This window comes from Pan troglodytes, chromosome 19, assembly GCF_028858775.2.
Source record: "Pan troglodytes isolate AG18354 chromosome 19, NHGRI_mPanTro3-v2.0_pri, whole genome shotgun sequence".
Taxonomy (NCBI): domain Eukaryota; kingdom Metazoa; phylum Chordata; class Mammalia; order Primates; family Hominidae; genus Pan; species Pan troglodytes.
In genome coordinates this window covers 71238173-71299120 of record NC_072417.2, presented here as the reverse complement: position 1 = coordinate 71299120, position 60948 = coordinate 71238173, and the positions used below count along the sequence as shown (strand labels likewise).

Below are 60948 nucleotides of genomic sequence, written 5' to 3'. Positions count from 1 at the left end.
CTTCAATCCAATCAAGTTGACACTCAATATTAACCATCACTCCGGCAGAGCAGGGGAGGACAACCTGGCTGGGTGTTGGCAGGGCCTCAGCAGGACAGACCTGTCCCTGAGGTGGGCATCCTGAAGCCTGCATTCAGAACAGGAGAGGGAACTTTGGTGGCCACCTTCCAGGATGACCCATCCCTCCTGCAGCCTCAGAGCTCTCTAATTCTTCTCCAGCTGAAGTCACATAGGGTTGGCCTTGAGAAGGGAAAAAATATCCTGGGGGGTGGGGGTAATGGAGTGAATTCAGATCTTGGGACTGAGGATGGGATAAAAGAATGCTGGGAGTTATGAAACAGTGTTTAACTTGCATAAAATCACCCACACCCTTTCAGAGACAATCTGGGGGCCAAAGTACCATTAACACAACCAATCATACCACTTCAGAGGAGCCTAGGATGAAGGACTATGATCTGGAAGGAGAGGCCCTTAATAAGGATAACATTGGTCTGTAGATAGTGCTTGATCTCACAGTCCCTTTAACGTGTTCAACTAAGCATAGAAAAATCCAAATAACCAATTCTGTGTGTGTGTGTGTGTGTTTTAAACAAGTACAGTCACACAATTTCAGTGTCCAGGTTTGTAATTGGGTTTACAATACAGCTGGCCTCAAATAATCCTGCCTATTTATTTATTTTGAGATAGAGTCTTGCTCTGTCACCCAGGCTGGAGTGCAGTGGCATGATCTCGGCTCACTGCAGCCTCCACCCCCAGGTTCAAGCGATTCTCTGGCCTCAGCCTCCCAAGTAGCTGGGATTACAGGTGCCTGTCACCATGCCCAGCTATTTTTTGTATTTGTAATAGAGACGGGGTTTCACCATGTTGCCCAGGGTGGTCTTGAATTCCTGGCCTCAAGTGGTCCACCCACCTTGGCCTCCCAAAGTGTTGGGATTACAGGCATGAGCCACTGCACCCAGCCTAGTCCTGCCTCTTTAAAAAATGCTACACATAATGCTTTGCTGCCTTCAGCACTGTTTGAAGGAAGGATCAAATGCAAAACGAAGTGGTGGGGAAACTGAGTCAAAACACAAGACACGTGGCAGAATGAAAATGTCACATTCAAAAACATTCCCAGATCAGTAGTATAAATCTGTTGCTAGTGAATTTTTTTTTTTTTTTTTGAGACGGAGTTTCGCTTTTGTTGCCCAGGCTGAAGTGCAATGGTGCCATCTTGGCTCACTGCAACCTCCACCTCCCGGGTTCAAGCGATTCTCCTGCCTCAGCCTCCCGAGTAGCTGGGATTACAGGCATGCGCCACCAAGCCCAGCTAATTTTTGTATTTTTATTAGAGATGGGGTTTCTCCATATTGATCAAGCTGGTCTCAAACTCCCGACCTAGGTGATCCACCCACCTCGGCCTCCCAAAGTGCTGAGATTACAGGCATGAGCCACCGCGCCTGGCCTGAATTGTATTTTTTGTGTACATTTATTTGCTTTCATGGTCCCAGAAGTGAGAAGAATGAGAAACTTTTACATAGATTTGTGTTTGAACATACATACCATCACAAAAAGATTTTAAGTCAGCAGTAGAAGTCCTCAATATGTTTTTTATTTCTTTATCTTTCCCCATATTACTCAGGTTTAAGAAACACGATGTAATCCATGTAACAAGGTGTTGCTACTCACTGAGGAACAAACAAAAAATTCTTGTTTTCTCAAGACTGCTCCCAACGGTGACTTGTCACCCCTCTTTCCTGCTGGGTGACTCTCTCCCTTCACAGCAGCTCAGTCCAGTCCTATACACTTTTCATCACTTTTGTTTATTTCAACAGTCACCAGTTTCATTCCAGTTTTTAAGACTGTCCTATTTAGTGAAAATGCCCTTCTTACATTCGACTCCAAGTCCACCTTGTCCCTCAACTTGGGAGGCTGTGGCCCAGGCCTCCGAGGGTGGAGCGTGGTTGGTGGTGCAGGACTCTGCTCTCTAACACTTCTTCCTTCTTTCCAGCACCTCTTGCCTGGTGTTGGTGTGGGGAGGAGGAAAAGAGAAAGCGATGTCTCCTTCCCTCTGAGCTCTCACTGCAAAGCAGCCAGGCTCCAGGTCTTCATGGCTTTTCTGTCAGCTGTGGGGCCAGGCCTAACAGCCCATGGGCCCCATTTCCGAGTTCCTGGAGGGCTGTCCAGGGGCTCCCCCTGTATACTCCCTGTCATCAGAGTCTGGGCTCCAGCTCAAACTCCTCCTCCCCCTCAGCCTTCACCTCAGTGATCACTCGCAGTCTCGCTGCTTGATTGACACCTGTTCAGTCAGAGGGCATGGAGCCCCTCTCCCCACTCCTCATGCTCCCCTCTCTCAGGAGGCCTCTGGGCTTCACCCATCCAATTCTGATTCTTTCCTTGCTTAGTCAGATCCCCTCTGCAGCACACACACACAGCTCGTGAACGGCAGGGCGGTGGGAGCAAATCCACAAGGCAAGGAGGAGTATTTTATCTCTAACATTGCTCAAGCATGGTGATCATAAAAATCCATTCTTAATAATTGTTGTTTTTAAATTCACAGAAAAAGAAACCCCTATTGGCTGCACAGAATTTTACAGATGGTGCTGTAAAAATGGTTATGGATTAGAAATCGCCCCTGGGGTCTGGTTGGTAGAATAAAAAAAAAGTTTAGAGGATTTAAGTTTCCAATATAATATACAAACATTTCCCCACCTATTACATTGCCCAAGTTGAAAAATTTTTTTTTAAAGAAATCAAACAAGTTGTCTCTGGTGCTGTGTGAGAGAGCTGTCCGTTGTGCTGAAGAACACAGCACAACGAAACTTGAAGTCAGCAGTCTCAAACTGTGGCCCCCAGATAAGCAATATCAGCATCACCCAACAACGTGCTGGAAATGCATATTCTCGGGCTCTACCCAAGACCTATTAAATCAGAAACTCTGCATTGGGTTTCCAAGTTTTAGCAAGCCCTCTCGGTTGATTCTGATGTATGCTCACACACGTGAACCAGTGTTCACTGCAATAGGTCCTTCCAAAATTTGTTTCTTGTGAGGATACTTTTGTCCTTTCTGATCTTGACCTGCTTATCCTACATTTCATAGATCTCTGTGATTTTCAATGTCCTTGGCAGACCTTTCTAATGGTAAGTGTTTTTGAGAGTCTTAGAAACTTCTTAACAAAGTTAAAATAATTAGTTGGGCATGGTGGTGTGCACCTGTAGCCCCAGCTATTCGAGAGGCTAAGGTGGGAGGATTACTTGAGTCCAGGAGGTCAAGGCTGCAGTAAGTCATGATTGCACCACTGTACTGCAGCCTGAGTGACAGAGTAAGATCCTGTTTCAAAAAAAAAAAAAAAAAAAAAGTAAAGTTTGAAAACTCTTCCCATATATAGAGGTTCAAATCAGCATTTTATTGCCTTACTCTTAAATGTAGCTAACCAAAGATCACTCAGAGTTTAAGAAAGGTCTCCAGTACAAAATAATAAATAAATAAGAAGAAAACAGAAGTGACACAGAAAGCAAAAGAAAACTTAAAAAAACTTCAGCTTATGAAATTAGTATCATTTGAGAGAAGAAAGAAAATATAATATCCACAAAATAAGAATAGAATGGCATAAAAAGGAGAACATGCAAGAGTTCTTGAAAACTAAAATTTGATTTAAAAAATAAAAACTTTAATAAAAATATTGGAAATCAGAGTTGGAGAAATCTCCTCTTAATGTAGAACAAAAACAGTGTGAATAAGGTGTCCATAGGATGTGGCTCAGCATGGGTTGTCAGAGCCTGGGTGTCTACTCCTGTGAGCTGCCCATTGTGGGTGTTAAAGCAAGGTGAAGAGGGTATCCCAGCAAGGGCTGACTCACTATGGGGAGTCAGAGCATGGGAGGGCTAAGAAATGCATCCACACAGAGGTGCAGTTGGACATCAGGTGTTGGAGCTCAAGCAAAATGAGGAGGAGCATGGAAAGTGTCCTGATGTGGGATGTTGGAGCATGTGTGGGGTAAGAAAAGTGGCTGGGAAGGGCGCTGGCCTGAAGCAGGATATCAGAGCCCAAGCGGAGTGAGGAAAGTATCTGGTGAAGGAATGGAAACAGATATGGAGTGACTAGGAAAGACTGGTTGCATAGATAAGTGAATTAAATAAATTATTATCTTAAATATGATGATGTCATAAAAATAGCAGTCTGGGAATCTGAGGGCTCATCTCTCCATATAAATGAAAAAAAAAAAAAAAAAAAGCAGAAGTGATCAGAATCAACCTTGCTGGAATTCTGGAAAATTGTCAAAGAAAATAGTCAAATAGCAACTAAATGAACTTTGTTTCAAAAGGTGACTGAAACACAGCAGGAAAACTTTGAACTTATTGTTGTTACACACTCCTCCCAGCTTGGTGGTCTTGAAGATGGCAATGTATGTTCCTGGTGTGAGTCCCTGGTTCCAGAAGGAGCAGAATGAACCTTGTTCCCTAGGATTGTATTGTCTGTTTTGAAATGTCTGGGGGTTCCTGAAGGACTGATGTGAGGAGCTTGCCTTTGTTTTACCTAACTCAGAATTCACTATGGGCAGAAAAGTGGCTACATAAAAAGTATTCCTCAAAAACACTGAAAATCAAATGAGCACGCCTCTGCCACCTGGGGCAATCAAACACACACCAAAAGCTTGAGAGGAAAAGTTAGGAACAGAGATACTTTGGTGAATAAGAACTTTGGAAAGTTCCTGTATATACTATGAAATCTAGAATGCCACATTCTGCATATAAGGGCAGGATGAAAACACAGACTTGGGACAGTCCTAAGATATAAGTTCTGGCTAATCTTTAGGCCCAATGCAAGCAGAAAGTGAAGGCTAAGGCAGAGCTGTAAACATCCTTGTTAAGTGTTGAGGGAGTATCCAAACACAGAGCCAATCTGGAAAGACTGGGAGAGTATATTTTCTTTCTTTTTCATTTCTTTGTTGTATTAGTTCATTCTCATATTGCTATAAAGAAATATCTGAGACTAAGACTCATAATTTATAAAGGAAAGAGGTTTAATTGGCTCATGATTGTGCAGGCTGTACAGGAAGCATAATGCTGGCATCTGTTTGGCTTCTGGGGAGGCCTCAGGAAACTTACAATAATGGTGGGAGGTGAAGTGGGAGCAGGCACTTCACATGGCTGGAGCAGGAGGAAGAGAGAGTGAGAGGGAGGTACCACACACTTTTAAATGACCAGATCTCATGAGAACTCACACACTATTGCAAGGTCAGTACCAAGGGAGGGATGGTGCTAAACTATTCGTAAGAAATTCATCCCCATGATCTAATCACCTCCCACCAGGCATCACCTCCAACACTGGGGATTATAATTCGACATGAGATTTCATGGGACACAGGTCCAAACCATATCATTTGTCTACAGGCATTTAACAAAGTTACTGTAAAGCCATTAGATGACTATGAACTAAGGAAACAGATTTCAGAGGCCATATTTGACAAAAAAAAGTTTTAAAAGTCACTAAACAAACAACTGCAACTCACATCAAGAAAAAACAACAAATAATAGGGAGGAGGAAGAAAATTATTTCCACTCCTACCACATTATAATATTTAAAATGTGCGGTTTTCACAAAATATTATGAGACATGCAAACAAACAAGAGAGTATGGCCCTTTCAAGGGAAGAAAAGAAATTAGCAGAAACTTCCTGAGAAAAAACAGACATTTGACTTAACTAGACAAAGACTTTAAAGCAACTTTCTTGAACATAGAGTAAACTATGGGTAAAGAATTAAAGGGAAGAAGAATGTTTTACATAGAAAATATAAAAGAGAGAGAAATTGATTTAAAATAAGAAATAGTCTGAAGCTGAAAAGTACAATAAAAGTAACTGAAATGAAAAGTTCACAGGACGGTTTCAATAGCAGCTTTCGAGTAGGTAGAAGAAAGAATCAGCTGGGCCTGGTGGCTTACACCTGTAATTCCAGCACCTTGGGAGGCCGAGGCGGGTTGATCATGAGGTCAGGAATTCAAGACCAGCCTGGCCAACATGGTGAAACCCCGTCTCTACTAAATATACAAAAATTAGCCAGGTGTGGTGACACGCGCCTGTAGCCCCAGCTACTCAGGAGGCTGAGGCAGGAGAATTGCTTGAAACTGGAAGGCGGAGGTTGCAGTGAGCCCAGATCACACCGTTGCACTCCAGTCTGGGCAACAGAGTGAGATTCTGTCTTAAAAAATAAAAATAAAATCAATGAACCTGAAGATAGGTTAGTTGAGTTCCAAGATTTCTGTTTGACATTTTGGAATCATTTCAGTCTCTTTGTTAAATTTCTAAATTGCTTTTCTGTGTTTTCTTGGAGATCAGTGAGTTTCCTTGAAACTCCTATTTTGAATTCTTGGTCAGAGAGCTCACTAATCACCATCTTGTTAGGATCAGTGACTGGATTTTTGCTTTTTCCTTTTGAGGAAGTCATAGTTCCCTGTTTGCTGTTGTTTCTTGTGGGTATGTATCCATCTTTCCAGTTTTCTCTGTACAGCTTGTTTTGGTTTTTATTGAATACATTTGCTTATTGAATCTTCACTGCTAGGTCACTGCCTCTATTCGACTCTAGGTGGTGCCTTAAACCCAGGTTCACCTCACGACTAGTAAATGGTTGAAGCACTTCCTGTCTCAAATCAAGGAGATCCCAAAGAGATTATCCTGGCAGTGTGGGAAGTCTGGCTAGGGGTTTGTGCCCAGGGGACCTGGGGAACATGCCTCCTACAGCATGGTGCTGCTGGACAGCAACTCTGAGTTGGTGTCTCCTTTGGCTGAGTTACAGAGCAGAATTTCTCCGCCTTTCTTCGGGGACATTTCTTCTTTCAGGCAGTCATGATGCTATCTGTGGATTAAGACAAGAACAGTTCTCCTGCCAGGGAACCCAAGAAGGTAAGGAAGCTGGTGGGCCACCTCAATTTCAGTTTTTCCAGTGTAGAAACTGTAGTTGGGAGGAGATTTTTTGGCACTTGGTGCTGGACAGAATGGGGATGAGGGGTGTCCCAGATGTGGAAGTCTGATTCTCCTATCAGCTGCTTGGACTTTTTTCATCCCTCTGTGGCCCCAAGAACTGTCTCACTCTCATACTTGAGCTCTGGGTTGTTTCTGGTGTAGATCTCAGTGCTATATATTTGTTTTTGGTTCTGTGGAAGTAGGGGAGTGAATCCAATTTTCCTCTATGATGGCATTTCGGAATCAGAGGTCTGGAGATATTATAGGTCAATTGAAATCATCCAGTCTAAGGAGCAAAAAGAAGAATAAACGAAAATGAACATAGGCTCAGAAGCCTGTGAGACACCATCAAGGATACCAAGACACACACATAATGAGAATCCTGGAAGAAGAGGAGAGAAAGGCGCAGTAAAAATAGTTTAGGCAATAATGGTCACAACTCCAACATGGAGAAACCCCATCTCTACTGAAAATGCAAAACTTAGCTGGGTGTGGTGATGAGTGCACTCCGGCCTCGGCGGCAGAGTGAAACTTCGTCTCAAAAAAAGCACTCTCCAATAGCCAAAACCTGGAAACAACCCAAATAAACTTATTTTCACAGTGGAATATTCTACAGCAGAGCAAATGAACGAATTAGAGCCAAACATTAACATGTTATGTTAGAAACATAACATGGAGTGAAAAAAGCAAATCCCAGAATATTATGTACAGTACAATATCTTTATAAAACTCCAAAGTAGCAAAACAATATACTGTTTATGTAAAAAAAGTGATGAAACTATTTTATACAAGCAATGAAGTGATAAACATGAAATTCAACAGAGTGATTTCTTCTGGATAGGAATCAAGGTGAACACAATGGAGAGGACAATACAGGTGAAGGCAAGTTATTGGTAACTTCTGGTTCTTGAATCGAGTAGTGTATACATGAGCATTTATACATAATGACATAAGTTTCATAATGTGCATGCATTGCCCATGATCTTTTATTCACAATTTGTATATTATATTAAAATGTAAATATAGAGAGAAAAAGCTTGAATACTCATAATAATTTCATATTTGAAAATAAAATACAATCATTTTTAAAAGCTTGGAAGATAACATATAGTTATATGATTTACTTGTTGTTTTATCACAAAATTTTTTGATTTGAATCTCATAACAAACCTAGAATATTTTAGGGGCACATACTAATTTAAGCAAATTGGTGAGGGAGAAATCATGAGGCCAAGAAAAGCTGGGTGGCTTATTCGAAGTCATCAGTTTGGTCAATGATGGGTCAGGGCCTCTAATTTAGAGCTTAAGACTCCAAATTCTGTGCTGTTCCCAACAACCCAGACTCACACCAAAAGGAAATATTGGGAAGAGAGCTCAAAGTACGGAAAATAGAAATGTTCGCACAGGGGAAATGCTGTCAACAGGAAACTGTCCACCAAGAAGGGGAAAAGGAAGGTGTGGTTTTCAGGGGCCATGTGAGCAATTCTCATTGTTGCGGGTGTGTTAAAACTCTTTATCACAAACCTTAACCACCAAAGAGGATACTTTCTTTTTTCCTAAAACACGAAGTTGCTTAGTTTCAAAATTCATTCCCTGCTATGATGAACCTCAACACACTATGAAGAGAGCAAAGGTAGTAGCTCCCTCTCCACTTCACAAAGGGAAAACAAAGCCAAAGAGAAGAAACCTACCATTGTCACTCTCAAACCAGCCGGTGTCTCCCTAATCTTCTCACTGCTGCCTGCATGTCCTGGTTCCTCAGGGTATAGATCATGGGGTTGAGCATGGGGGTCATGACTGTGTGGCCGATGGACACAAGCTTGTCCATAGGGAATGGAGTGAAGGGCCGGGCATAGAGGTAAATGCTTGGAACGAAGATCATGGAAACCACGATGATGTGGGTGGTGCAGGTGGAAGCTGCCTTCCTTCTTGCCTCCCCTGGATGTGACCTCAGCATCACCAGGATGAATAAGTAGGAGATCAGGAGGAGGAAGAACCAGATGACATCCAGCAGCCCACTGTTGGAGATCATGAGGAACTCCAGCAGTGAGGTGTCAGTGCAGGCAAGTCTCAGTACTTGGGGAACATCACAGTAGAAGTTATCCAAAACGTTGGGGCCACAGAAGGGCAGTGGGAGCATCAGAGCCAGCTGGACAATAGAGTGGACAAAGCCTCCCACCCAGGTGGCCACGACCAGCCCCACCCAGAGCTAAGTGTTCATGACGGTGACATAGCGGAGGGGCCGGGAGATGGCAATGAGGCGGTCAAAGGCCATCACTGAGAGGAGGAAGACCATGGCACCTCCCAAAAAGTGGAAGAAGAAGATCTGGCCCATGCAGCCCTGGTAAGAGATGGTTTTCTTCTCAGAGAGGAGGTCCACTAGCATTTTGGGCGCAGTGACTGAAGAGAAACAGAGGTCTAGGACAGCCAGGTTTCGGAGCAGAAAGTACATGGGTGTGTGGAGCTGGGAATCAGAGGTCACTGTGATGATGATAAGGATGTTTCCCATAACAGTGGTGATGTAGACAAATAGGAACATTAGAAACAGGAAACGCTGGAGCTCCCGAGTCTGCGAGAGCCCCAGGAAGACAAAGTCTGATACCCACGTGAGGTTCCCTGTTTCCATGGTGTTTTCTCCATGCACCTGAAGAAAATGAACCACAGACACACATACATGAAGTCACTACTTTCCCTTTCAGGGCTCAGGGGCTCAGAACCAAGGTTTTAGGCCCATATGATGAGCATCCTTATGTGTAGACCATTATACTAGGTGCTGTCTTGTCTCTGGATCGTTTACAAGTGGGTGCTGGAATATACATTCCTGAAATCTTAACGCCATCCAGAAGTATATACAACCTGCCTTTCAAAGATTCATATAGTGGTGGGAAGACACTTGGAGTCAGATACATCTGAAGTCAAATTTCAGGTCTTTCATTTCATTGTGATTTGACCATGAGTAACTTACTTAATCTTTCTGGGCCTCAGTTTTCACGGGAATTTGTAAGGTAGAAATAAAAATACCTGCTTTGTAGAATTTTCTGAGGACTTAAGTAGAACGATAGATACAAAGTTCCTAAAACAGTGTATGGAATAATCAATGGCAATTACTCACCTGTGTGAATTCTCTTAATCTAAAGATATCCTCTCTTCCACTCTGTAATAAGATTCTTTGCCAATTATTTTTCACATGACATTTAATACATCATCGTGTTAATGGATTTTCCTTGTCTATATTTTCCCTCCACAATTCAACTATTAAGTCCAAAGGCTATATCTGGATCTCACAATTTATTTGTGCCCTGCAGTACCCATTCTTAATGACAGTCAACTTAAAAAGCTCTTGGTGTTGACTGCTGCATGGGTGAATAGCTATCAGGTGCACAAGTTCAGCACAAGGAAGACACTGGATGCAGCTGGATGCCTGAGACATCCAGTAGTTCCCCTGCCCTCCACTGTGGGCGGCCCCTTATGAGTGAGGCATATGTGGTGGTGCTGAGACAAGAGGGAGAAAAGGGAGGGAGAGTCATTGGATTGAGAAATAGATGATGAATATTGTATGAAGGGGACTCAGAGAGCTTCTGAATGAAACAGGAATTTTACAAGATGTTAGTGAATCCAAGGGTGGGAGACAAAGGAAGTTGTTGAAAGAAAACAAATAGAAATAGACAAAGGAATAAAGGGAGATGAAGGAATAGAGCAAGTGAAGGTAAGGGAAGTGGAAAAGTGCTGGGGAGGTGGAGAAAACGGGACTAAAGGGACAGAAGAAGATGGAGGAGCCGGGAGAGGTGGCTCACGCCTGTAGTCCCAGAAATTTGGGAGGCGGAGGCGGGTGGATCACTTGAAGTCAGAAGTTTGAGACCAGCCTGGCCAACATGGTGAAACTCCGGATCTGTACTAAAAATACAAAAAAATTAGCCGGGCGTGGTGGCACACACCTGTAATCCCAGCTACTTGGGAGGCTGAGGCAGGAGAATCACTTGAAGCTGGTTGGAGGCTTCAGTGAGTGGAGGTCATGCCACTGCACTCCAGCCTGGGTGACAGAGCGAGACTCTGTCTCAAAAAATCAAAAAAAAAAAAAAAGAAGAAGAAGAAGAAGAAGAAGAAGAAGATGGAGGGTGACAGGGGAGGGGGTCAGTGGTCTCCCCCCTCCCCCTGCCCTGTCTCAATCTCTCCTACCCTCTCTTACCTGGCCTATTGCAATCTATTATCTACAATATTATAGGTCATTCTAATCTTATTCTGCTCCTTCAGTTTACTTCCACTCCAGGACACCTTCTTTTTTTTTTTTTTTTTTTTTTTTGAGACGGAGTCTCGCTGTCGCCCAGGCTGGAGTGGCGGCGCGATCTCGGCTCACTCACTGCAAGCTCCGCCTCCCGGGTTCACGCCATTCTTTTACCTCAGCCTCCCGCGTAGCTGGAACTACAGGCGCCCACCACCTCGCCCGGCTAATTTTTTTTGTAACACGGTTTCACTGTGTTAGCCAGGATGGTCTCGATCTCCTGACCTCGTGATCCGCCCGCTTCCGCCTCCCAAAGTGCTGGGATTACAGGCATGAGCCACCACGCCTGGCCTCACTCCAGGACACCTTCTACACAACTGTCCATGAGACCCCTCTGACTCAGATGTGATCATATTCCTCATTGTTATAATATTTGATTTGCTCACAGCTTAAAACTCAAACTCTCAGAAGCCACCTAAAATGCTTTGTGGATAAACTCAGGGTGGAAAACCATACCTACATATGTGCATGCAACTCTCTCAGCATTTCATACAAGACTATAAAAAATAGCCTCCCTATACCTTTTTAATCAGTATCACTGTCACCTGGGAACTGATTGCTGTTCAAAGAACTCATAGCTTCCATGTAGGCAGTATATTTCATTATTTTCATATCTTTGGTAATAAATCCTGTTTCCTGAAATGCCTTTTGCTACCTTCTCAACCTAGAGGCAGTAAGAGAAATATCACTTTCCCTTTGACTCCTCCCCCCATTTCTCTCATGCAGAATTAATTCCTCATTTCTCTGTGTTCCAATAGCATTTGATAAATACCTCCATTATAGCATTTATCATTTTTTCTATTGCTTCTCTTAACTAGATTGTAAATTCAATAGCTTAGTAAGCCCAGAGTCTATGACAGCATCTCTGATTTAGCACTTGCTCAGAAATGTTTGCCAACTTAATATATTAGCAGGTAAATGTGACTTTGTTTTATGTGACAATGTCGAGAATCTTGTGATTTTCCTCACCCTTGATGTCCTTTGCTGTGAGCATCCTCCCTCTAAGTCTCATAGGGCAAATTCTGTGCTTTGTTGTTTTCCTATGTAATTGGAGGCATCCGTTTTCAACATCACATTCCCCTTGCAGTTTTTCTTGAGTCTCTGCTCATCCTTTAGACTTACTATCGTCAGGTCTATGTCACTTGTTTATTACTCCCACCCTCTAGCAGGTGTTGCAAGATCTTTCTTACAGCTGATCTCTGTGCAGCTGAGGAAACACTGGTCTCTCACCTCCCTTTAGCCCAGAATGGGGCTTCAGTGTACATCTTCTTGGAGATCCTTTGCTTCAGCCTCACAGTTTCTTGGCTCCTGCCCTTACTTCATGAATAATATCATGGGTGAGACCCCAGGGGAAGGCGGAATATCCTTTGGGAGAAACTATTGGACAGGGCTCAGGAAGCTGAGCTGGGCTGATTATCACTGGGGCCAAGGGAGCAATGGGAGTTGTTAAAAAGTTTCTAAATGTCTCAAAAGCACACACTCTTTGAGAGGTCTTCCTTGGGGGGCCCAATGTACCAAGCACATTGAAAATTTTAGAGATTTGAGGAATGGGTAATATTCAGGCCAAGATCCAAAAGGACAAGAGGGTCTTCAAAAAAAAGGAGACTCTGAGAGTTTTAGGAGAATTTCTTTCTTAGACCAGTGACACCTACCCCTGAGAGAATTACCTGAAGGCCTTGTTAAAAGGCAGACTTGTGTTCCCAGCCCAGAATTTCTCATTCAGTACATCAATGGTAAGACCAAGAATTTGCATTTGTAGCAAGTTCTCAGATAATGCTGATGCACCTGTTCCAGGGACCAGACATTGAGAACCAACGACTTGCTCATCAGCACAATGGACAGTTCTCTTTCATGGTGTTGTCAAGGTAACTGGTTTGATTTCTTCTCCTTTTAAACTGAATTGATCTTTACATAGGCAACGTCATGGATGGGAAAATGTCTGTATACTAAAATGAAAACTTAATTACCCCATAAATCTTGTTCTTCATCTTGTCAACCAATACCCCCACAGTTGATTCACTACCCATATCAATTATACTCACACCATCTACAAAGTGCTAGCATTATTTACATGTCAATTATTACTCCCTTTAATACAAGGATTGGCACAAGAAGCCCATATATTTTCTAATTATGAGGAACTGATTAAAAATTGGAATTAACCAACACTGTAAGCTTCATGTGCTCTAAAATCTGTGTGATTTCTCACAGCTCTCTGATCCACGTGAGGTTCTCAGGTTGGTCTGAGTTCTTTCATTGCAAATGTTTATACTTGGCAAAATAAAGACTCTGCCTCTGGGGATAAGAACACGAAGTGAAGTTCTTTCACATACAAGAGATGTCAATTAAAAAAAAAACACAAATTCTTCCCATTATTTGAAGCTTTAGTCTACTTTAAAATTGAGCCACTCAGGAAAGTAGTCTAGATTGATGGTGGGGATGGGCACGGGCCTTGTTAATGTTATTGACTCTCAGATGGGTGATTTTGAATTACCTGGATTAATTCTTTATGATTCCGATTTAGCTTTCAGTAATAGAGACCTGGTAGGTTCCAGTTTATATATTTCCCCTGTCAAAGTACAGGTAGGTCGTAAAATGTCCATCAAAGCTCATCTTTACTGCAACCACTAGCCAATATAATGTTTGCCAGTGTATGAATGGCCTGGATGGAGTAATTATGCTAAAGACTCAGTCATGGAAAATTGAGCTGAGAAAATTATTTCCATATGTATCACATTTCTAAGAAAATAAATGTTTGTCAGACTTAGCTACTATTATAATGTCAAGCCGTTAAATGGATACAGGACACGTGTAGAGGAAATATCATGTAAATTCTTATGCAGGAAGCCCAGCATCATTGATAATTAATCATTCTCCCTTTGTGATGGTCTGTGTTATGTGTCAACTTGACTAGGCTATAGTTTCCAGTTATTCAATCAAACTCTAATCTAGGTGTTGCTGTGAAGGTATTTTGTAGATAAAATTGATGTCTATAATCAGTTGACTTTAAGTAAAGGAGGTTATCCTAGATCATCTGGGTGTGCCTGATTCAATCAGTTGAAAGAACTAAAGAGAAGAACTGAGGTTTCCCTGAAGGAGGAAAATTCTGCATGTAGACAGCAACTTCAGCTGATGGCCTGCCCTGCAGATTACATACTTGCCTAGCCAGCTTCACAATCATGTAAGCCAAGTCCTTGCAATAAATACCTTTATCTCTCTCTCTCTCCTCTCTCTTTCTCTCAGAGAACATAGCCTCAGTAAGAGATGTCTTAAAGGCATAAATTCTCATAAATATAGCCATATTCATTTTAATGGGGGCATATTCAACAAATTCAATTAAGCACCTGGTGTTGTGGATTAACCATGTGTAAGATAAATCTGGAAGAAATGTTACTTATATTCCTTCCCTTTGTGTCAGTGTTGTAGATTATAAGCAGCTTTTCTGTGCTGTATATTACCTTTAGAACTGATATTCTGAATCATATAAAAGTAAGATTTTTATAAACTAAAAAGTGGCCCAAGACAACTTTTAAAAAATTAAATGAATAAATGACTTCTGGTTATAAGAAAACAAAGGTTTTTATTTTTCTCTTCCTCACTGGCAACAGAAATTCCACTTTCAATAAAATTAAGACATGTTTACAACTCAGATGACAACAAAACCCAAAATGAACCATGAAGGACTATCAAGTACTGTGAAGAGAGAGAGGCTTCTGCCCACAACAACTCCTGGACAATGCTGGCAGAGTTGGCTCCTAAGTAGGTGGTATATAATGAAGATAAAACAACCACCTTTGTGTGGATGGACCAGATCCGGGCACACAGGCTGGCTGCAAGAGCTTCCTTAAGTGATATTAAACACCAAAAAGGGATTGAGAGGCTGGGCTTATGCCACATTTATAACTGCACTATCCAGTAAGATAGAGAAACTGTGGGCTATGGGCATCCCTGCAGCTGCTGATCTTTACCAGCTGAAGAGATAGACTAAATTTACACGCACGTGCGCGCACACACACACACACACACACACACAAACACACAAATGCCTCTATCATTCAGTGTTCAGTGCTGCACTGTGAGCCCAGGACAATTAACCCAGAGCACTCCCTGGCCTGTCTTCACTACCATCACCACCACTTTTTATTTTAACACATAACTAGTTAAACAAATTGCTTCTTTAAGAATGTGTAATAATTAAAAAGCAACTTGCAGAGTCTATAAAAAATAGGTCAAAAAGGAGGAAAGAAGGCAGGTGAAGAGCACAGAACAGAATAGACAAGAAAATTTTTATTGAAAAGTTTTTCAAGAATGTAGATAACTCAGAAAAAAATGAATCAAACTTCTATCTATTAAGAACTCAGAGCAGAATAATTAAATCTTAAGAATTGAATGATAATATGAAAACAGAGATGGAAAACGTAACTGGCAGAGATCAGGAAAAAAGAATAGGATGAAAATAAAATCATCACAAAAATATGGAAACAGTGAAAATGAGAATAGTCACTGCTTAAAATACAGTAAGATATCTGAAAGGCAGGCTTAAGAGAACTAAACACAATGAAATGGAAAAGAGCAAAAGTTTAAAAGGATGAGTAAGAAGTGTGTGTGTATGTTTGTACATGAAATATAGACAAAGAATATCAGTTTAATTAATACTTGGATGTCCTTGAAGAAGACATATAAATAATTGGAGCAAAAAATATCCAAAGATGTAATTCAAGAAAATGTTCCTGAAAATGAAATAAATGGAATCAGTAGATTGAAAAGGCAGATTGTGTGCCAGGAAATGTGATAAATGTCAACAGATGCTACAACAGAACTGAATAAAGTTACAGAATTCCAAAGATAAAGAAAGAATCCTAAAAGCTGCCATGGAAAAAGATGAATCCATCTATAAGAAGAAGGCTGGCTTCAAACTTCTCAGTAGCCCTAGAAAACGGAAGAACATCTACAAAGACCTAAGAAAAATGAAAAGTATTATCCAAAGATGCTTATTCAGTGAAATTGTCATTTATATATAAAAACAACAGATAAATTGTTTCAAATATTTAATTCAGAAAATATAGTTCTCATAAATCTTTCTTGAAAAACCTACCTGGGGACAAATGCCAGTCAATCAAGATATTAATAGAAATGCAAATGGCCTCTCTATGTGGCTACCTGGGTTTTTTCCTAGCATAGTAGCTTCCTTCCAAGAGTGGGCATTCCACAGAGAACTAATTGGAGTCTGTATTGCTTTCTATGACCTATCCTCAGAGGTTACATGGTGACACTTCCACCAAGATCACAAGCCCTTCCAGATTCAAGGGTAGGAAACAAAGATCCCACTTTGTGAAATTCATATTGTAATGAAGAGCATGTGAAATGGAAGATATTGATGTGGTCATCTTAGAAAAATACAGTATACCAAAACATATCTTTAATTTCCAAGAATTTGTTTCTCATCCTCTTATTGTACCCTTCTAAAATAGCATCCTAATCTTGTTTTATGAATACAGTGACTTATCTTTTGTGGATATTAATGGTAGGATTTTAAAAAGTTTCCTGTTCTATGTCTCGACTGTATCAATGTTAATATCCTTGTGATATCATACTATAGTTTTGCAAGCTATTTCTGCCTTAGCCTGTTTGCACTGCTATAACAGCACACCATAGACTGGGTGGCTTATACACAACAGAAATTTATTTCTCAGTTTTGAAGACTTGGAAGTCCAAGACAAGATGCTGGCAGATTCGGTGTCTCATCAAGGTCCACTTTCTAGTTTATGGACAGCTGTCTTCTCACTGTCCTCACATGGCAAAGGAGCAAGGCAGCTCTCCAGGGACTCTTTTATAAGGGCACTAATCCCATTCATAAGGCCCCTGCCTCATGACCTAATCGTCTACCAAAGGCCCCACCTCCAAATACCATTCCACTGGGGATTAGGTTTCAACACATGAATTTTGGGGAGACATAAACATTTAGCATACGGCAGTTACCATTGAAAGAATCTGGGTAAAGTGTACATGAGATCTCTATTATTTCTTACAACTTCAAGTAAATCTGCAGTTACCTCAAAATATAAAGTTAAATTTATAAAAACTTAGAAAGTTTTCTTCTATTACTTGAATTGCTTCTGTTTACTTGGACTTCTCTTATTTTCCGTTTTGTTTTGTTTTTGTGTCTGCCTTCTATATTGGAAATTTTCTTCATCTGCCTAGTGGTCTCCAGCTAACCACTGGTATTTAAAATCAAACCACTAAGATGCTGATTGGAAGCACTATGTGCATGAGTAGGGCTTGAGAACTCGAAGGCCTCTCTTAGGATTATCATGTCAGCTGTTTTGTTAACTGGAGAAAATAGCCTGGGACTATTTATTTGGGGCTGTTTTGTATCTCTAAGTAAAATCCTTCCGATTTTTTTGTACGGACTTAAGTACTGGAATTCTGCATTAGGGTCGAAGAGAAGACTTGAAGTAGGATTTCCTCTTTTATCTGGATGAGCACCTCCAGTTCCCCTTAGTGTTCACTGGGCCCACTTAACTTATTGTCAGCTTCTCTAGGCGTTTGATTTTATAATCACTGCCCATGATAGAGTTTTCTTATCAACAAGATTTTTCACTCAATCCAATTGTCTGTCTTCTTGCTGCCCGGGGCTTACACATACGTGGCAGACACTGTTGGTTGCCATTCCCAGTACTCTTTTTCCTGGCTGAAGAAACCAGACATTCACCCTTCCATTCTTTTTTGCAGACTGGGGTGACCATATGATGCAGTTCTGGTCAACTGGGTCATACGATAATTCTGCTGGTGTGGTTCTTTTCTCCCCTGGTAAAAAGAAAAAAAAAAGCACACAGATGCATTTTCTTATGCTTCTTGCTGAATCATTTGAAATAAAGGTGTGATGCCTGGAGCTTTGACAGCCATATGGCTACCATGAGAGGAAAGACAAGGAATTGCAGAGCAGCCAACCCAGAGCCCTAAAATGTTTAAATTACTGAATTAACCAACTCTGGAATTGCTTATCCTTTAGTCTTCTATTTAAATGAGATAATACTTTCTTCTTTATTTAAGCCACTGTCACTTGATTATTCTGCTACTTGCAGCTAAAAGCATTGTTATGGACATATATTTCAGAGGAGAAAATCATTTTTTCTCAAAGAAATTACAGCCCAGTGCAGCAGTGTCACATGGTGAGCATCACACCTTAAGAGGGATGTTGCCATATAAGAGTAAATACAGAAGAGATGCCCAGGGTGGTGGAATCAGCAAACCTGTCACAAGAGGAACAACTATAGGAAGGCAGATGTTGCACGTGGAGAAGAGACAAATTGGAGGATGTGAAAAGCATCGTTTGATATTTACAGGATTTTAATGTGAAAGAGGAAAATGCTGTTCTAAGGGGCCACAGAGATCAAATAAGACAGAGAGTCCATTTTACCCTTCCTCATTTCCAAAGGTTGAGTGTAAATATGGAGAAATGTGTGAAACGGAAACAAGGGGGAAGAAGTGGAGAAAGGATAAGTTCAGAGTTGCCATGATGGCTTCAAGAGAAACCAGGAAGAGCCTCTGACTTCCATTTCTTTTTTTTTTTTTCTTTCTTCATCTTCTTTTTTTTTTTGAGGCGGAGTTTCACTCTTGTTGCCCAGGCTGGAGTGCAGTGGCACAATCTCGGCTCACTGCAACCTCCGCTTCCTGGGTTCAAGCGATTCTCCTGCCTCAGCCTCCCGAGTAGCTGGGATTACAGGCATCCACCACCACGCCTGGCTAATGTTTTGTGTTTTTAGTAGAGATGGGGTTTCACCATGTTGGTCAGGCTGGTCCCAAACTCCTGACCTCAAATGATCCGCCCACCTCGGCCTCCCAAAGTGCTGGGATTACAGGCGTGAGCCACTGTGCCTGGTGTCTGACTTTCATTTCTTGGATGGGATGGTTGCTGGGAGAGAAGGGGGAACAAAAAGCTTCTGCATCATCTTCTTAACTTTGGGTCCATATTATACATTGCCTGAGACTTTTACAAAATGATGCATACCCCAAGGAAGATGGAAGAAATAAATATACAGAAATTGACAGAGGGAAACTATAGGAAGCTGTAAAAATGTTAAAAAAGGATAAAAGTAAAAATGCTTCCTCTCTCTGTCAGGCACTGTTCAGGTGCTGGGAGGATTTAAAAATGAATAATGCATGGCACCTGCCCTCAAGAAGCTCTCATTCCAGTTAAAGAGAAAAGCAGAAACACACATGAAGTAGTAGCCTTGGAAATGAATTCACTACCCTAGATTTGGAACACTGGTAGGCATGGCCCTGGCCTCTCTGGCCTTGGTTCCTCAATTATGTTATGCCAGCCTCCTCTCAGCCATACTATACAAATGAGGGAAAGATTGTGTTGGGTAATGTCTTAGTCTGTTTGTATGGTTATAGCGAAACACCACAGACTGCATGATTTGTAAAGAACAGAAATTTATTCTTTTGCAGTTCTGGAGGCTGGACAGTCCAAGATTAAGGTTCCAACAGGTTTGGTTGTCTGGTGAGGGCTGTTCTCTGCTTCCAAGATGGCACCTTGTTGCTGCATCCTCCAGAGGGGAGGAATGCTGTGTCCTCATATGGCAGAAGACCAAAGGGCTAGCGAGCCTAATGCTGCATGAAGTCTCTTTTATAAAGGCCTTAATCCCATTAATAAGGGAGGAATCCTCATGGCCTAATCACCTCTTAAAGGCTTCGCCTCTTAACACCATCACATTGAACATTAAATTTCAATACCTGAGTTTTGAAGGGGCCATATTTAAGCCATTTCAGCTAAGTAGCACAATGTGAAGATTATCCAAAGAGTATTTAGTAAAGATGGAACAAAAACAAAGGGTAAATGCCTTTTGAGGAACTATTTAGACAATGCTAAAAGTGAGATAACTTTCTCTTCTTTTTTTTGCAATAAAACAAATGTTTAATTTAATTCAGAATAAGATATAATAACTCTTCAATAAAATATATACAATTGTACAAGGCACCCTTTCAAAGGGGTAAAGGCATACTGGAGGAATGGGAGAGATGGAGAGGAAGGTGAAATACCAGGGAGCTTAATGGGCTGTTTGGCAACTCCATTTTCACCAAGTCAAAACATGGCTTTATCTTCTGCCCTCGACATGTTAAAAAGTATATACAATTTTCTAATAAGTTTAGCATATACAGCAGGTACACACACAGAGAAAGCATAATTTTTTTTTCTTTCTGGATCTACCAATTGTTCAAGAATATTTAGTATACAGGTAATGGCTACAAGGTACTCATTTTTTAAGCAGAAAATTACTGTACCCCCCACCCAAATAATCTTTGCAATCTGTGAGGATGAATGTACCTAGTATTTCTCAGAAACCATCAACTCCTCCCAACAGGCTTTAACTTTTTACTCTCCAATTATCTGAAATGAAGTAAAGCAACAGCCTTGAGAAGAATTAGGAAGTATTTCTAATTTTCTACCTCACCTCCAGGCATTCTCAGGATTCTTCTCATCCCGGTTATTGGTCTTACAAAAAAAAAATTCTTCAAAAAGGTAAAACTGTAAAAATGTGTGTGTGTGGGGGGGTGGGCGTGGGGAGAGATAGGAACAAATATGGTAGTATATAAAAAGGTTTCTTTTAATGCAAGTAAAATGCAGAAATGTGATGTGTCCCCTTCACTTTGAAAAACCTCTCCATATCTAATACTTTCTATGTGCATTGTGTCCAATTCTAATATTTGTTTTCCATAAGCAGAAGTCAATAATCCCATCAAAATCATTGACTTTAGCAAGTTTTGCAAATAATTTGTCTCCCTCTTTAAGAAAACACAACAAATGGACTTACACAGTCTCTTTAAGAAGGTGACATATAGGAAAAAAGCACATATGTTTATAAATTTTGCCTTTTAAAATAATTTGAATTTTTACATCTACTGTATACAAATGTATTATATTTTATTATATATATATATTTATACATAAAAACCATCAGAGCCAATCTTTGTGAAAGGAGAAGGGGGCACCTGGAAGATTACACCAAGAAAACAAGGCTTGGTGCCTCCGCCTAAAGAACAAATTTCAGCTATGTCGTGTGGCCCTGCCGGCCTAGCCGCTTAGGGTGGTGCACTCAGGGTTTGCAGAACAGGAGTATTGGCTGGTCCTGCCTTCTTGGAGAGGGAGAGGAAACCCTTTGAAACAAACATCCATCATGGAGTCTATTGATCTGGTCTTCCTTAGGACAGGTGGTACATGCCATATCCCACTGGCGTGGCATAGAGTCCCACGGGCGGGATGGGAAGCACAGGTCTATGGAACGGGTAGGATGCTGCGTATATGGACGCTGCCTGCAGGGGCGAGCTGATGGGGAAAGGGAGACTGAAGCTGGAGGGTAGTATAGGTTTTGCAGCCATTTTCAGCTTTTCCAGTTCTGACTCCTGCCGTCTTTTCGTCTTGGCCCTTCGGTTCTGGAACCAGATTTTGACCTGAGTCTCCATGAGGTTCGGAGAGCTGGAGAAGTCCGCACCCTCTGCAATGGAGAGGTACTGTTTCTGGAGCAACTTGAGCTCCAGAGCGAGGAGCTGGGACGTGGTAAAGGCTGTGCGCGGCTTCGGATTGGTCTTGTGTTTTCTCAGGGTGCAGGTGGTAGGGCTCATGTGTCTTGGCGGCCGCGAATTATCAGCAGGGTTCCTGCATCCACGCCGCTCCGTCTTAGGGAGTTTTCCCACTTGACCCAGGCGGTCTCGAAGGGCTTGATCAGCGGCCCGGGGCTGTGCGCTTCCCGAGCGCCGTGCCCCGGCAGCAGCAGTAGCCGCAGGGTGGCCCCGGCCGAGGCGCTTTTGGCCGGCACTGGGGATGCCTCCTTGGGCGGCTTCTTGTCCGACACGAGCGCATCCACACTGTAGGGCAGGCTGGAGACCTTGACGCGGCGCTCCTCCGCGGCCGCCTCGGCGTCCCCAGGCCCCGGACCTGGCCCGACCGCCACCGCTGGCCCCTCCTCATCGGACGAAAACAGAAGCCATGCCTTCCCTGCCCTACGTAGCTCGCGGCGCGCGACTCCGCTAGCAACCCGCAGCGGCGACTCAAACTTTTTCTGTGGGGGAGACGGGAGGGCGAGATAACTTTCTAAATTCCACAGTGGGGAATGAGGCAGGGAGGTGGGGAGCAGAAAAGAATGTAACTGTCCCAGAGTTAAGATGAAGCAGTTGACCATTCATCAGAGATACTTCTCTATAGACGAAGACCTCTCTAGGTTTTCTCTTGTGGTCGCAGGAAACTCTTGAGTTTCAAATCCCATTCTTATTTCTTGCCTCTAAACTTGGAGTCAAGAAGAACCAGGTTCCAGGGCAAGCTCTGCCACTCACTTACTGTTCACCTTTGAGCAAGTCACTTCTCTCTGCGTTTTCTCATTTGTAAAACTGTTTAATAACAATAATAATATATCTACTGTCGGTTTCATGAAAAGTAATGAGATAAAACTGTGGAAGTGTTAGGCCGGGCGCTGTGGCTCACGCCTGTAATCCCAGCACTTTGGGAGGCCAAGGCGGGTGGATCACCTAGGTCAGGAGTTCGAGACCAGCCTGGTCATTGTGGTGAAACCCCGTCTCTACTAAGAATACAAAAATTAGCCGGGCGTGGTGGCGGGTGCCTGTAATCCCAGCTGCGCGGGAGGCTGAGGCAGGAGAATCATTGAACCCGGGAGGTGGAGGTTGCAGTGAACCTAGACTGCACCACTGCACTCCAGCCTGGGTGACAGAGCAAGACTCCATCTAAAAAAAGAAAAAAGAAAAAAAGCGTGGAAGTGCTTAACACAGTACTTGACACAGCACTAGGTCCTCAAGAAATATAAGTGTAATCTGATTTGTTATGCTTTATAAAGACTTTCCTCCATTTTTCATGTGGGAAAATAAAAATCCAGATAAATTTGTCATTTAAAGTCAACTTACTTAAAGTTTACTCCCTGCAAATTACTAGGCACTTGCCTAATCTCCTCATGGCTGCTTTCATGTCCTGGTTTCTCAGGGTGTAGATCATGGGGTTGAGCATGGGGGTCATGACTGTGTAGCTGATGGACACAGCCTTGTCCATGAGGAATGGGGTGAAGGGCCAGGTGTAGATATAGATACAGGGAATGAAGATCATGGACACCACGATGATGTGGGTGGTGCAGGTGGAAGCTGCCTTCCTCCTTGCCTTTCCTGAGTGGGACCTCAGCATCACCAGGATGACAGTATAAGAGATCAGAAGGAGGAGGAACCAGATGATAACTAGCAGCCCACTGTTGGAGATCATGAGGAACTCCAGGAGGGAGGTATCAGTGCAGGCAAGTCTCAGTACTTGGGGAACATCACAGTAGAAGTTATCTAGGATATTGGGGCCACAGAAGGGCAGTGGAAGTATCAGAGCCAGTTGGACAATGGAGTGGACAAAGCCCCCCACCCAGGCGGCTACTACCAGGCCCACACACAATTGAGTGTTCATGATGGTGACATAGTGGAGGGGCTGGGAGATGGCTATGTAGCGGTCATAGGCCATGACTGAGAGAAAAAAGACAGTCCCACCTCCCAAAAGGTGGAAGAAGAAGATCTGGGCCATGCAGCCCTGGTAGGAGATTGTCTTGGTCTCATGGAGGAAGTCCACCAGCATCTTTGGAGAGGTGACTGTGGAATAGCAGAGGTCTATGAGAGCTAGATTTCGGAGCAGAAAATACATGGGTGTGTGGAGCTGGCAGTCAAAAGTCACTGTGACCATGATAAGGAGGTTTCCCACAATGGTGGTGACATAGACTAACAGGAACAGAAGGAACAGGAATTTCTGGAGCTCTTGGGTCTGTGAAAACCCTAAGAGGACAAACATTGATACCTGTGTGGTGTTCTGTGGTTCCATAGGATCTTCCCCCACGTTCCTACAGAGAAACCATTGAAACAAACAAACAAACAAAATGAAAATTCAATCATTTTCCTTGGACAGTCAGGATTGAGTTGATTAAGTTGAGTTGTTGAGTGTCAATCCGAGATGTAGCTTAGGAAAGCCCTCCACGGGGAGGAAGTTCCATATGTTTTCAAGGGTTCCGGAGACTTATTTCCCTGACCACGCCCTACAGTATATTACAAGAATCTGGGTCTTTTTTCCCTTCGGCCATGCTGTCCTCAACCACAGGTTTCATGTCTGATTCTTTTTCATACCTGCTATGCCCAACATAGTGCCTTGTGAACCATAGGTTCCATAAAGCTAGTTGAATCAATCAGTGAATAAATAAATATATCAGCAAGTACCTGTGACCACAAACACCATCAACCTATGTGCACAAATCTTGATAGGATATACAGTTGAGAATAATGATTTTAGATAAACAAACAGATGCTTCTTTATGGTGAGAATTTGAGAGGATGTTTATTGCTGGAGAAAGAGAGGTGTGCATTAGAAGAAAATTGTTATGTAAAAAATCAGAGGTAAATGTGAAGAAAAATAAGCAGATAATCTTGGTTGTAGTGAAGCTGGGATGATTAGTGTTTCTCAAATGTTTCCCCGTAAGTACTTCTGTAGTAGCATTTGTTGCCATGGGCCATCTGTGGGGGCAATTCAAAGAAGCCCAGGACAAATGCACTATCTCCTTGAACTCTCATGTTTTAACTTCTAAAATTTATGCGAATTTTCTATTATACACATATCCCTCGACAATCTTTGGGAGAGCTTTTAAAATGTAACTATTATGGTCTTAAAACTTTGACAAGACCAAAGTGTTGTTTAAAAAAAAAAAAAAAAAAGAGGGTTGGCTGGATGCAGTGGCTCATGCCTATAATCCCACTACTTTGGGAAGCCAAGGCAAGAGGATCACTTGAGGCCAGGAGTTTGAGACCAGCCTGGGCAACATAGCTAGACCCCTAGCTCTATAAAAAAAATTTAAAAATTACCCAGGTGTGATGGCATGCAGCTGTAATCCCCAGCCATTTGGGAGGCTGAGGTGGGAGGATCATTTGAGGCCAGGAGTTTGAGACAAGCCTGGGCAACATAGTGAGATCCCATCTCTACAAAAATTTTAAAAGTTACCTGGGCATGGTAGTGCATACCTGTAGTCTCAATTATTCAGGAGGCTGAGGTGGAAGGATTGCTTGAGCCCAGGAGATCAAGGCTGCAGTGAGCTATTATGGCCACTGCACTCCAGCTGATCTTATCTCTAAAAAGAAAAAGAAAATTAGAGCATGAAGGGAGACATGATTCTTTAGTAAGTGAAAGTTTTAGAAGACATTAGCTTGAAAAATAAACTGAGTTCTTGGTGTTAAAACCCATTCTTTTGGATTATACCTTTCCACAAGTATTTTCTCTAATTGTTCAGAAAAATTTGTCCCAAGGCCCCATCCTGTACAGACAATAGAACATAAAAAGGTCTATTTTCCCTGATTCCCACCTGGCACATGGGTAGGGTAGCAGCAATGACACTGATGCTGTTACGTGGGAATTGAATGAATATATTTGGAAAGATCTCTATAAACCTCTATGGACAAATGTAACAGGATTATCTCAAAACTTATGAGGGATTTCAATACTCAAAATATTGTCATATTATTCTTCACATAAAATTCACATTTATCCTCAGATATTTGTGCAAAAATGATATTCCAGGAAGATGTGCTGTGTTTGTTCTGTGGCTTCACCAACTCCCAGCCTAGGACTGTTTGAAAAATGTCCCCATAGGCAACTGAGAACCCCAGCAAGCTCTTCAGCAGGAAATGATGTGGTAAAACAGGGTTAGAATGGGCTTATCCCAGTGCACCAGGGCAGGAAGCTGAGACAGGCAAGGGTAGTACACACCCTTCCTGGAGCATTGTCGCAGCAACCACAACAGAGGGTAACACATTTTGGTCTCTGATTTTATGTCCTTTCTCCACCACATGGTGTCAAGGTTAGACTGGGTGGGCAGCCATTTAAATGGCATGGTTTGGCCTCTCTGGGAAAGCCCCTGACCCTAATCCTTCATCGCCAACTCCAACTCTCACACCTGATTACTGATTCCTGAAATGTTAACAGCATACTTCATTATTTTATCTTAAGATCTTTATCCCTATTAAGATTACAACCACCATACTTTTTCTTTTTTTCAGACAGGGTCTCGCTGTGTCCCCAAGGCTGGCCTGCAGTGGTGCAATCTCAGTTCACTACAACCTCCAGGAGCCAGTCTCAAGCAATCCTCCCACCTCAGCCCCCTAAGTAGCTGGGACCACAAGCACACTTCACCATGCCTGGCTATCTTTTTGTATTTTTAGTAGAGACAGGGTCTGTCATGTTGCCCCGGCTGGTTTCAAACTCCTGAGCTCAAGCAATCCACCTGCTTCTGCCTCCCAAAGTGCTGGGATTACAGGTGTGAGCCACTGCACCCAGCCTACCACCCCCATACATTTTTATATGCTTTTATCAGTCAGAGATGAACACTGAAGTTTTTATGGATGTAAAGAAAAGATGTCTTGGTCTTGCCTTAAAATACTTTATTAAAGGTGGGAGGAGTATGTGAAGCAAGACTGGCAAACTGTTGGTAATAGTGGTAATTCTGAAAATGGTGATTCTCTCTACTTTGTAAATATATACAAATTTCCATGATAAAACATAAGATGAAAAGCCTCAGAGATACTCTAGTTTTGATCCTGATGTCTTTGTATTATTTGGGTATTTTTACTTTGAATGAACTATGTATAAATCATGATGGAAGGAAGGGATTTTAAAATAAAATAACATGGCTGTGTGCAGTGGCTCATGCGTTAATCCCGGCACTTTGAGAGGCCGAGGCGGCCAGATCACCTGAGGTCAGGAGTTCGAGAGCAGCCTGGCCAACGTGGTGAAACCCCATCTCTACTGAAAATACAAAAAATAACAGGTGCTCGCGTGGTGGCGAGCACCTGTAATAATATAATAATAATTCAAATGTATCTAGAATTCACTAATTATCCAAAAAGTTAAAGATAAAATATAATAAGGAACAATTTTTAAAAATTATGTTAACATTGATCTTTTAAAAACTTGTAATACTCAGCATTATTGAGAATTTAGAGCAATAGATAAATCACTGGTGGTACAATCTTTCTAGAAGACAATTTGAAAATATGTGCCAAATCCATAAATTATTTATACTCCCTGACCCAGTAATTTCTGTCTTAGGGATTTGTTTTAAAGAAACAATGAAAACTAATTTTTAAAAATGTGTGTTTAAGGATATTCATCACATTATTATAATATTGATAAACTAGAAACAACATAAATGCATGACTATAAGATATTGGTTAAATAAAATATGGTTCCTCCATGTGATGAAATACTAGTTAAGAATAAATATATCCTAAAAGGATGTTTAACTCTATGGGATTTGATTTTACCATGGGAGGGGCAGCAGTGATTGCACTGATGCTCTTATAAGGGAATTGAATGGATATATGTGAAAAGATAGCTCTATTGATCATGTCCTTTGCGGGGACCTGGTTGGAGCTGGAAGCCATTATCCTCAGCAAACTAACGCAGGAACAGAAAACCAAACACAGAGTGTTCTCACTTACAAGTGGGAGCTGAACGATAAGAACACACGGACACGTGAGGGGAAAAAACACACAGTGGGGCCTGTCAGGGGGGAGGCGAGGGGAGGGAGAGCATCAGGAGGAATAGCTAATGGATGCTGGGCTTAATACTTAGGTGATGGGATGACCTGTGCAGCAAACCACCACGGCACATGTTTACCTGTGTAACAAACCTGCACATCCTGCACATGTACCCCTGAACTTAAAATAAAAGTTGAAGAAAAAAAAGATCTCCATCAACCTTTACAGACAAATATAGACAGGATTATCTCTAAAATTATCCATGAGGGGTTTTAAGACTCAAAGTATTGTTGTTTTAAAGAGAGAATTACAAAATATTTTGATAAAATATAGTATAAATATAAAGGGAAAAAATGGACATGAAAAATCAAAATGTTACCAGTGTGAATAGTGGTTATCTCTGGTTGATGGGATTGATGGAACATATATTTTTTCTTCTTTACAAAATTTTTTTTATTTCTTGTAATTTATAAATTGTCATAAAATTTTAATCAAAAAAAGCAAAAGAAGTATTATAATGAGACCAAGAAAAAGAAAAGGTAAAAGCTGAAAAACTTCTTAGCATGAGCACTGTCGGGGCGAAAGACAACCCCAGGTGTGCAAGGGGAAGGGTTCGGGGAAGGAGAAACCTCAGAACACTGAGGAAAAGGGAGAGAGAGAAAAAGAGGAGGAGACGCAGTGTGGGAAAAGGGAAAGCTCTTCTGTAAAAGAGAGGAGAGAAGGAGACCGTGATTCCCAGGACTGTTGCAGAACCACTGGATTCCTCCCCTCCTCATAACCAGTTCTTCAGTTTGAGTGTCACTGTAATGGCTAAATCCAGTCAGTAACCGTGGGTTCTTTCAGCTCCATCTGGCACTGTGAGCTGCCTGTCATTATTATGAAATCATTCTTGCTACTTCTTTACTCTAAACCCAAATACCTCTCTGGCTCTCCTATTTCTGTCTGTTATCCCCTCACCCAGCTAGATTTCTCCCTTGCACTCCACATGTATTATCACCAAGGCATATTCGTTCTTCCTTTGAAATTACTGCCAAATTATTTTTCCTATCTGGCTTATTGCTGTGGGCCTCCAAGTGGGTTCTTGCCTCCAGGTTTTGCTCCATTTTAATCCACGCTGTGCAACATAGTACATACATAAACTTCTTCAACAACATCTTCCCCCTCTATTTCAAAAGGTTTTCAAAAATTTTCCATGGCTCTTTATCGTCTACAGGAAGGAATTTGTACTTAGTTAGGATTTCAGGGGCTTCCACACAAACAGGCTCCTACCTTTCTTTCCAGGTCCATCTGCCACTTAATAGTAGTAGTAGTAAGCATTTATTGTAATTGTAGTAATGGTAATAACTGTGGTAGTAAGCATTTATTGTTGTAATAGCAGAAATTGTCATCGTAGTAAACATTTTTTGAATGCTTACTATGTGATAGACACTATACTAAATATTTTGCTGGCATTATCTTTTTTAATTCTCATATATTATTCCCATGTTTATAAGTATAGTAAGTACTATAAATTATCTCCACTTTACAGATAAGTAAACTGTGGCTTGAATAGGTTAACTAATTTCTCCCAGATCACATGGAGAAGAAGAAGCAGAGCTGGGATTCTGAGCCAGGTCTGATTGACCCAGAATTTGCACTCCTAATGACTATTCTCCTCTTACCTGCTCTCCTCTAAGAAGATTCAGCTTCAGCCAAACTTATCTCTTCCTCGGTCCCTCAGGTCTCAGTGCCTTCATCCAGTCAGTGCCGCATCTGAATTGCTTTTCTGTCCTGTTCACCTGTCTGAATTCTACCCTTCCTTCAAGGTTCACGAGTAATTAGCTCTTCCATAATGTTGCTATGCCTTGGTATTTTTTCATGAGGATGGCTCTGTTCCTCACATGTGTTGTAATTTCAGTGCAAATCCAGTATGTTAAGTATTACACAGTACGTGGTACACACAGACCCTTTCTCATAGTTGGTTCCCAAAAGAATGTGTGATTGCTTAATGGAGGACAGGGTGCTGGGATGGGCCAGACTGCCGTGAGAGCTGGGAAGAAAGAGAGAGTAGCCACTGGATAGAATGCAGTTTATAGGACCTCAAAGAGAATCCAAGAATCCTAATTCCCAGCATCACCAGATTTACAATCCTAGAAGCATCATCTTAGCATGGCCCGATTCTTTCCACAAACCCATCAGAATCTTTGCAAATGCTTCCTCCCCCTACATGCATAGAAAATAGATTTAGAGGGATTCTAGACAAGAAAGAAAATAGACATAGGGAGGGACATGGATCTGTATGGGGAAAGGGGAGGATTCTAGACCTCTTCTGTTGTTACTCAATCTTCTCTCCCATCTGTCTTTGCTCTTAGAAAATCAGCCCACACAGGACTAGGAGAGACGAGGGGAGAAGGAATAAGTGGGTTCCCAAAATGGGGGAGAATCTAGTCTGTTGTCATCCAGGGAGCATTAACAGGTATTGTTAAACACAAGATTTAAGAAAAGAGAGGATAAGATGGAGGGACAGCAATAGAGAAGGGAAGAAAATCTGGAGTGAGTGAGAGAAGCAGGCAGGAGAAGGGGGAAGATGGAGGAAGATGAGACTTAAAAAGGAACAGTAGAGGGTGGAAAGTGTCAGAGCAAGACCTGTTTGTGTTTTCTCCTAGGTGTGGGAAGAAGCTGTAGTATGTATGTGGGAGGTGGGGGAGATAACAGTGTATGTCTATATTCCGCTCTCCCTCCCACCCTCTGTTCTAAATTCCACCCAGCACATAAGCCAATACAGACAAAAGTCTTAATGTTAGATAAAATCAATGTTTCCCAAATCCCATTCCCCTTGCATTAATGACTGATGACTTCCCCCATGCCTTCCCTCCACCCCATGCTTGTCTCACGATAGGCTTTGTCGTGCTGACTTGTCCATGGGAAGGACAATGAGGCCATCACCTTCCTCCAGCCCACAGTGGCCAAGAGGACTTAGAGCCTCCCATCTCCCAGGTCACTCTTCTCCTGTAGCTCCATTCTTCCCCTGGCCTCTCTCAGACCAGGAACACATATGGGATTGGCCTTAAGGAAAGGGAAATTCCCTGGGGAGTAAAACTTAGGCTTAATTCATAAGATAAAGCCTGGCTCAGGCTGCTAAGGGCAAATGAGCAATGGGAGTTATTAAAAAGTATGTGAGATGTTGCATCAGATACACATAATTATTGGGAGACTGTCTTGGGGCCAACATTTCAGAGTTACTGATCAAAGGACCAAGATGAAGAAGGATAAGAACCCTAAAGAGACGTGAATTCCCAGGGAGGTTTACAAGAACCAAATCCCTCAGCACCATGGGCAGTGCAAGGCCTCCACCCTCTCCTATCACCACTGTAGTTGGAAAAGTGAGTTATGTCCTAGGACACAGTCCAGGTCACCCCCTCTATAAACTCCAAAGCCTTTTTCATATGTACAGTCATTAAGGTACCATCTCTTATCCCAATCTCTGATCTGCTCTTCTCTCCGCCAAAGTGAACTCTCAATGTAAATTGGCTAAGTTCATCCTCAAGATATAATTCAACTACCATAAGCTTCACAATTATTAAATGATTTTAACCATTCAGTGGTTTTTAGTATATTCACAAACTTGTGTAACCATCACCACTACCTAATTCCAGAATATTTTCTTCGTTCTGAAAAGAAATCTCATATCCTTTAGCAGTCACTGCCCATTCTGTTCTCTCCTCAGTCTCTGGAAACCACTAATCTACTTTTTGTCTCTGGATTTGCCTGTTCTGGACATTTCCTAAAAATTGAATCATATAACACACGTATGATGATATATGGCTTTTGTGTCCTGCTTCTTTCACTTATGTTTTTAAGTTTCATCTGTACTGTAGCATGTACCAGTACTAGTCATGTACCAGTCATTCCTTTTTATGACTGGATAATATTACATCGTATGGATATACCACTTTTGTAAATCAGTCAGCTCTCGGACATTTGAGTTCTTTCCACTTTTTAGCTATTATGAATAAAGCTGCTAGGAATACTCATGTATAGGATTTTGTGTGGATGTATTCTTTCATTTTTCTTTGGTATATAGCTAGATGTGGAATTGCTGGATTTTATAGCAACTGTGCCTAATCTTTTGAGGAATAACCATTTACTTAGAATAGTGAGAGTGAAGTGGCATCTCATGATTTTCACATTCGTATTTATAAAGAATATGGTCTGTAGTTCTTTTCTTGTATCTTTGTCTGGCTTTGGTATCAAGATAATGCTGGCCTCATAGAATGTGTTAAAAAGTGTTCCCTTTGCTTCTGTTTTTTTTTTTTTTTACAAGAACTTGCATAGTATTGGTGTTAATACTCCTTTAAATGTTTGGCAGAATTTACCACTAAAGCCATCTGGTACTGGACTTTTCTTGGTTGGGAGGTTTTTTAAACACTGATTCAACATTTACTTGTTATAGGTCTGTTGAGACTTTCTATTTCTTTTGAAATCAGTTTTGGTAATTTGTGTTTCCAGGAATTTTTCCATTTAATCTAAATTAGCCAATTTGTTGGCATATAGTGCTCATAGTACTCTCTTATAGTCCTATTAATTTTTGTAAGGTTGGTAGTAATGTTTCTGATTTTATTTATGTGCCTCTTCTCTTTTTTTCTTAGTTTAGCCAAACATTTATAAATTTTGTTTGTCTTTTCAAGAAATAACTTTGGTTACATTGATTGTATCTATTGTTTTTCTATTCTCTACTTCATTTATCTCTGCTCTAATCTGTATTGTTTCTTTCCTTCTGTTGGCTTTGGTTTTAGTTTGCTCTTCTTTTTTTAGTTCCTTAAAGTGTAAAGTTAGATAATTGATTTGAGATGTTTTTCCTTTTTTATGTAGGATTTTACAGCTATAAAATTCTAAGTATTGCTTTCACTGCACCCTGCGTATGTTGTGTTTTTGTTTGCATTCACTTCAAAGTATTTTCTGATTTCACTGCTGATTTATTCTTTGGCCCATTTGTTGTTGGAGAGTATGTTGTTTAACCTCCACATATTTGCAAAATTTCAAGTTTTTCCTTTGTTGTAGATTCCTTCATTCCATTGTAGTCAGAGAAGATACTTTGTGTAATTTAAATCTTTGAATATTTATTGAAATTTTTTTATGGCCTAATGTATAGTCAGTCCTGAAGATTGTTTCATGTGCACTTGAGAATGATGTACATTCTATTGTCTTTGGGTGTTCTGTAAATCTCTTTTAAGTCTAGTCAGTTTATAATATTTTTCAAGTCCCGTATTTTCTTATTGATCCCACTCCAGTTTTCTTTTGGCTACTATTTGCACAGAATATCTCTTTCCATCCTTTTATTTTAAACCTATTTTTGTCTTTGGAGCCAAAATAAGTCTCTTGTAAGCAGCATATAATTGGATTGTGTTGTTTTTAATACAGTCTTTCAATCTCTGTCTTTTGACAAGCTTAATCCATTTGTATTTCAAGTGATTACTGATAATAAAGGACTTACTTCTGCCATTGTGCTATGCTATTTGCTTCCTATATGTCTTACATTTTTCCTCCTCAATTCTGCAATATTGCCTTTATTTAAGGCAAAACTTCCATTCAGGTGTTTTGGCTTTCTTTATTCAAGTGTAGTATTTTGATTTTCTCTTTTTTCCTTCTCTGTATTTGTTTAAGTTATTTTCTTAGTGGTTACCATGGGGACTACAGTTAACACCTTAAATTTATGACAATCTACTTTGAAGCTAATCTGAATCTAGTATGATAACAACTTAGCTTCAATAACATACATTAACACTGCCTATATTTCATTCCTTCCCTCCACCTTTATGTTGTTACTCTCATAAATTCCTTTTTATATATGTGTGCATTTTAACATAAACTTATAATTATTATTTTATGCATTTGTCTTTTAAACCACATAGGAAACAAAAAGAGGACTTATATACCAAAATACAATACTACTAGCATTTATATTTACCTGTATAAATAAAAGACTTATATTTACATAACTCAAAGACACACAAAGATATAAAGATCACTGGTGTGATCACTTTGTGTGGCTTTGAATTACCATCTATTATCCTTTTGTTTCAGCCTGTAAGGCTCCCTTTAGCACTTCTCCTAGGGCAGGTCTATTAGCAATTAACTTCTCTTGCTTTTGTCTGTCTCAGAATATGTTTATTACTTTTTCATTTTTGAAAGATAGAATTCTTGGTTGACAGTTTTTTTTTTTCTTTCAGCACTTTAAATATATCATCCCACTGCATTTTGGCTTCCATGATTTCTCATGAGAAACTGGATGTTAATTCTATTGAGAATCCCTTGAATGTGATGAGTCACTTCTCTCTGGCTCCTTTCAAGATTCTCCCTTTGTCTTTTGAGAATTTGATTATAGTGATCCTAGTGTGGATCTCTGAGTTTATGCTATTTGGAATTCATTAATCTTGGATGTGTAGATTCATGTCTTTTATCAAATTTGGGAAGTTTTTGGCCACTATTTCTTCAAAAAAATTTTTTGCCCCTTTTTTCTCTTCTTCTTCTGGGACTCTCAGAATGTGTATGTTAGTGTGCCTGGTGACTCTCCATAGGTCTCTGGGCTTTGTTCATTTTTCTTCATTTTTTCCCCTCCTCAGACTGGGTAATATCATTTGTCCTATCTTCGAGTTCACTAATTCTTTCTTCTGCCTGATCAAATCTCCTATTGAACCTCTGTAATACATATTTAATTTCAGCTATTATGTTTTTCAGCTCCAGATTTTCTATTTTGTTCCTTTTTTTTTGTGAGACAGGGTCTCACTCTGTTACCCAAGCAGGAGTACAGTGGTGCAATCATAGCTCACTCTAACCTATAACCTCAAACTCCTGGGTTCAAGTGATCTTTTCATCTCTTCCCTCAATAGCAAGAACTATAGGTGTGTGCCATCATGCCTGGCTAAATTTTAAATTTTTGTAAAGAGGGGGTCTTGCTATGTTGCCCAGGCTGGTCTCAAATCCTGGCCTCAAGCAATCCTCCCGCCTCAACCTTCCAAAGTTCTGGGATTACAAGCATGAGCCACTGTGCCTGGCTGGCTCATTTTGCATATTTCTGCCTCTTTATTGGTATTACCTACTTGTTCATATTTGTTCCTCTGATTTCACGTAGTTCATTTCCGTGGTTTCCTTCTGCTTATTTGAGCATGTTTAAGACAATTGATTTGAAGTCTTTGTCTAGAAAACTCAATGTCTGGGCTCCCTCAAGGATGATTTCTGTCGATTTCTGTTTTTCCCCTCTAAATGAGCCATATTTTCCTATTTTCTTGTATGCTTTGTAAATTTTTGTTGATAACTGGACATTTTGAATATTGTATGTGGTAATGCTGGAAATCCATTTGCAGAGATTGCTGTTGTTACTTGATGAAGGCCACAGTCATCCATTTCTTTGGTAATTTTTCCAAACTATCTTGCAAAGACCATATTCCTTGTCTTGTGCTGTGCCTGGCTGGTTCATTTTTATTATTTTTGCCTCTTTATTGGTCACTGAAGTCTCTGTCCCATTATTTCCATAGTCAACCAGTGACCTTACAGAGATTTCCTTAAATGCCTGGATCCAATAAGATAAGAAAAGGAGAAAAAAAAAAACAACAGTGTCTGTCTTTTTCCATTCCCTCCAACCAGTGTCACTAGAGAAGCGACTTCAGCCCATGGGGATTAAAACAATGGCCAGCCTTTGTTCTGTCCCCTCAGTGATAAAAAACAGCAATCAAAATGTACAACCCCAAGTTCTGGAGAGCAATGTTTTTATTACCCACCCTGACAAAAGCAAGTCACACCAACAGTGCAGGCTGCCATCCCCATAGCTGCCTGCCATCAGGGTAGGGATGGTGAGGGTAGCCATTCATTAAAAACCAAAAAATTTACTAAAATTTATCTCTTTTTTTTTGACTATTTAATTTTATTTTTAATTGTTTTATTTTATTTATTTATTTTTTATTGATCATTCTTGGGTGTTTCTCACAGAGGGGGATTTGGCAGGGTCATAGGACAATAGTGGAGGGAAGGTCAGCAGATAAACAAGTGAACAAAGGTCTCTGGTTTTCCTAGGCAGAGGACCCTGCAGCCTTCCACAGTGTTTGTGTCCCTGGGTACTTGAGATTAGGGAGTGGTGATGACTCTTAAGGAGCATGCTGCCTTCAAGCATCTGTTTAACAAAGCACATCTTGCACCACCCTTAAACCATTTAACCCTGAGTGGACACAGCACATGTTTCAGAGAGCACAGGGTTGGGGGTAAGGTCACAGATCAACAGGATCCCAAGGCAGAAGAATTTTTCTTAGTACAGAACAAAATGAAAAGTCTCCCATGTCTACTTCTTTCTACACAGATACGGCAACCATCCGATTTCTCAATCTTTTCCCCACCTTTCCCCCCTTTCTATTCCACAAAACCGCCATTGTCATCATGGCCCGTTCTCAATGAGCTGTTGGGTACACCTCCCAGACAGGGTGGTGGCCGGGCAGAGGGGCTCCTCACTTCCCAGCAGGGGCGGCCGGGCAGAGGCGCCCCTCACCTCCCGGACGCGGCGGCTGGCCGGGCGGGGGGCTGACCCCCCCACCTCCCTCCCAGACGGGGCGGCTGGCCAGGCAGAGGGGCTCCTCACTTCCCAGTAGGGGCGGCCGGGCAGAGGCGTCCCTCACCTCCCGGACGGGGCTGCCGGCCGGGCAGGGGGCTGACTCCCCACCTCCCCCCCGGACGGGGCTGCCGGCCGGGCAGGGGGCTGACCCCCACCTCCCTCCTGGACGGGGTGGCTGCTGGGCGGAGACGCTCCTCACTTCCCAGACGGGGTGGCTGCCAGGCGGAGGGGCTCCTCACTTCCCAGACGGGGCGGCTGCCGGGCAGAGGGGCTCCTCACTTCTCAGACGGGGCAGTTGCCGGGCAGAGGGTATCCTCACTTCTCAGACGGGGCGGCCGGGCAGAGACGCTCCTCACCTCCCAGATGGGGTCGCGGCCGGACAGAGACGCTCCTCACTTCCCAGACGGGGTCATGGCCGGGCAGAGGCACTCCCCACATCTCAGACAATGGGCGGCTGGGCAGAGATGCTCCTCACTTCCTAGATGGGATGGCGTCCAGGCAGAGACGCTCCTCACTTTCCAGACTGGGCAGCCAGGCAGAGGGGCTCCTCACATCCCAGACGATGGGCGGCCAGGCAGAGACGCTCCTCACTTCCCAGACGGGGTGGCGGCCGGGCAGAGGCTGCAATCTCGGCACTTTGGGAGGCCAAGGCAGGCAGCTGGGAGGTGGAGGTTGTAGCGAGCCGAGATCACGCCACTGCACTCCAGCCTGGGCACCATTGAGCACTGAGTGAACGAGACTCCGTCTGCAATCCTGGCACCTCGGGAGGCCGAGGCTGGCGGATGGCTGGCGGATCACTCGCGGTTAGGAGCTGGAGACCAGCCCAGCCAACACAGCGAAACCCCGTCTCCACCAAAAAAACACGAAAACCAGTTAGGCGTGGCGGCGCGCGCCTGCAATCGCAGGCACTCGGCAGGCTGAGGCAGGAGAATCAGGCAGGGAGGTTGCAGTGAGCCGAGATGGCAGCAGTACAGTCCAGCTTCGGCTCGGCATCAGAGGGAGACCGTGGAAAGAGAGGGAGAGGGAGACGGTGGGGAGAGGGAGAGGGAAAGGAAGGGGGAGGGGGAGGGAGACCGTGGAAAGAGAGGGAGAGGGAGACCGTGGGAGAGGGAGAGGGAGAGGGACTAACTCTTTTTTTTTAATAAAGCACTTTCCAGAATTCTGCAACTGTTTGACTAGACTTCAGAGTTCTAAAATAGTTGCTTCAGTTATCTTCCATGTTGTCATCCCACTAGCTATCTTTATGTTATAGATTTCTAATTAATTCCACTGTGGTCAAAGGACACACTTGGTATGATTTCAGTTTTTGAATTTGTTGAAATTTGATTTCTGGCCCGTCTATTTTGGTAAATGTATCTTGTGCATTTGAAAATGATTTTGATGTCTGGATGCAGTGTTCTATAAATGCTAATTAGGTCAAATTTGTTAATTGTATTGCTCAAATCTTTCATATCCTTCTTGTTTGTTTATTTCTCTCATCCTATCAGTAGCTGAGAGAGACCTCTTTTAATTTCCTACCATGATTGTAGATTTGTCTATTTTTCTCTTATAACTGGTTTTACTTCTATCATCTTATTTAATGAAAATTCTCTAGTTTTAACGATTCTTTTGCATTTTATTTTTACAAAAAATCTTTCTTTTTATGTTTTCTTATCTACTTATAAGCATATATATGTATTATCAACTGAGACAGTATCTATTGACTATCCATATTAAAATATTAAAAAATTAGAATGTTCCCTTTCTCAGCTCCCTTCCCTCTCCTCTGTTTTATTCCCTAACTTCAGTTGTTTGTACTTTTGTTAGTTGGTCTAGTGGTACTATTAATTATTTATAAAATGTAAGTTAAACTCATACCTCCATTACTTGATTCATTAGCTTTAAACAATGCAAAAGGAAGAAATTAGTATGCTTAGATTACTTCTCATTTTCTTTTCTACCTTCCAACTTTTACTAATTCTACCTCTTTCTGGTTTGTAACATTTACATTATATTTGGAACCCCAAATTTCTTCACGTGTTTGACTTTAAATCTACTTTAAATAGGTTTAATGCTCAGCATCAATACTTTTGGCATAGTCTCTTATTTATCTTTTGATAGACTGAAGTTTGTTCCCTGTATTTTCTTCAAAGGAGTTGACTGGGAATATATTCTCTACGTCCTTGCATATTTTAAAATACCTGTTTCCTTTATTTTTGAATGGTAGTTTGCCTGGATGTAAGCATAGTATAACACCCTCTTTTTCTGAGGACAATAAAGACATTGTCTCATTGTCTTATAATATTAATGGTTGGCCAGGCATAGTGGCCCAGTCATGTAATCCCTACACTTTGGGAGGCAGAGGTGGGAAGGATCGCTTGAGGCCAGGAGTTCAAGACCAGCCTGGGCAACATAGTGAGACCCCCCCCCACCCCCGCCACTGCCATCTCTACAAAATAAAAAATCTTAGCCAGTGGTGCTGGAGTGCTTCTTTAGTTCCAGCTACTCAGGAGGCTGAAGAGGGAGGGTCACTTGAGCCCAAGAGTTCAAGGCTGCAGTGAACTATGATTGCATGACTGCACTCCAGCCTGGGTGACAGAGCAAGACCTTTTCGCAAAAAAAAAAAAAAAAAATTAAATGTTATTGTTGGAGGCATAAATCCAGTCTTGTTTTTGTCCTTAAAGGTGGTTTGATTCTTCTGCATGTCCTAAAAGCCTGTCGTTATCTTTGGAGTTCTCAGCCTTTACTGGGATTCATTTTATTGTTTATCCTTCTGCATCAAATTTCCCTGGGATTATTTTAGGGACATAATAGTGGTGGCATCAGTATAGTCTCTTATTATCCCAGAATTCCCATGTTAAAATAGCAAAGCAGCAATATTCTGGGTGTAATCTTACACTACAATTTAATAAAATATCACGGCTATGGTTTTAACATGTTCCCCTAATTTCATGTGTTAGAAACTTAATCCCCAATGTGGCAGTATTAAAAGGTTGGGCCTTTAAAAGGTGATTGGATCATGAGAATTATGCCCCCATGAATGGATTAATCCATTCAAGGATTAATAGGTGAATGGATTAATGGGTTATCATGGGAAGAGAACTGGTGGCTTTAAAAAAAGAAGAAGAGAGACCTGACCTAGCAGGTTAGCATACTCAGTCCCCTTACCATGTGATACCCTGTGCCACCTCAGGACTCCTCAGAGTCCCCAACAGCAAGAAGGCTCTCACCAGATATGGCCTCTCAACCTTAGACTTCTCAAGTTTTCCTATCTGTAAGAAAATCCTTTTCTTTATGAATTATCGAGTTTTGGGTATTCTGTCATAAGCAACGGAAAATGAACTAAGATAGTTACCATTTGAGAAAATTAGGCAAAGTATACAAGAAGTCTCTATTATGTCTTACAACAGCAGGTCAATCTATAATTATTTCAATAAAAATTTCAATTAACAACAGCAACAACAATAACAACAACAACAACAAACACTGGACCAGGATTCAGAAGGTATGTATGCAAGTATCAGCTCTACTACAAATAAACAGTATGACTGGCTGGGTGCGGTTGTTCACGTTTGTAATCCTAGCACTTTGGGAGGCTGAGGCAGGCAGATTGCCTGAGCTCAGGAGTTCGAGACCAGCCTGGGCACTATGGTGAAATCCCGTTTCTCCTAAAAATACAGAAAATTAGTCGGGCATGGTGGCAGGCGCCTGTAGTCCCAGCTACTTGGGAGGCTGAGGCACGAGAATTGCTTGAACCCAGGAGGTGGAGGTTGCAGTGAGCCAAGATCACACCACTGCACTCCAGCCTGGGAGACAGGGCAGGAGTCTGTCTCAAAACAAAACAAAAACAAAAACAAAAACAAAAAACTGTATAACCTTTAGAAAACCACTTAAGCTTTCTCAACGTCAATTCCACAATCTCTAGGACTAAAGAATTAAAATAGGAAAAACCAGCAGAGGAGTAAATAGCAAAATTAAAATATATGGGCAGCATTTACAATAAAACTAAGTAACAAGGTAACCCCATGGGCCCCAACAAGAAAGTGGAGAAGATCCATGCACAAAATCTTACTCGGTGGTACCAACATCTGTGAAAGAAGCAGAGGGAAGCAACAGGGTGCCTGACGCATCCAAAAAGAAGAAAATAAAAAATAGCCAACAGGTATCCTCTGAAACGCATGGCAGGCCAATTCAAAAATGGTAGCTGAAACAGGGACTGGTTCTTCCAAATTCAGTGGAGGATGAGTAGCCAGGTGTTGAAACTGAAGGACTGGAGGAGTCTAAGTCACAGAAATTCTCAAAACTGATAAGCCAGAGCCTCCTTTCAGCACAAACTCCGCACTGAAGAGGGAGGATTAAAATTGATTCAGAGACGGACTATCAAGACAAAGAAGGTACAAATAGAAGGTATACATAAAAAATGGTGAGGCGGATAGAGCTAGAAAAATATCAGAAAGCAAGTCACCATACTTTTTTGTTTTGTTTGAGATGGGGTCTTGCTGTATGTTGCCCAGGCTAGTCTCAAACTCCTGGGTTCAAGCAATCCTCCTGTCTAAGCCTTCCCAGTAGCTAGGACTACGGGCACATGGGACAGCACCCAGCCATATTTTTGAATATTACATAAAAACAACTGAAGAGGGAAATGTGTGAGTCATGTCCCCTTCTAAAAGTTTAGTAAAACTACTTTCACATGAAAATGAGCCACAAAAAAATATGGAGGGAAAATTTTGTACAAAGTTGTTACAAGGACTAAAAGACTAAAGAGCAGAATAATTTCTGAAGATACTGTGGTCTGAATGTTTGTGTTCCCCCTAAATTCATATGTCGAAACCTAATCACAAAGTTGATGGTGTTAGAAGGTGGGGCTTTTGGAATGTGATTAGGTCATCAGCGATCCACCTCCATGAGTGAAATTAATACCTCTCTTAATTCATTTTATGCTGCTATAACAGAATACCTGAGATAGGATAGTTTATTTTAAAAACACAGAAATTTAATTCTCACAGTTCTGGAGGCTGAGAAGTCCCAGATCAAGGCACCAGCATCTGGTGAGAGCCTTCTTACTGTGTCCTCTCATGATGGAAGGCAGAAGGTAAGAAAGAAATCAATTTCCCCTATCAAGCCCCTTTATAAGGACACCTGAGCCCATTCACGAAGGAGGCGCTCTCATGGCCTAACCACCTCTTAAAGGTCCTATCTTTTTATACTGTCACATTGGCAACACCTGAATTTTGGAGGGGACGCATTCAAACCATAGCAATGCCCTTATAAAAGAGGCCCCAGAGAGCTGTCTTACCCTTTCACTGTGTCTCTTACCTTTCATTTTCTTTCAGAGAGTCTCTGTTTCCCAGCCTCCAGAACCATGGCCAATAAATTTATGTCGTTTTAAATTACCCAATCTAAGGTGTTTTGTTATAGCAGCCCAAATGGACTAAGACACAAGGACAACGAGATCACACCAGAAAGGTATAACCACCAAACAAATCAATGCTGTAACCTAGGGGTTCTAAGATTCCACCCAATTTCTCCCACCTGTCGTAAATAAAAACTAAAGAACTCTGGAAAGTAACAGCAGTTTGAGGAAGGAAGTCAACACTTTAATGTAACCAATATGGTGGTGAGTTCTCTGATTTTTGTTTTTCCTTCCATAGCTACTTGCTGAGACCCTGTGGGGGGTGGGGGAAGTCCATAATATATTTTCTCTCTCTTTACTTTCACCAATTTGCCCTGAGACAGACCCAGTCATGAAAAGTTTGTGACAGTAAAGGGAAGCTAAAACCCCAGCTTTGTAGCCAGAGCACCAGAAAAAGCGGCCCCTAGGAGCCAGACTGTATGGAGTAAAGCATAGAAAGCAGGCAGCCATAGAAAGGGGTCCTTAAATCCGTGCATGGGTAGAAATGACTTGAAGCAACATCACGAAGGCTTTGGGAACTGAAATATGGTGTAAACCACCACCTGGGTCCCAGACTGGCCCCTAGGTGGCACACGCATGATGGAGACCCGAGCGGCACTGCAAAGGCTTCAGAAAGTGTGGACGTCGGAACCACACACCTCACTCAAGGCAGGTCAGGATTTAACAGGGTTAACTGACAGCTAAAACAAACAAAATCAGCACTCCAGAGGACACTGACAGGATTCAAAGTCTCACAATATAATATTCCAAGACACAATCCAAAATTATGCAACATTAAAAAAGAAAAACAGGAAAACTCCAACAAATTGTAAGAGAAAAGACAATCAAAAAAACCTGACATAATGCTGATTTTAAAATTACCAATGCCTTAGTAGTAGCTATTACAACCATGCTGGATGAGGCAGAACTAAACACCCTTGAAACATTGAAAGATAGCAGCTCTCAGCAAAGAAATGAAAGCTGCAAAAATAAACCAGGTAGAGATTTTAGAACTGAAAAATACAATAATGGAAATTAAAAATTTGCTGAAGAGGTTTAATAGCAAAATGGGGATGACAGAGGAAGAGTCAGTGAACTCGAAGACAGATCAGCAGAACTGGGCCAGGAGCAGTGGCTTACACCTGTAATCTCATCACGTTGGAAGGCAGAGGCAGAAGGGTAGCTTAAGCCCAGAACTTTGAGACCAGCCTGAGCAACATGTTAAGACCCCATCTCCTCAAAAAATTAAAAAATTAACCAGTGTGGTGGTGAGCACCTGTAGCCTCAGCTATTCAGGCGGCTGAGGTGGGAAGATCGCTTGAGGCCAGGAGTTTGAGGCTGTAGTAAGCTATGATCATGCCACTGCCTCTCACCTGGGAGATGATGCTTCTGGGCCTCCTGGTGATATGAACTCAACATCTCCTCATCTCTCCAGGTCTCCCCTCTGTGAGTGTGTGCTTGCATGCACGTGTGTGTGTGTGTTCCCTTCCCTTTCCTACTTTGTCACCCTCTTCTTGCTGGCGTAAGTGGGAGTTAACAGGATCTCAAGAGCTCTGTGGTCTCTCAGCTTCCCTGGGTAATTGTTCCAGATTACTTTTCCTTATTCAAAGGCTCAGCTGATTCCAACTTTAACCTTGAGGCTATTTAACAGGTTCTCAAAGCTCTTGTATCTGCCTTTGGTTAGGTGCCTCTCCTGTCTCCTTCCCATACATTCTCTTCCAGAGACATCTCTGCTTATGGAATCAGACTTACTTTTATCTCACTTTTTTTAGACAGTATCACTCTTGTTGCCCAGGCAGGAATGCAGTGGCATGATCATGGCTTATTGCAGCCTCAACCTCCTTAAGCAATCTTCCTGCTTCATTTTTATTTATTCGTGTGTGTGTGTGTGTGTGTGTGTGTGTAAGGACAGGTCTCACTATGTTACCAAGGCTGGTCTCTAACTCCTGGGCTCGAGCAGTCTTCCTGCCTCAGTCTCCCAAAATGCTGGGATTATAGGCATGAGCCATTATGCCCAGCCTTATCTCACCTTTTAAAAAGCTGCCTTCTGTCAAGGTGAATATGTGGCATGGTTTGGATATGTGTCCCCTCCAAATCTCATGTTGAAATGTGATTCCCAATGTTGGAGACGATTGGATCATGGCAGAAGGGGATTGGAACAAGGGGGCGAATCCCTCATGAGCAGTTTGGCACCATCCCCTTGGTAATAAGTGAGTTCTCACTCAGTTGACAGGAGATCTGGTTGTTTAAAAATCTGGGACCTCCCCTCCTCTCTCTCTCTCTTGCTCCTGCTCTTCCCTTGTGAGATGCTGGCTCCCACTTCACCTTCCACTATGATTGCAAGCTCTCTGAGGCCCTTAGCAGAAGCCGAGCAGATGCTACTACCATGCTTCCAGTACAGCCTGCAGAACTGTGAGCTAATTAAATCTCTTTTCTTTATAAATTTCCCAGCCTCTGGTATGTTGTATAGCAATTCAAGAATGGACTAATACAATACGAGACCAAGTTTTATTCCCTCCTCATCAAAAATGCTCTTAAAAGTGACTTGGTGGCTGGGCGCAGTGGCTCACGCCTGTAATCGCAGCACTTTTGGAGGCTGAGGCGGGCAGATCACCTGAGGTCAGGATTTGAGACCAGTCAAGCCAACATGGTGAAACCCTGTCTCTACTAAAACTATAATAATTAGCCAGGCATGGTGGCACATGCCTATAATCCTAGCTACTCAGGCTCAGGAGGCTAAGGCAGAAGAATCGCTTGAATCTGGGAGGTGGAGGTTGCAATGAGCCAAGATCACACCACTGCACTCCAGCCTGGGCAACAGAGCAAGACTCTGTCTCAAAAAAAAAAAAAAAGTGACCTGGTCACTTTCCCCAAGATCATCACTTATGCCCTGGATCATTCTTCCTTATGACCCAGATTTAAGTGCAAAATGTTTCAACCATGTTTGTTTGTTTTCATCTACCCTCTCCTCCCACCCAGCTCCCTTCTTATTCTACCTCTTTAGCAAAGTCTTTCTATTCCAACAATGAACAGAGAGAAAGAGGTAGAGGTCATGGCATGCACTCATTCTGCTGAAAAGAGTTCTCATGGAGGAACTCACAGATTATTTGCCGAGTGATGGAATAAAACCTCGATTCTTGCCATGGTTCTGCCACAAACAAGCCAAGTAACCTTGAGCAGGCATAAAATCTTAGATGTTTGAAACTCTATGGAGCCTAAAGAGGTCATCTAATCCAGCTCTCTACTTTCACATATGCAGAAACTGGTGCCTGGAGACATGATATAACTTGTTCCCAGTCATGAGATTGGTTAATGGCATAGTTGGGTCTTACACACAGGACTATCATAATAATGCTCTTTCCACCAACCCTTGCCAAGTCTCTCCATTTCATCCACAAAATGGACGCAGTAAGAATTATAGATGAGATCAAATGTACTAATGCTGATGTTGGAGTTTGGAAAATAGAAAATATTCAAATGAGAGGTTATTTACTTTGCTGACAATCCCCACTGGAAACTGACTCACTGCTGTGCCCCAGTGGAAGGTCAAGTCCCAAGGGAGGTCTAGGCTGGCTCGTCCACCTCTCTTGGGGCCTGCAAACTTTTAATGGCAACACAGTAGACAGCCATGGCTGCTGAAGCTAATGAGGCTCATAGGAACCACTTTAAAAGTTGTTCTGCTCAAATATACTGGCAGTAAATACCCAGATCTCAACAACAAATTTGTTAAGGGATGTGGGATGAAGATGGGTTGTCTTCTTTCTCTATTTTACAAGTTGATTACAATGTTATTTATTATTTTTGGTGTATCATACCTGGCCCATTGTGGATATTATGCAAATTTTTGTTAAAGATGGAATCAATACTTTAAAACTTAATTTCTTGAAGAGTAGGAGAGCAGCAAGAGGCATGACCAGATATATCTCTATGCTCAATGCTGGGGATTCAAAAACAAGACATCCATTCTACTCTCAGAGAACTCACGGTTTGGTTGGAGAGAGAGACCCAGAAACACATAAACGCACTAAAGATAGAAATACCTCAACTAGAAGAATGCTCAAAGGCTAAAGGGCTGAGCAAATAGCCATGCTCGGGAGACAGGGGAAGCCTTCCTAGATACGGTGTCATTTGAAGAAAGGAGAAGTTCAAGTGTGTTAGGCAGACAAAGGAGGGAGAAGTGTGTTTCTGGCAGGAAGAACAGAGGCTCAGAGATGAAATGGCCCAGCATACACTTTATATTTTATTTTATTTTTAATTATACTTTAAGTTTTAGGGTACATGTGCACAACGTGCAGGTTCGTTACATACGTATACATGTGCCATGTTGGTGTGCTGCATCCATTAACTCATCATTTAACATTAGGTATATCTCCTAATGTTATCTCTCCCCCCTCCCCCCACCCCACAACAGGCCCCGGTGTGTTATGTTCCCCTTCCTGTGTCCATATGTTCTCATTGTTCAATTTCCACCTATGAGTGAGAACATGCGCTGTTTGGTTTTTTGTCCTTGCGATAGTTTGCTGAGAATGATGGTTTCCAGCTTCATCCATGTCCCTACAAAGGACATGAACTCATCATTTTTTATGGCTGCATAGTATTCCATGGTGTATATGTGCCACATTTTCTTAATCCAGTCTATCATTGTTGGACATTTGGATTGGTTCCAAGTTTTTGCTATTGTGAATAGTGCCGAAATAAACATACGTGTGCATGTGTCTTTATAGAAGCATGTTTTATAATCCTTTGGGTATATACCCACTAATGGGATGGCTGGGTCAAATGATATTTCTACTTCTAGATCCCTGAGGAATTGCCGCACTGACTTCCACAATGGTTGAACTAGTTTACACTCCCACCAACAGTGTAAAAGTGTTCCTATTTCTCCACATCCTCTCCAGCACCTGTTGTTTCCTGACTTTTTAATGATCACCATTCTAACTGGTGTGAGATGGTATCTCATTGTGGTTTTGATTTGCATTTCTCTGATGGCCAGTGATGATGAGCATTTCTTTCATGTGTCTTTTGGCTGCATAAATGTCTTCTTTTGAGAAGTGTCTGTTCATATCCTTCGTCCACTTTTTGATGGGGTTGTTTTTTTCTTGTAAATTTGTTTGAGTTCATTGTAGATTCTGGTTATTAGCCCTTTGTCAGATGAGTAGATTGCAAAAATTTTCTCCCATTCTGTAGGTTGCCTGTTCACTCTGATGGTAGTTTCTTTTGCTGTGCAGAAGCTCTTTAGTTTAATTAGATCCCATTTGTCAATTTTGGCTTTTGTTGCCATTGCTTTTGGTGTTTTAGACATGAAGTTCTTGCCCATGCCTATGTCCTGAATAGTATTGCCTAGGTTTTCTTCTAGGGTTTTTATGGTTTTAGGTCTAACATTTAAGTCTTCAATCCATCTTGAATTAATTTTTGTATAAGGTGTAAGGAAGAGATCCAGTTTCAGCTTTCTACATATGGCTAGCCAGTTTTCCCAGCACCATTTATTAAATAGGGAATCATTTCCCCATTGCTTCTTTTTGTCAGGTTTGTCAAAGGTCAGATGGTTGTAGATATGTGGCATTATTTCTGAGGGCTCTGTTCTGTTCCATTGGCCTATATCTCTGTTTTGGTACCAGTACCATGCTGTTTTGGTTACTGTAGCCTTGTAGTATAGTTTGAAGTCAGGTAGCGTGATGCCTCCAGCTTTGTTCTTTTGGCTTAGGATTGACTTGGCAATGCGGGCTCTTTTTTGGTTCCATATGAACTTTAAAGTAGTTTTTTCCAATTCTGTGAAGAAAGTCATTTGTAGCTTGATGGGGATGGCACTGAATGTATAAATTACCTTGGGCAGTATGGCCATTTTCACGATATTGATTCTTTCTACCCATGAGCATGGAATGTTCTTCCATTTGTTTGTATCCTCTTTTATTTCATTGAGCAGTGGTTTGTACTTCTCCTTGAAGAGGTCCTTCATGTCCCTTGTAAGTTGGATTCCTAGGTATTTTATTCTCTTTGAAGCAATTGTGAATGGGAGTTCACTCATGATTTGGCTCTCTGTTTGTCTGTTATTGGTGTATAAGAATGCTTGTGATTTTTGCACATTGATTTTGTATCCTGAGACTTTGCTGAAGTTGCCTATCAGCTTAAGGAGATTTGGGGCTGAGACGATGGGGTTTTCTAGATATACAATCATGTCATCTGCAAATATGGACAATTTGACTTCCTCTTTTCCTAATTGAATACCCTTTATTTCCTTCTCCTGCCTGATTGCCCTGGCCAGCACTTACAACACTACGTTGAATAGGAGTGGTGAGAGAGGGCATCCCTGTCTTGTGCCAGTTTTCAAAGGGAATGCTTCCAGTTTTTGCCCATTCAGTATGATTTTGGCTGTGGGTTTGTCATAGATAGCTCTTATTATTTTGAGATACATCCCATCAATACCTAATTTATTGAGAGTTTTTAGCACGAAGTTTGTTGAATTTTTTCAAAGGCCTTTTCTGCATCTATTGAGATAATCATGTAGTTTTTGTCATTGGTTCTGTTTATATGCTGGATTATGTTTATTGATTTGTGTATGTTGAACCAGCCTTGCATCCCAGGGATGAAGCCCACTTGATCATGGTGGATAAGCTTTTTGATGTGCTGCTGGATTCAGTTTGCCAGTATTTTATTGAGGATTTTTGCATCGATGTTCATCAGGGATATTGGTCTAAAATTCTCTTTTTTTGTTGTGTCTCTGCCAGGCTTTGGTATCAGGATGATGCTGGCCTCATAAAATGAGTTAGGGAGGATTCCCTCTTTTTCTATTGATTTGAATAGTTTCAGAAGGAATGGTACCAGCTCCTCCTTGTACCTCTGAGCATACACTTTATAATCCAGGAACCTGGAGAGCCTCTGTAAGGCTGGAGCACAGGGGAGCTGGTGGGAGCTGAGGGTACAGAGCAGGCAGGGAGAAGATTATGCAGAGCTTTGAGGAACTAGGTTAATAAATACAGATTTTATCTTATAAGACATGAGGAACCAGGGGAGGACATTATGCAGGTGAGGGTTAGAAATCGAGGCTTTCTGACCCCTTCTCCAGTGTTTATCCCATCACTCTACAAATAATCTGTGAGTTCCTCCATGAGAACTCTTTTCAGCAGAATGAGTTGATGTCATTCTGATGAATGTGATCCGCCTACCTCGGCCTCCCAAAGTGCTGGGATTACAGGCGTGAGCTACTGCGCCCAGCCACCAAGTCACTTTTAAGAGCATTTTTGGTGGGGAGGGAATAAAACTTGGTCCCATGTTGTATTAGTCAGATGAAGGCCTCTATGGCAGCAAAGAAGAAGAAAGATGACAGACATCTCATCTGGACATCTCTATTGGACATAGGGGGAGCAGCCCATTTGCTTATTCATATCTCATCTTGTTTCAGAAAAGACCTAATGAGAACAGGTAAGGGCCTATAACTTTGCCTGTGTTTCCATCCAAGCTTCAGACTCTTTAAAGATCTGAAAGGATGAGAGAAGACAAGGGGAGAAATAGAAAACAAGACAGAATATTTAACTAAAAAGAAGAAGGAAGATTAAAAAAATAATTAGTTAAATTCAGAGGATCAAAGCCAATGAGCCAGCTGTGACCCAGTGACTTGATGAGATCAAAATACCAGTTCAGTGAATCTGTGATGCTCTTGTTTTTTTTCCCTCATGGTCCAAGATGGTTTCCGTGGCTTCAATCATCACATATGTCCTCATGCAATTTCATTAAATACTAGAAGTGAGGAAAGGAGTGTGGGCAGTGTCTTCCTGCATCTCTTGCCTTTAATCATGGAGAATAAATCTTCCCCCCAAACTCCCCAGTGGACGCCCCTATGTCTTACTGGTAATTACTGGATTTATCACATGACTACTACTAGCTGCTAAATAGTCTGGGAACACGAATACTTAGCTTTTTCAGGTAATTTAGCAGGAATCAGGCAAGGAAGAAGGAATTAGGCATGACTGCTGAGTAGACAACTTGCAATGTCCACCATGTTATGGTAAAGTACCTGACAACAGGAATGAATGTGATACGCCAAAAGCAGGAGACCCTTGAGAATGCTGCAAGTCTGTCTTGTACAGAAAAGTTTTTGTAATATCGGGGTCACAGACTCAAGTGTAGGTAATGTAAATGATAGAAGGACATAGGTGGGAACTTCCCTGACTAAAAGAAAACTGAATTTCATCTTCTTTCTTAATCCAGTGCAAAACTCTAGCATCTAACTTAAAGACAGGAAACCAATACTTTTCCCCCTCTGGAGAAACAGCAACCCCAGAAAAATAGGCCTCAATATATTGGCACTTTGGGGTCCTCCAGTGAATTGCCAATTTTCCACCTGCTCCCCTAAAGTGAAGTCCATCAGCATAAGAGCTCTGCCTATATATAGAAGTTCTAATCTAATTTTAGTGCCTTCCTCCTAAATGGATAAAGGCAACCAAAGATTACCAGGCATTTAAGAAAGGCTTTCAACATTAAAAAGCAAAAACAAAATAAATAGAAAAATGAATGAGAAGAAAACAAAAATGATACAGAGAATGTAAGAAACCTTTACAAAAAACCCTTTAGTTCATGTAATTAGTATCTTTAGAGAGAAGCAAGAAGATATAATACCTATAAATTAAGAATGGAATTATATTTAAAAACTAGAGAACAAAAAAAGAGCTTTTGGGAATTCAAATATGTTTACAGAAATTAAAACTTCAACAGAGGGATTGGAAAATCAAGTTGAGGAAATCTCCTCTGAATGTAGAATAAAAAATTAGGTAAACAACTGAAGAAAATACATAAGAGGCTTAGAAATTATTTCAGTAGGAATTCCCAAAAGAATGGCAAATATAAAGGTGAAAAAATTATCAAAAAATAAAAGTCTCTCAGACTGAAAAACAAACAAACATCATCAGAAGAAATTTAATCCACGCTAAGCACTTTTTCATAAAATTTCAAAACACTAAGAATAGAAACGAGGTCCTTAAAGTCTCCAGAGATAAGGAATAGGTCACCCACAAAATAACAAGAAGCATAACAGCTTCAGATTAATCAAGAACAAACTGGATGCTAAAGGAAAATTAAGAAATACCTTCAGCCAGGCCTGGTGGTGTATGCCTGTAGTCCCAGCTGCTGGGGAGGCTAGGGTGGAAGGATCACTTAAGCCCATGAGTTTGAGGCTGCAGTGATCTATGATCACACCACTGCACTTCAGCCTGCATAACAGAGTGAGACCCTATCTAGAGAGAGAGAGAGAGAGAGAGAGAGAGAGAAAGAAAGAAAGAAAAGAAATAAAGAAAGAGAAAGGAAGGAAGGAAGGAAAGAAAGGAAAAGAAAGAAGAAAGAAAGAGAGAGAGAAAGAAAGAAAGAAAGAGAAAAAGAGAAAAATAAAAGAGTGAGGGAATAATATAACGACTCCCATTGACCTGTTTTTCAGATGGTTTCCTCAAATATCTAAAGATCCCTGGATAAACATTCATGTGTAAGATGCTGTGAGGATTGAAAAAAGCAAGGATGGTTACTCTCATTACTCCTATTCAACAACATACTGGAATTCTCAGCCAGTTAATTAAGGTAATAAAAAGAAATAAAAGGTGTATTAGTCCATTTTCATATTGCTGTGAAGAAATACCCAAGACTGGGTAATTTATAAAGAAAACGAGGTTTAAAAGTCCAGGCATAGTGGCTCATGCCTGTAATTGCGACATTTTGGGAGGCTGAGATGGGTGGATTATTTGAAGTCAGGAGTTCAAGACCAGCCGCGCCACCATGGTGAAACCCCGTCTCTACTAAAATTACAACAATTAGCCAGGTGTGGTGGCATACACCTGTAATCCCAGCTACTCGGGAGGCTGAGGCAGGAGAATCTCTTGAACCCAGGAGGCAGAGGTTGCAGTGAACTGAGATCGTGCCACTGCACTCCCGCCTGGGTGACAGAGTGATACTCCGTCTCAAATAAATAAATAAGCAAGTAAAAATTAAACTAAATAAATAAAAGTTTGGCCGGGCACGGTGGCTCACACCTATAATCCCAGCACTTTGGGAGGCCAAGGCGGGCAGATCACTTGAGGCCAGGAGTTCAAGACCAGTTCATAATGACAAGACTCTACTATAAGTACAAAAATTAGCTGAATGTGATGGCACACACCTGTACCTGTAATTCCAGCTACATGGGAGACTGAGGCAGGAGAATTGCTTGAACTCGGGGGGCGGAAATGCAGTGAGCCGAGATCGCGCCACTGCACTCCAGCCTGGGTGACACAGTGAGACTATGTCCCAAAAAACAAACAAACAAACAAACAAACACCCACACACACACATACTTAAAAATATTAAAATACTGACAATACCAAGTGCTTACTAGGATGAGAAGCAACTAGAACTCTGACATTGCTGGTGGGATTACAAAATGATATTGCCACTCTGGAAAACAGTTTGGCAGTCTTATAAAGTTAAATACACTTTATAATATGACAACAATTCTTAGGTATTTACCCTAGAAAACTTAAAAGCTTATATTCACACCAAAACCTGTAAATAAATAGTTGTAATGGCTCCATTTATAATTTCCAAAACAACAACAATAAACAACTGGAAACAACCCCATGTCCTTCAGTGGTGAATAGATAAACGTAACATTCCTCAGTGAGAAAAAGCAATGAACTGTTGATACATGCAACCACTTAGATGAATCTCAAAGGCATTATTGAATGAAAGAAGTTAGTCCTAAAATATTACATACTGTATGATTCCATTGATATGACATTCTCACAAAGACAAGCCTATACTGATAGAGAACAGATGTGTGGTTGCCAAGACTTAGGGATGGGAAGGACAGTGTGATTACAAAGGGGTAGCATGAGGGAGTTTTCGGAGGTAATGAAACTCTTCTGTATCTTGTGGTGCTTACCTAAATCAACGTGTGTTAAAATTCATAAAACTGTGACCAGTCACGGTAGCTTACACCTGTAATCCTAGCACTTTGGGAGGCCAAGGCAGGAGGATTGCTGGAGTCCAGGAGTTTGAGACCAGCCTGGACAACATACTGAGACTCTGTCTCTACCAAAATTTAAAAAACTGTTTTCATTAGCCAGGTGTGGTGGCAGCCTCCCAGTGACTTGGGAGGCTGAGGTGGGATGATCGCTTGAGCCTGGGAGGTCAAGGCTGCAGTGAGCTGTGATCATTCTACTGCACTCCAGTGACAGAGCAAGACCTCATCTCAAAAAAAAAAAAATTATAAAATTGTCTACAAAGTCAACTTTACTGAATGTTAATTCAAAATTAAAATGAAAACATAAAGCTGTAAAGGCAAAGATATTTTCAGATATGCCAGGTTTTAAAAATTTACCTCCCACACACCCTTTCTCCAAAAGCTACTGAAAGATGTGCTTTTGTGACGGCATGATGAAGAGAATAAAGAAGAAGGAAAACACGGGATCCAGACGTGAGAATCAACACAAAAGGAAAATGATGGAAACTTCTTAGGCAATGGTGAAGAGAAGTGCCAGGAAGACAACTGCTTCCAGGAAGACAGTGTGTTTAAGAAGTAACCTGTCCAGTTTGTGGTAGGATGATGTACTGCTCCCAGAGGACTGATATCAAGAGAAAAGCAGAATTGATAGATCATTTGGGGTGTCTGAACAAAAATTCAAAGAAGATTTTCAGTTCTGGTGGAAAATTTCAGAATGAACTAGTGTATAGAAAACAACACAAACAAAAAAAGAGGCAATTATTAACTTCAGGAAGTAAAAAAGTTGGAATGTAATTATAGTACAGTTTATGACTCACCTGTCAATATTAATTGCATTACCTTGATAATATAAACACCGAACCAATGGCATACCGAAGATGAATGGTGAGAGCAGTCTGCCTCAAGTGCTGGCAATAAGAAGTGCATTACTGAGGGTAACTTTAAAACTATCACAAAACTAGAAGTCAGTGTGGTTTTCATTGTCACTGTGCACTAGCAATTCTAAATAGTGTCAATTATAAAATTCTTCTTTCCCCCCACTGAAAATTTTTTGTTTGTCTAATTTATAATTTATAAATAATTTCTGAAGTTACTGTTGAGCTTTAACATTATATTTGCAAGCTTCAAATGAACACATTCTTATTATTTATCCTTTAATAAACATTTTATGTTTTACATGAAAGCTAATTGAGCAACTCCCAGTTGTACATTCCATCTTCAACACACACAGATTCAGCTATAGGCAATTGTTTGAGAGTAAACTTATAATAGTTCAGAATCATTGTTCAGGTTCATTTCTAGTGCAGTTTATGTCTCTACCCCTGTGGTACCACACATTCCTGCTTTTAAACAGTAGATTAAAAATAATGCAAGCACAGTATTGTAACGACAAAGAAACAGAACTTGAGTTACTTCATCTTGTCATTCTGTGCAAATCACTTGCAGTTTAAAAATAATGAAACAGTGCAAACAAAAAGGTACAATATAATATTTTTGGTTGGTAAATGCCAGTTTTTGTTCATATATGATATGCTTTACTTAATTTAAATAATTAAAAAAAAATTTTTTTTGAGACGGAGTTTCGCTCTTGTTGCCCAGGCTGGAGTGCAATGGTGCCATCTCAGCTCACTGCAACCTCTGCCTCCCGGGTTCAAGCAACTCTCCTGCTTCGGCCTCCTGAGTAGCTGGAACCCGCTACCACAGGCACCCGCTACCACACCCAGCTGATTTTTGTATTTTTAGTAGAGACAGGATTTCGCCATGTTGGTCAGGCTGGTCTCGAACCCCTGACCTCAGGTGATCCACCTGCCTCGGCCTCCTAAAGTGCTGGGATTATAGGGGTGAGCCACTGCGCCTGGCCTAAAATTTATTCTTTTTTTTAATTACTAGGTTTTTTTGTTTGTTTTTTTTTTGTTTGTTTTGAGACGGAGTCTCGCTCTGTCGCCCAGGCTGAGTGTAGTGGTGGGATCTCGGCTCACTGCAACCTCCGCCTCCCCGGTTCACGCCATTCTCCTGCCTCAGCCTCCTGAGTAGCTGGGACTACAGGCGCCTGCCACCACGCCCAGCTAATTTTTTAATATTTTTAGTAGAGATGGGGTTTTACCACGTTAGCCAGGGTGATCTCTATCTCCTGACCTCATGATCCACCCGCCTCGGCCTCCCAAAGTGCTGAGATTACAAGCGTGAGCCACCGCGCCCGGCCATTAATTATTAGTTTTTAAAACTAAAGAATGAATCCAGAAAAATGTAATGTATAATTAGTGTTATTATTAGTAATTTCCTAAATGGTACCCTTTGGAGACATTTGTTTTATTTTTAAAGATCACTTAATAGTTATTGAACAATTACTTACCTAAAATATTAATATATCAGATTGTAACTAAAGACAAAAATTCTGTTACATAGATATAAGAATTCTTTGATAAATAGTTGTGCTTTTTGTCCTGCAGGAGCTTGGAAGAACTTGCGGTCATTTGTAATATTGTTGTGAAACCAGCAACTGATTCAGTTTGTAATTACTCTGAATTTTATAAAGAAACTTGAAGTGAGGTACCCATACTAACATGAAACAATATTAATCCAGTGGACTTCAGTAAGGAAAAAATGTAAAAAAGCAATGTATGGCTCTATTTTGAAATGTATAATACCTTCAACGTTACATAAAGTTACTGAAAAAGCTAAAAAATTACAAGCTGGTGCATCCAAGGCACCTACACTAAAAAAGATGCAATATTAGGATGATTGCTTTTCCTTTTTTAGTACTGCAATATTCATTTTTTATTTTTTACTGTTATTAGTTATATGAAGTTCAATAAAAAAGGTTCACTGTTTCTTTTCCTTACTATTACATATTTGTTTTATTTCATGATTATTATATTTTCATCACCTCCTAGGTGATAAAAAATGATCCAGTACAGGTGTCACGTATGTTGGCAGGCCTCTGCACTGGATCTTGATTTAATGAAAAGTGGTGATAATTATATGTGGAGGATGAGAGGATGCTGAGTATATGTATATGTGTGTTAGGAGAGGTCTAGTAAATCATCGAAAAGCTCAGCTGCCATAGCAAGAAGTCACTGTTTGGGGGCTGTGAACATGACAACAAAGGAGATCGTTGTAAGAGGTAGGGATTACTCCCTCAGAGCTGTGAGGTTTGGATAAGTGAAAATAGGGAGCAGAGAAATGCAATTTTTCATTTAGGGCCAAGTGGTAAAACTTGACTTTTTAAACTATGTGCATGTCTTACTTTGAAAAGATGTCATTACAAAGCCAAAAGGGCTTAAAAATGAAGAAGAGCCAGATGCGGTGGCTCACGCCTGTAATTCCAGCACTTTGGGAGGCCGAGGCGGGTGAATCACCTGAGGCCAGGAGTTCGAGACCAGCCTGACCAACATGTAGAAACCCCATCTCTACTAAAAAAAACACAAAATTAGCCAGGCTTGGTGATGCATGTCTGTAATCCCAGCTACTTGGGAGGCTGAGGCAGGAGAATCGCTTGAACCTGGGAGATGGAGGTTGCGGTGAGCTGAGATTGCGCCATTGCACTCCAGCCTGGACAACAAGAGCGAAACTCTGTCTCAAAAAAAAAAAAAAAAAAAAAAAAATGAAGACAGTGCAAAAAGATTGGGAAGTCAGCTTTACACACTAATTATAAATGCTAGGAATTACAATTACAAAACAGAATATAAATAATATAAATCCCAACAAGAGAAAAATCAACATAAGCAACAAAATTGGGAGATTGGCAAAGGGAGGAGGGAGGAAGTGTAACTGTGCTAACCATCTCACCTTTTATAGCGGGGGATCAATCAATACTGTCTGGAATCGAAATGTGTGAGGTTTGAAAAATCAATGACTCCAGCCTCTTTATGATTTTATGGTTTTTATAACCACTTGTCCTTACCCTTATAAGAATCCTTTCAGTAATTAATATCTCCTGGGGTGGAAACATTATTTAAATTATAGCCATTCCTTCAGATCTACTTCAATTTATTTTTCTTCTGTTGAATTTCATTAAAATTTCAGAAGCTTAATTTGCATTTTTGATAAAATGTAGTGATTAATTTTTACAAAATCATTTTTGTCTAACCTTATGTAAAACTTTCTCTTTCTATCCATTTATTCTTCTTGTTGTTTATAAGCACAGAAAGATATTTGAAATAATGTTTACCAGTTACTGTCTTCACCCATTCTAAAATACTGATTTTTTTTTTTTCACATATAAACAACTCTGAAATCTAGTGACCACACAATGGCTGACAGCCAGGTGGCAGCCATGAAGTAGTTGTCATTGCTGACATCTTCTGGTAAGATCAAGCAAGTTCCAGCATCAAAACTTCAAGCAGTGCCTTGGAAATAAAGTCCAGAGACAATAGCTGAGCACTCGTTTTGTTTTTGTTTTTGTTTTTGTTTTGAAACGGAGTTTCGCTCTTGTTGCCCAGGCTGGAATGCAGTGGTGTGATCTCGGCTCACTGCAACCTCTGCCTCCCGGGTTCAAGCGATTCTCCTGCCTCAGCCTCCCGAGTAGCTGGGATTACAGGCTCCCGCCACCACACCTGGGTAATTTGTTGTATTTTTAGTAGAGACAGGGTTTCACAGTGTTAGCCAGGATGGTATTGATCTCCTGACCTCATGATCCGCCCGCCTTGGCCTCCCAAGGCCTGGGATTACAGGCGTGAAGCTGAGCACTCTTTTAAGAAATGCTGCATCATTGATACGCTTGATGCACAAAGGATATTGTATACACACACACACACACACACACACACACACACAACGACTGAGCCAAAAGTTGATTCAGAAGAGTTGAACGCTAAATGCGAAGGTGTTTTAGAAATATATTGGACCAATTTATTCTTATATTTTTTGTTTATGTTTGTATATGAGTAACATGCTATAAAATATATATTTATACAAGTTTAAAACAGTTCTTTTAATAAAAACTCTAGATTATGTAAAGCATTTTGTTATGGTTTAATTGGTAGGTTTTTTTTAGTGATACAAAAAATGATTTGAAGTGTAATCAAAACCTAGATTTGATGAACTATCATATTTTTTTTTGAGGTGGAATCTCGCTCTGTTGCCCAGGTTAGAGTGCAGTGGCACGATCTCAGCTCACTGCAACCTCCGCCTCCTGGGTTCAAGAGGTTCTCCTGCCTCAGCCTCCTGAGTAGCTGGGATTACAGGCGTGCGCCGCCACGCCCAGCTAATTTTTGTATTTTTAGTAAAGACAGAGTTTCTCCATGTTGGTCAGGCTGGTCTCGAAATCCTGACCTTGTGATCCGCCTGCCTCAGCCTCCCAAAATGCTGGGATTACAGGCGTGAGCCACCACGCCCGGCCTGAACTATCATATTTCGGAGTGACAGAACTGGGTGGTTTGTTTCTTCTTTAAACTTTTCCATATGGCTTAATTTTATAATGAATATGTTATGAGGAATATTACATATAGTGTATATTATCATTACATATAAAATATATACAATGTATTATATATGACATAAAATATGTAATTTATATATTATACATATTATATAATGAGTATGTAATAAATATGTAAAATTCTCCATATGGCTTAATTTTATTATGAACTCTTTGATGTAATAACTAGTATTTCACTTGAGCCATCTTGATATTGCCGTCCCAATATTGTTCATAGTCACCTTTGCTTAGCCTCATGCAGAAATTTCTCCCTATTCTTCAGCTTTACAGTGTCTTGGCCGTGTTCTAGGTCTAGGGTGGTTTCCTTCATGGTGGAAGTGAATACATATTAATATTTCAAAGCCGAAGAACTCCCTGACACTCTCTTGGGGCTGTGCCTTTCTAAGAGCCTCTGTGTATTCTCTTCCCACCCGCATATCCTATATTCCTCTACCTTCTTCTTCCTTACCTATTTCAGGACTTTTGAAAGATGCTGGACACAAGTCACCAACGTTCTTGTGCTAGAAGAAGAATTCGTGTCCTAAAGAGCAATGGTGGTGTTTCAGGACCATGGACAGTAGCACATGGCTAAAGACACCTAAAAAAGCTCCCAACGCTCACCTCACCCTGCAAGTTCCTCCAGAAGGGCCCGTCAAGGCTGGCAGTGGACACCTTGCAGGTTAAATCCATGGTCTTCCTCCAAGTCGGGCTTAGAAAACTCCTCCCCACAAAATATCACATAGTAGGCACTGAATAAATTTTTGTTCAATTAATTAACAAATTTATTACAGCAAAGGGTTGCACTTATGTGCTCAATTCACCCAACAAATATTTATTTAAGCCCCTATTGTGTGACATGCATGAACCTTTCAGACAGGATGTTTTGTGACTGAGGTCCCTGTTTCATGGTGCGTAGCTGGTGTCTTATGAGTATGACAGTAGGCGCTACATAGGGCTGCTTCCTGCCTGCATCTCTGGTAGAAAGTGAAGTCTAATACAATTTTTCCTGTTTTCTTCTGTTAAAATTCTGGACCACTTGTTTGTCCATCAACACTTCTTCTTCTCTTCTGATTTCTGTCACTCTCCCTAGAGTCTAAGACATCAGAGAATGCAAATAACGTCTTTCTCCCTCATCTTCATTCCCAGCCCTACAGCACCATCTCAGATTTTGTACTGTGCAACCAAATCTTTCCCCACTCCTACTCCCATTTCCATCACTCTCCCTAGAGCCTAAGACATCAGAGAATGCAAATAAGGTCTTTCTTCCCCTGTCTTCATTCCCAGCCCTACGGCACCTAACGTTTCAGATTTTGTACTGTGCAACCAAATCTTTTCCCACTCCTACTCCCACTCCCATCCCTATTCCTTAAACAAGTACAAATGTCTTAAAGGAAAAACATCTGCTTTTTGTCATTGTCTCTTCTGAAGTACCTAGCATAGAGCCTGGCTTGTAGTTGTGTGTCAGTAAATAAATGACTCAATCAATAAGAATAAAAGCCCCATGAGGATGGGGACTTTTGACTGTTTTATAATATGTTAGACATTCGATAAATATATGTTCAATTAACTGATTAATAAATTAACATATTTATCTGTGATAAATATCACAGAGAAAGGTTATGCTTATCTGCTCATTAATTCCACCAGCAAATATTTATTAAGCATCTATCATGTATCATACACTAAGATATATAACAGACAAAAATCTTCGTCCTATTGGAACTTACATTCTAGTGGGGGAGATAGAAAAGAAACAAGTAAATACACAGAAAAACAGAATAATATAATTTGAGACAGTGCATAGTGATGTAAAGAAAATAAAGCAACAATGAACAGTGGTGGTTATTTCGGGTCACGTGGTCAGGAAAGGCCTTTCTGAAGGATGGCATCTGGGCAGAGACTTGAATGTGGTGAAGGAAAGGCAAGGATCAGGGGAAGAGGGTCTCATGGAGAAAACCAAGTTTAAAGGCCCTGGGCTGGAATGAATGTTTGAGGAACACAAGAACCCAATGTGGCTGTAGGGACTGAGAGTGGGGGAGGGTGATAAAAAATGAAGTCAGTGAAATCACGTTAATTATTTACATATTAACTTACAGATCAGCTCTGAACCACAAAAAACACACACACATCTCCACACACACAAAAATATAAAAGGGTAGTAGGCCAGGCACGGTGGCTCGCGCCTGTAATCCCAGCACTTTGGGAGGCCAAGGTGGGTGGATCACAAGGTCAGGAGTTCGAGACCACCCTGGCCAACATGGTGAAACCCCATCTCTACTAAAAATACAAAAATTAGCTGGGCGTGGTGGTGCACGGCTGTAATCCCAGCTACTCGGGAGGCTGAGGCAGGAGAATCACTGGAATCTGGGAGGCGGAGGTTGCAGTGATCCAAGTTCGTGCCACTGCACTCCAGCTTGGGTGACAGAGTGAAACTTCATCTAAAAAAAAAAAAAAGTACATAGTAAAGTATCCCTCCCATCCATGTCACCCTGCCACCTAGTTCCCTTCCTGATAGGCAACTAATGTCATTGGTTTCTTGTGTGTCCTGTGCATATATAAACAAACACATACATTTATATATTAATCACCCTCTTTTATAGAAATAGTAATATACTGTACACTGTTCTATACTGTGTTCTTTCTCTTAACATATCTTGAAAATCTTCCTAAATACTTTGTTTGCAACTGTGTGTATTGTGAGGATGTCCTGTAACTTGTTTAACCAATCCCCTACTGGTGGTAATTATATTTTTAATATTTTGCTATCATGAAAAACCTACCACAAGCCTTTATACCTAAGGCTAAGGCTTTGGAGTAAGATCAACCAGGGTTCAAATTCTGGTTTTTACTTA

At 41.2% G+C, this 60948-nt stretch overlaps 3 protein-coding genes across 4 annotated transcripts; all 3 read right to left on the bottom strand.

The window, feature by feature from the left end:
- Nucleotides 1–8643: 8643 nt before the first annotated feature.
- Nucleotides 8644–9567, bottom strand: LOC100612835 (olfactory receptor 4D2). The gene is given in 1 exon segment (XM_009432906.3): nt 8644–9567. A coding segment is annotated over 1 exon segment (924 nt).
- Nucleotides 9568–21131: 11564 nt separating this feature from the next.
- Nucleotides 21132–22403, bottom strand: LOC748658 (homeobox protein MSX-2-like). Its single transcript, XM_009432950.4, is given in 3 exon segments — nt 21132–21876; nt 21878–21901; nt 21903–22403. Coding segments are annotated over 3 exon segments (975 nt in total). The 3' UTR covers nt 21132–21426.
- Nucleotides 21132–30845, bottom strand: OR4D1 (olfactory receptor family 4 subfamily D member 1). Of its 2 annotated transcripts, XM_054671472.1 has the most exons (4): nt 30645–30845; nt 29433–29800; nt 25261–25367; nt 21132–24095 (listed from the first exon to the last, which is right to left on the bottom strand). In XM_054671472.1, the coding sequence occupies exon 4, from the start codon at nt 24074–24076 to the stop codon at nt 23144–23146; it is 933 nt and encodes a 310-aa protein (XP_054527447.1). In that variant the 5' UTR covers nt 24077–24095; nt 25261–25367; nt 29433–29800; nt 30645–30845; the 3' UTR covers nt 21132–23143. The 2 variants fall into 2 exon arrangements, with proteins under 2 accessions (XP_054527447.1, XP_054527448.1); XM_054671473.1 differs by lacking the exon at nt 25261–25367.
- Nucleotides 30846–60948: the final 30103 nt, after the last annotated feature.

Bases quoted from the DNA above. Each gene is read 5' to 3' on its own strand.
- OR4D1 (XM_054671472.1), bottom strand. From the start codon at position 24,076: ATGGAACCACAGAACACCACACAGGTATCAATGTTTGTCCTCTTAGGG.